Below are 72089 nucleotides of genomic sequence, written 5' to 3' on the forward strand. Positions count from 1 at the left end.
TATGAAACAATTATACTTACAGCACCAACTTCCAATTCTGGCTTAGTGACCAGAGATGGATCTTGGCCTCCGAAAGGAGATGACAATTTTTTTTATTGCTTAGGAGAGTTGACGAGCTCAGGGCCTAACAGATGTTAAGTGGTTACAAGGTAGATGTCGTCACCCACCTTGAGACATAAATTTCAGATTTATAGTCCAACGATTGCCCCATCCTTTCAACCGAAATGCATTACTGCAGCCGAACTAGGCAGGGTTGTGGTACCTTTGCCTTGGTTTTGCCTTTGTAGGCAGACTAATATACAGGCTACCTAATGGTAAGTGGTTAACGTCGCTCGTGGACATCAGCAATGGTAGGGGCACAGCCAAGTCGCCTGCCCATAATATAATATATAATACAATATTGGTCCGTCTGAGCATCACCAAACGAATACTTGATTCATATTTATGACATAAATTATCTCGTTATTTAAAATTTCTTTATTTACATTTATTCACAATAACCTGAGTTTGCGGCATTAGCACCTGGCCATAACTAAAAAAATACATCTACACCGTTCACATACATTTTAATTCGAATATATGATAGCTGTCGGAACACGCAGGCTTAAAAACAACAAAACGCCGATGCAGTTTTTCTTTGTTTTGTTTTGTCTTAATCAACACTTAATGTTCTGAAAGTTCCCGGCAATCCCATTTCTTCATTCTTCAAATCATCCATTCTATACGCCTCGTTGACCTGTGCTTTGTTTATCTCGCGGAAGAATTCTGAGGTCTCCTTCGAGCTCAATAGGTCGATCCAGTCATCTGAAAAGTAGTAATTAAAAATTGTGAGCCATCACGGTAGAGCTAACAGATCTGATGTATTAATATTATTTTGTGCGGCTATAACTAGAGGGAGAGGGAGAGAGGGAGAGAGGGAGAGAGGGAGAGAGGGAGAGAGGGAGAGAGAGAGAGAGGGAGAGAGGGAGAGAGGGAGAGAGGGAGAGAGAGAGAGAGAGAGAGAGAGAGAGAGAGGGAGAGAGAGAGAGAGAGAGAGAGATAAATAACAATGTTAACTCTACCTCTCTAACTCTACTCTACTGGTTCCCTAAAAAGCCACAGTCCTAAGAAGAACCGGCGAAACAAACTCAGCGGGCTTTTTTTTGTTTTTTCTCAAATATTTTCTTTAATTATTAATTTAATTAATATTTTAAACATCATTTATTCAATTTATCAATGTAATACCTAGTAATATATAACGGTAATAATAATAATATATGTGTTATAATATACAGTTGAGGAGTTTTATTTCGTCTCATCGAGTTTGCAATCACAACGATTCTAAAGAAGTTTCATTTCAATATATACTTTTGTACTCACAAAAGTTTCATTTTTACCCCCCCCCCCAAATTTCATTTTACCCCATTTGGGGTAATTTACCCCAGTTCCCCGACCGCTGGTCTAAGGCTTACTTAAGTAGGTGATGTACACGATTTTTAAGTAATATGTTTCGTAATACTTATTCGAGTACTTTGTATCTCTTTAAGCGATCGTCCAGTCCCCCCCAGCTCTTTTGGTAACCTATCCTGAGATATTACTTCGTGTAATGACTCCAACGTTCCGTGAACTCTGAATCTGGCCACCAATTTTGGATTGAATAACGGTGTTATTATTCTCAGCAAATTCTCGACTGCCTTCGATGTAGTTATTATATGGATTCCTTTGAGCCTCGCACCGTAGCCGGACTGTGAAAAAATTGTAAAAAATATTCCAAATTGTCAATGTACATATACCTATATTATATGTATTTCATTATTCATCATATCGCTCTTATAGAAAATTAAAGTGGCTTAGACCAAAATTCTTGTTTTTTGGTAAACGCAAAAAAATGACATTTAAGAATTGTAATTTTTCAGTTACTATTTTAATATTATAATTTAAACCTTAAAGCGCTTACCTTAAAGTTTAAGGTATACGCTTGATTCAAAAGAGACGGAAAATGCATTTTACGAAGTTTCGCTCGAGAAGAAATATTTGACCGAAATTGTACCTGGCTCCCGGACAACATGTTTCTAAGTCGTCTGAAGTATAAATGTCATTTTCTTTAAATTTTTAGTTAGGCCACTTCAATTCTACTTATAAAGATGCGATATTATCTATATAATATAAAAAATGAATTGCTGTTCGTTAGTCTCGCTAAAACTCGAGAACGACTGAACCGATTTGGCTAATTTTGGTCTTGAATTATTTGTGGAAGTTCAGAGAAGGTATAAAAGCTAGATAAATATGAAAATGCTCGGAATGAAATAAAAATAACAATAAAAACAAATATCTATTTTCTTTTTCCTCTGATGTGTCCCCCGTCGGACGGATTCCTTTTTTTTGTTTGAAGTATTTATATAAAAGCTTAGGTATTTTATTTATCGATTGAGAACTACGAAGTCTGCCGAGACAGCTAGTATGCGATAAATATTTCAATTTCTAAAGGTTTTAAGTCATTATTGTTGTTTTCTCTGTTATGGAATCACAGAAACAAGACATCCCTCGTGGATAGACCAAGAGTGACCAATATTTAATATTATAAGTATGTTTATCTCAATCTAACTGTACGCGGCGCGGGAACTAGCTCTCCGTCCGTCTTTTGTTCAGTGGAACTCACCTTTTTTTTTTTTTTTTTTTTTTTTTTTTTTTTTTTTTTTTTTGCTTAGATGGGTGGACGAGCTCACAGCCCACCTGGTGTTAAGTGGTTACTGGAGCCCATAGACATCTACAACATAAATGCGCCACCCACCTTGAGATATAAGTTCTAAGGTCTCAGTATAGTTACACCTCACCTTAGAGTACGTCCTACTAATAGTATTTTTTTTATTTTACGAGATAGATTTTTTTATTACATTACGTTCTTCATAGTATGATGAATGCTGAAAGCCGTTCGCGAGCACATGTTGAGTACGTATTTGCAAAAGAATAATACATGTACACATATATATTTCCTTACGTGTTTGTGTTTTTTTTCCCTACCTAAGCTGATGGCCTTGAGTGGCCATTTCAGCGTAATCCTAACAAGTAGGTGAGGCTCATGAGGCTCAAGCCTCAAGAGGTTGCTAACACTAACCCTAGCAACTAAATCTACCACCGGATCAGAAACGCGACCAATTGAGAAGATGCGGCGAGAAATTCGTGGGCTGTGTCTGTAGGTTAATTTACTTGCCGATCCCTTCGTCTGAAGCGACGGGTTCGACGAGAACGATGACCGGATAGTTTGTGTGATACAGTCGCATTGTTTAACACGACATCACTCTTCACTACCTCACCCCCACTCCACCTCATTCTTTAGACGACGATGCGTTTGGAATGTGATTTTCGGAATAAATTTTAATGAAGCTTGTACGTGATAAATTTGACATATAACATTTTTGAACATAAAAATGAATGTACTTACTAAAATAAGTGTGGAAAACTCTTTTAACTCTACCAGGTTGACGCGAGCTATTATACTCATAATGTTGATATCCCTGTAGTCAATAACTGCTCTGTATCCGTCCGAGTAATCATACATCCTGAAGTATTCTACATACTAAAAAGGAAAATATTTTTATTAAAAAACTGACGTTGCATGAGTTATGACAGTTTTTTTTAAATTTGGATTTGCAAAGTTTTTTAATACGGCCTACGAATGTACGGAGTATACAGTTCACCCCTAATACTTGGAGCCGCTGCGGTCATTCAGTGCGTTTCCAGAGATCTTTTTTGCCACGTACCATCCGACTTTGGAATGAACTCCCCTGCACGGTGTTTTTACCGAGCGCTTCTTCGAACGAGGCTTGTGGAGAGTACCTAATTGTAGGCAGCGGTTTGGCTCAGCACATTACCTTGCTGAAGTCCATGGGCGACGGTAAACACTCACCATCAGGTGGGCGTATGCTCGCCTGACTACAAGGGCAATAAAAAAGAGTTTTCGGTAATTCTGCTATCTGCATGGCACAAATTAAATGGAATTTTGGAGATAGAGCTTAAGGTTAAGTATTTTTTTAAAACTTGGGTTACAATGATTTCAGCCTGTCCACTGCTGAACATAGGCCTCTCCAAGTGATCTCCAGTGCGGCCGGTCCGTTGCCACCTGCATCCAACGTGACCGCTTTTTTTTAATGCTTAGATGGGTGGACAGGCTCACAGCCCACCTGGTGTTAAGTGGTTACTGGAACCCATAGACATCTACAACGTAAATGTACCTACCCGTGCGGACTCACACGAGGTCCCACCACCAGTGATTACGCATAGTATAATTTTGCGGGTTTCATTTTTTTTAAACGATGTTATTCCTTCACCGTGGAAGTCAACCGCGAACATTTGTTAAGTAAGTATTTCATTAATAAAATTGGTACCAGCCTGCGGGATTCGAACACCGGTGCATCGCTACATACGAATGCACCGGAATTCTTATCCTTTAGGCCACGACGACTTCAAACCGGCTTGGGCCTTGCGAGAGCAATAAAAATAATAATAATAATAGGTACAAGCAAACTTACCGCAATAATAATTTTGTAATAATCTAAATATGGAACTTTATCAAAGAACTCGTTTCCAATCACTTTAACTACAAAAAGTCTATTGTTTTCTTTCGTCAATTTAGGCATAGCTAGCATGTTTGAACTGTAACAAAAAACCTGTTATAAAAATGGAAAAAAAAAGTGTTTGTCTTACTGAGGTCGGACTGTCAGACTAACGGTCTACCAGATGTTAAGTAGTCACTGTTAATAACATCAAAGTAACTATAGTTAATAGTAACTACATCGAGATGAGTTCAAAAAATCTCAATTGTGTGTGTGTTTTTTTTTATTACATGCCTTCCACCTTCATATATGAGTTCTAAGGCCTCAGTATAGTTACAACGGCTACCCCACCCTTCAAACCGAAACGCATTACTGCTTCACGGCAGACATAGACGGGGTGGTGGTATCTACCCGTGCGGACAAGACGTCCTACCACCAGTAATTTTTTTTTTATGTGCAATATATTTAACCGCGCTCACATCCTGCTAATGAGCAGGATGGGAGCGCGTTTATTTGGTCAACGATTATTTCGCGCAAGAAATAGATGATACTATCTACTGCTAATAGCTACTCAAACCTGAATGATTTTATTTGCATAATTTCTTAGTAAAAATAAATAATAGTTTAAAAAAACTAACAAAATACGCTTTTATAGAAAATCCAACTAAAAAATACAAAATAATTTTAATAAATTTGAATTGAAAATCGTGTAAGAAAAAAAAAATTACTGTAAAGCATTACTGTAAAAAAGCGTGGGGTGCTTTTTAGGACATTATCAAAATAACCCTTCTACTCATATCTGTTCATAAAATATTTATAACTACTGATACCATGCGCCCCACGTTTTTTTTAAAATGAAGTCATTTTTTCTTATACTATTTTTATATCAATTTTATTAAAATTTATTTTTTATTTATTAATAATATTATTATATAATATATTATATAAAATATAAAATATTAATATTAATAATATAATAAAATATAAAATATTATTATATAAAATATTAATATTTATAATTTATAATTTTATTCTATTTGTAGTAGGATTTTCTATAAAAGCGTATTTTGTTAGTTTTTTAAACTATTATTTATTTTTCATTTTTTAGTTGAATTTCAATTTTTTCTATTTTTTTTAATATTGAATTGTCATCGGTCCTTAATAAGTATACCAAATTTCGAGTTAATCCGACATTTTGAAGGGGGTCAAAATCATGTTCAAAGATTCCGTTACAAACTTACATACTAACATATGTACGTCTGATGATAATAAAAGCGTATTAAAAACATTAAATATATTAAAACTGAATGTTGTAAAACTGAAATTCTAACGGTTCTTTTGAGAATATGTCGTCGTCGTGGCCTAAAGGATAAGACGTCCGGTGCATTCGTGTTGAGCGATGCACCGGTGTTCGAATCTCAGGCGGGTACCAATTTTTCTAATGAAATACGTACTCAACAAATGTTCACGATTGACTTTCACGGTGAAGGAATAACATCGTGTAATAAAAATCAAACCCGCAAAATTATAATTTGCGTAATTACTGGTGGTAGGACCTCTTGTGAGTCCGCGCGGGTAGGTACCACCGCTCTGCCTATTTCTGCCGTGAAGCAGTAATGCGTTTCGGTTTGAAGGGTGGGGCAGCCGTTGTAACTATACTTGAGACCTTAGAACTTATATCTCAAGATAGGTGGCGCATTTACATTGTAGATGTCTATGGGATCCAGTAACCACTTAACACCAGGTGGGCTGTGAGCTCGTCCACCCATCTAAGCAATAAAAAAAAAAGAATATGTGTAAGACGCGGTTGTAGGTAAATCAGAACGTTTGCGGTATTGGTTTTGTTTTTGACGTGCAATCCGCTGGAAACGTAATAAAACCATCGTTAGCAAAGAGAACAAGCAAAATTACGGTTAATTTACGGTTTTATCTAAATATTTTTACATTAATTTTATTGTTTCCGACGCCTCTTTGATTGATTACTGTGAGGCATTCTTTTTTTTTTCTTTATTGATGCATACAACAAATAACAACCATAGAAGTTATGAGTTAAATTAATTATTAAATATTTAATATAACAATCTGGATTGCAATTCAAAACAGGTGCATGCAGAAAAAATATAACAAATGAACAACTCGACTATGCGACTCCCAATACCCGACGAAAATCAATGAAAATACTTAGAGTAATCATAACTCGATGGAAGGTCATATTCTCCGAGCTGTTTGGTACGACCAACTTGCCTATTTCTGTCGCGAGACAGTCGTGGTCCTAGTTCCGAGGGCGTAACAAAATCGAGTCATATCTCAAGGTTGCATTCACGTTGTTATGTTTACGGAATTCGATAAACACGTAACATCATCAAGTTGGCCGCGTGCTCGACTCGCTCATAATGTGATAACAACATATACGATACATAAATAAATCTTTAATAGTGACGAACATAAAGATACACTTCTGTAGTTATAACAGCTGTGCAAATTTTAATGTAGTTAATAAAGTTTATACAAAATATATACATACCACGAGAACAGGTTTTTAAACTCATTTCTGATATCATTGAATTCATAAAACTTCCGTAGAACAGTCCGGAGAGCGAACAACTTGTCCAGTTTTGATTTAGTTCTCTCGATAGAACCTTTGCTTCCTATTATATTCGTCTCCAAGTATATTCTTGCTGCAAAATTGTATAAGTTTTTCTTAGGACGGTAGAATGGGTCAAATTGTCGCGGGTATCTACGTTAAAAACACTATTGCTTATCGAGTATATATTGAGAAATTTTTATTACAATAAGTTCACGATATTTTGGAGCTGTTTCAAATGTCACACGCACGTGTAGACCAGGGACTGCGGGTAATCCTATCCAGGATTACTTAGGAGCCCAATAATCTGCTCTTCGTTTTTGGATGATACATCACAATGCGAAAGATGCCATTAACCTTGAGGGATAAAGTCGAAGTTTCCATGTTTAAGGGCGTCGGCCACTAGATGGCTTCGCTTCTATTAGTTTCTCATTACTCTTGTAGATGGCAGTAACATATTACCTATCCTACATTTTATTTTTAATGAAAGATTTTGTAAATTTTCAGAAACTACAAATTGATAAAATTTAATCAATTGATAAAATTTAATCAATTTATCTATAACAAATAAAGACTTGTAAGTTCTTTTTTTATTTTTCTATATTTAGTTATACAATACAACATTTAAGCTTAGGGGCTTCCGCTATAAGATGTCGCTAGTTTCCATACCGAAAATTAATTGTCCCATACGAGCTCACAAGACGCCTTACTCTCAACGAAAGGAAGGCTAACCAATATGTATTATCAGTAATCATATACCTGCTTACACGTCCTTACGGATCCATCAGATCCAATAACCTTTGCATTAGACGCCTTCAGCTCTAATACTAGGAGCAGGCTTAGGGACCCCGGTAACCGTACTGTCGAACTCGACAAAGAGGTCGACGTGCAACCTAACCCATGCATCAGCCCGCTGAGTTTCTCACCGGATCTTCTCAGCGGGTCGCGATTCCGATCCGGTAGTAAATTCATTCGCGAAGCAATTGCTCTTGAGTTGTTAGGTCTCCTTCGGAGGCGCTCGGGCACTTGTTAGCAAATCCCACCCCTCCTGAATGAGCCTTTGCTCGCCCACCTGTCCTGGTGAAACTGGAAAGGCCTTCGGGCCACCAGTAATCTTTCAATCATAAAAAAAACATACCTGCTTCTTGTTTGAAACCAACGAATGAATGCAAAATTTAAATGGTAAATTCGGCACGTTTAAAAGCAAAATTACTATGAAACTGATTTTCAAAGCTTCTAATCTAATACAAAAGGACATGGGCCATTTTCGCCCCAGTTACTCGTGCTCTCAAGGACACGAATGAAATATCTATAGAAAAAACATTTCATTTTTACATACTTATTATAAAATTGAAGGGTATTTTAATGGTGGGATAATTAAAATCATAAATAAAAAGAAATTAGCATGACTAAGCTACATTGATAATATTGAAGGAGCTGCCATAGGTAAAACATATTTATATTTTAAACAATTCACATTAATTCTTCTTAAAAAAGACATTATATTGCAAAAAACTAGCAAAATATATTAACATATTTAATTAATGGATTTTAAAACTAATATAAAACATTATATCTAAGCAAAAATCTATTTTTATACTTTTAAATCCGTAGAATAAATCATTACGTTGACCAATAATTATTGATCTTAAGCAAAAAAAAAACTACGCTTGTCTAATGTTTATTAACGTGAACCATTTGATCAGTCGTTTTCGCACTCGTGCGCATTGTGGATATTATTAAGTGTTTCGTTGCGATATACGTGCTTATTATATTTTGTTATGCCTAAAATTAAGTCTTGGCGTTCATTGAATTAGGTCTGTGTTATAAAGTATAGTAATATAAATAATATTTAAGCTGATGATGATGTTAAAGTATAAATGTATTGACAGCAAATCATATGATATAGGTAACCTAAAAATCTTATCTTATTTTTGAAATATTTCTGTATCCCCATGAACAATATTGATTTTAATTTCTTTATAATAAAAGGGATATCTATATATACTGTTATTTAAACTTAATTTCATTACTGTCCTTGAACTTCGTTTAGTGGGCCGTGCAATGAATGGAGAGTGGCCCATGTCCTTTAGAAAAATATGTTTATAAATAATACATCATCAAAATGCGCGCGTCCGCGGGCTCCGTTACGTCTGACGGACGTCCTGCATCTGCCCGTTGGTCGTCTGCTCCCGCCTTCTAGTCCTCCGACTCTGACTCGGACATGGAGGTCGACCTCATCCCCGCCTTATCGACGGATGGATTCACCCTCGTCCAAAAGGGTAAGAAGCGCGCCGCGGAGTCCCGAGCTCCCGCGGCTGCTAAAATTTTTAAAGCCGCGAACGCGTCGTGCCCCCGTTCTCCGACCCCCATTGCTCCCTCTGCCCGTGCCACACCGTCGCCGCGTTCAGTGGTACAAAATAAGACTCAGACCCCTCCCCCGGTAATCCTTCAAGAGAAGGCAGCTTGGGACCGAGTTTCTCTAGCCCTTAAGGCCAAAAAAATTAATTTTATCAGCGACCGTAATCTCGCGAACGGGATTCAAGTAAGGTAACGACACCCGACGACCATAGGGCCCTCTCAAGCTACCTCCGAAACGAGCGTATAAGTTTCCACACTTATACGTTTCAGGAGGAGCGTGAGCTCCGCGCGGTCATACGTGGCATCCCGAAGGAATTAGATGCCGATCTCGTCAAGACCGACCTTCTAGAACAAGGTCTGCTAGTCAATTCCGTGCACCGCATGCATACAGGACGCGGGAGGAAGCTATAATATATGGTTCTCGTCGCCCTCCAGCCTACCCTCGAGGGTAAGCAAATATTCAACGTTCGAACAGTCTGTAGGCTTTCCGGAATAACCGTCGAAACTCCCCATAAAAAAGGCACTCCGAGCCAGTGCTACAACTGTCAGTTGTACGGGCACTCTTTCCGTATTTGTCACGCGCGCCCTAGATGTGTCAAGTGTTTGGGCGATCACGCCACGAGCCTTTGTAGTCGCGATCAAAAAACCGCAATGGAACCGCCTAGCTGCGTCCTGTGCCGTACACAGGGTCACCCTGCGAATTACCGTGGATGCCCCCGAGCCCCAAAAATAAATCGTTGCGTTGCCCGCCAAAACCGTCTCCGAGCTTCCGGCCCTGACGAGGCCTCGGCACCCTCTGTGCCGAAGGCTAAGTCTGCCTTCGTCCCAGCGACGGTGCCCAGTATCTCGGCCTGGGCTAAGCCGTTGCCGTACACGAACACGGCTGCAACTCTCTCCGTAACTCGCCCCTCCCCCGCGATTCGTCCCTCCCCCGCGACCTGCCCTCCGACCGCGTCCGACAATCTCGCTCTAGCGATCGACTTTTTTCAGTCGATCGACTTTGAGCGCGTTAATGCTTTGGGTGACGCCATACGCGCCGCCTCCACTGCACAACAATTCATCGCCGTTGTGCAAGAATACGTTGACGTATACGCGTCGTTAAATACGTACATCCTCCCCTCACTTCACTAGATTAAAGCCCCTATCCGTAACGATAGGATTTTTTAACGTAAATCAACGTGATCAGGTTTGTGATTTTTTGCGTGACCATCAAATTGACATAATTTTGGTGCAGGAGACCTTGCTTAAGCCCGCGCGCCGCGACCCTAAAATCGCGAACTTTAACATGGTTCGAAACGACAGGCTCACTGCTCGTGGTGGTGGTACCGTCATTTACTATAGAAGAGCCCTGCACTGCGTCCGACTCGACCCCCCGCGCTTTCTAACATCGAAATATCAGTATGCCGAATCTCACTGACTGGACACGCGCCGATCGTTATCGCGTCCGTTTATCTTCCACCGGATAAGATCGTTATAAGCAGTGATGTCGAGGCGCTGGTCGGCATGGAAAGCTCTGTCATTCTGGCGGGCGACCTAAATTGTAAACACGTCAGGTGGAATTCACACACCACAACAGAGAATGGCAGGCGCCTCGACGCGTTAGTCGATGATCTCGCCTTCGATATCGTCGCTCCGCTGACCCCGACTCACTACCCGCTAAATATCGCGCATCGCCCGGATATACTCGACATATAACGTTTTAACTACTATATTAACTAAAGTCTCGAAAAATAAATCTACTGACCCTGCTTAGTATCTATTAAGGCTAAAAGCTACTACTACTACTAAGGCAGCGGCTTGGCTCTGCCCCTTGCATTGCTGAAGTCCATGGGCGACGGTAACCACTCACCATCAGGTGGGCCGTATGCCCGTCTGCCTACAAAGGCAATAAAAAAAAAAAAAAAAACTTAGTTCATGTTTTCTTTAGGCGATGATGAAATCAGAAAATTAAGATGTTCAGAAGCTTTTAGGACGCATTTATTTATTTATTGCTTAGATGGTTGGAAGAGCTCACAGCCCACCTGGTGTTAAGTGGTTACTAGAGCCCATTAACATCTACAACGTTAATGCGCCATCCACCTTGAGATATAAGTTCTAAGGTCTCAAGTATAGTTACAACGGCTTCCCCACCCTTTAAACCGAAACGCATTACTGCTTCACGGCAGAAATAGACAGGGTAGTGGTACCTACCCACGCGGACTCTCAAGAGGGCCTACCACCAGTAATTACGCAAATTATAATTTTGCGGGTTTGATTTTTATTACACGATGTTATTCCTTCACCGTGGAAGTCAATCGTGAACATTTGTTGAATACGTATTTCATTAGGAAAATTGTTACTCGCCTGGGGTTCGAACACCGGTGCATCGCTCAACACCAATGCACCGGACGTCTTATCCTTTAGGCCACGACGACTTCGAAACAAGTCGAATCTTATTTTATTTCCTTTAATTAATCCTCTCTATTCCTCGAATTAATTCGGTCCTGGCTGTAAAATTAACTTTCCACTTACAAAGATTCGTGGCGGTAATTGAAGCTCTAAGTCGAAGACTCCAAAGAAAAAATTACCAAAAAAAAATATGAATAAGTTGTGTAATATTTAGGCAAATTAGAAAATATAGTTAACGAGCTACTCACGAAAATCTTTCTTCAGGAAATGATTCTGTTTCTTCAGCCATTCCTCCAAAATATCGACGGCCTCATTCATTTTTCTTTCATCGTAGCCGTACAACATTTGTATCTGCTGCGCCGTGTCTTCGGGAACTTCTAACAGCTTTTGTTTCAACGTTAAATGCATTTCGATACGGCTTTGAGTACAAACGTAAATTAAATAACACTAACGCTAATCAGGTATGCTGAGAACAGGCGTATAGACACTAGCGCTTTATCGCAACGAATGATGTGATTTGTGACCTTAAAAACTGGTCGGCTACACACTTCATATCGCGTAGATACCTTAAAGTTAGACCGTAACGTTGTGAATGTTTTTATATGTCTGTGTTTCATCGGCGAACCAATAATCCGACCGCTTACTTTTTTTTTTGCTTAGATGGTTGGACGAGCTCACAGCCCACCTGATGTTGAGTGGTTACTGGAGCCCATACACATCTACAACGTAAATGCGCCACCCACCTTGAGATACAAGTTCTAAGGTCTCAGTATAGTTACAACGGCTGCCCCACCCTATAAGCCAATGCCCTGTCCTGAAAGAATTATAGTCCCCTGTGTATCACGGCGTACGAGACCGCCCAGAGCACAGCATCGACCCTCCACTCACTCCTTTAGGGCCCCTGTGTTCAGCAGTATCGACCCATCACCACCCTATCCTTTCCTATTACGATAACATAATAATATGCTAGTGCTGTTGTCATGTGGAATGAACAGTCATCTGATTATTTCGATAATTAGCATTTAAAACACTAATACAAAAGCCAGTTTGCAAAAACTAATGCAAAGATTATACGCAATGGTTAAGTGAACTGTGGAAGTTCTTGACTTCAGTTATTACAGGACATACCAGAAGCGATGCAGAGCACGCATCGTGCATCAGTATGGCCGTGTTGCCTCAACGATTTTTAGAAACTTGATTTTAAGTTTATTTGTTATAAAAGCATTGCTTAAATTATTTAATGACGATTTGTTGATTTGTGAACAATGTCGCAATGTGATAATTAGGCGGTTTTACTACGAGGCCGAATTCCTTTAACTACTTCCATTTTGGTTGAAATGGTGGTAGTCACATTTATTGTGATTGGTTAATTCTAGACATGAATTACTTTCGCTGATAGATTATTTTAGTGCTAATATTTTAAAATCAATTGTAATAAAATCAAATCAATTTAACATAGTAAAACTGCATCGATTACCTTAATAATTGTTTTTGTAAAAATATAAAATGTTATGGTGTCGAACAAATTGTATAAAAAGGAAGTGACCTGCGTCACACCGGCCAATCTTGTAGATATTCTGCTAGTGCAGGAGACCTGCCTGAAGCCCTCGCGTCGTGACCCGAAAGTCGCGAATTACGTCATGGTTAGGAATGACAGACTCACCGCCTCCAAAGGCGGGACTGCCATTTACTATAGGCGGGCCCTGCACGTTGTCCCTCTCGATATCCCCTCGCTCTCACATATCGAGGCGTCAGTGTGCCGTATCTCGCTGACGGGACACCAGCCGATCGTCATCGCATCCGTCTATCTCCCCCCGGACAAGCCCCTTCTGAGCAGTGACATCGAGTCACTGTTCGGCATGGGAGACTCCGTCATCCTGGCAGGCGATTTAAATTGCCACCACACTAGGTGGAACTGCCACAGTTCAAACATAAACGGTAGGCGTCTCGACGCGTTTATAGACGACCTTACCTTCGAAGTAGTCGGTCCCCCAACTCCAACATGTTATCCGTATAACATCGCGCTCCGTCCGAGCACTATAGACCTGGCACTGCTGAGGAACGTAACTCTGCGCTTACGCTCCATCGAAGCAATGTCAGAGCTCGACTCAGACCACCGACCTGTCGTTATGCAGCTCAGTCGCCCCCACAACCCAGTCACAGCTACGAGGACCATGGTGGACTGGAAGAAGCTGGGCAAATGCTTAGCCGATGCCGCTCCACCAATCCTCCCCTGCGGCCCGGATTCAACTCCATCCCCCGAGGACACAGTCGAATCCATAAACATCATCACGGATCACATCTCTTCCGCGATCATAAGATCCTCAAAAGAAGTCGATGTGGAGGATAGCTTTCACCGCATCAGACTGTCCCCCGAACTTAGGAACTTCCTAAGAGTTAGAAACGCGGCAATCCGGGCCTACGATCAACTTCCCACGCACTCAAACCGGATTCGGATGCGTCGTCTACAGCGGGATGTAAAATCTCGCCTAAGCGACGCCCGAAATGAGAATTGGGATAGCTACTTAGAAGGACTCGCGCCCTCTCATCAAGCATACTGGCGACTAGCAAGAACTCTCAAGTCCGAAACTACCGCTACTATGCCTCCTCTCGTACGCCCTTCAGGCCAACCACCGGCTTTCGATGACGATGACAAGGCAGAGTTGCTGGCCGATGCACTGCAAGAGCAGTGCACCACCAGCACTCAATACGCGGACCCCGAACACACCGAGGCAGTCGACAGGGAGGTCGAGCGCAGAGCTTCCCTGCCACCCTCGGACGCGTTACCCCCCATTACCTCTGACGAAGTTAGAGAAGTAATAGATAACCTTCAACCTAAGTAGTAAATAATAGACACGTACGTTGCGTTCACCGTTTATTGACACACTGAAGTGAATACTTACTTACAAACATAACACCTCCACCCTTATTTACTACACATTATAAGCGCAATTAATATATATATATATATCTTAACTAAGCGTACATAACAAACTAAAGTAAAAAAAAAACAAAGAGAGGTTATAACTATATACTTAATCTATTTCCTCGAATCCATATCTAACTGGTGGCTTGCGTATTCTTACAGGACGTTCACGTTTGAGTGTCACATTTTCATTCATACTCTTACCACCAGTACTACATGCTCTCTTGTCTATCGGCACAGCGGGTCTCATAGGGCTGCCACGAATAGGCGATACAGCATCTTGTGCCGGTGTGCTATTTTTTGGTGGTGAACTGCTCTTCTCCGAATCGTTGACCACCGCCACTGGTTCCTCGCCACTTGCCATGGGAAATGATAGCGACTTACGTGATTGTGTTCTTACGTCTAAATTTTGAGAGATCAGTTCGGGACTTATATTTTTACGAATCGACGCAAAAGTATCAACTTTATCTATATTTTTTGTAACCCTTAATTTTAGCTGATCGACGTGCCTATGATTCTCGGTTCCAAAACTAGATCGTACACAGTAATCACGACTACCTAATTGCTTGAGGATCGTCCCAGGTACCCATTTATCCAGACCTCTATAATCCCGATACCACACCTTAGTACCCGGCTCGAGTTGTCGATGCACACCCCCTGCGTTTTGCTCGCTCCGCTCTTGCTGCGCGACAACTCGAGATTGCCTTTCTGGTTTTAAATTATCTAATCTCATACGGAGACTTCGACCCTGTAATATATTGGCTGGACTATCGCCGGTAGTTGCATGTTCTGTATTTCTGTAGGCTAATAAAAATCTACACAGAGCTGTATCTACGTTTAAATTCTGTTTTAATGCCTTTTTAATCGCACGTTTACAAATTTTAACTGCATTTTCAGCGGCCCCATTAGAGGCGGGATGATAGGGAGCTGAATAAATATGTTCTATGCCATTATGAATCAGAAACTTTTGAAAATCAGAGCTCGAGAAAGGCGGTCCATTGTCGCTGACCGTTTGCTTTGGCAGGCCGAATTTTGACCACAAGTCCCGCAGTACCGATATAACCGCTTGTGCCGTTGTCCTCTGCATTTTAATTGCCTCTATCCATTTGGAGCATGAATCCACTACAACTAGATAAGTTACTCCACCTATGGGGCCTAAGAAGTCTAAGTGTAACCTAGACCAGGGGCGTGAGGGCCAGGGCCACGAGCGGGGCGCGTGTGTAAAAGGTGCGTCTGCGACGGCAGCACACACGGTGCAAGCGCGACATTCCGTCTCGAGCGCTTCGTCGATTCCCGGCCACCAAACGTAACTACGTGCTAGCGATTTTGTTTTCACTATGCCCATATGCGGATCATGAAGCTCCGTTATTATTTTGTTTCTGCATGAAGAGGGTATAACCACACGATGACCCCACATTATACATCCTAATTCAATGTAAAGTTCGTTTTTCCTATTATAATATGGTTTTAATTCAATAATTTCTATGTCTAAGGGCCATCCGTCCCTTATATAACTTAAGACGCGACTTAAGATTGGATCACTACTAGTTTGTTTTTTAAGAACATTATAATCTATTAACAGAGCTTCTGTTGAGAAGTGTAAGTAAGTTTGCTCGGGTAAGTCTGTTTCCTCGGAAGCTACGTCATTTTTTTGAGACTCGATTAACCGTGAAAGTGCATCGGCTACATTTTTATCTGTCCTAACGTACTCCATTTCAAAGTCATATGCTGATAGTTTGATAGCCCAGCGCTGCAAGCGGCTAGCTGCCGCGCTCGGGATACCTATGTTAGGCCCGAAAATGCTCACCAGAGGCTTGTGATCGGTCCGTAGTATGAACTTTCTCCCATATAAGTATTGATGGAATTTTTCCACCGCGAAAACAATCGCCAATGCTTCCTTATGAATCTGACTGTAGTGTAATTCATGAGTGGTGAGTGCGCGTGAAGCGTATGCAACGACGCGCTCCTCACCTCCTGGCCCGCGCTGCGCCAACACGGCACCCAGACCACGCGCGCTCGCATCCACAGTCAACACCGACTCCAAAGACATATCAAAATGTGCGAGGGCTTTTGTACTACACAAAAACTTTTTAACATTCAGGAAAGCAGCATTCTGTTCATTTCCCCACATCCAGTGTTTACCTTTTTTTAAAAGGGCATATAAAGGTGATAAATGTACACTCAAATCTTGTATGAACTTCGAATAGAAGTTTACCATACCGATGAAAGATTTTAATTCTGTCACGTTATTTGGGTGTGGCATTGTTGCTATTGATTTGACTTTCTCTGGGTCTACACGAACCCCATTTTGATCTATTATGAACCCTAAATACCTCACTTCTGTTACCATGAACTCGCACTTACTCCTTTTAATTTTTAAGCCATACCTTTCTAATATATCTAATACTTCTTTTATAGACTTTAAATGACTGTCTAGGTCCTGATTTCTAATCAATATGTCATCATAGAAAACTACTACATTTGGGACATTTTTAAACATATTTACCATTAGTTTTTGAAAAATGCCTGGGCTCGAAGCTAACCCGTAGACGAGGCGGGAATATTTAAATAATCCTCTATGTGTATTGATAACCGTGTACTCGCTAGAACGTTCTGATAAGACTATTTGATTATAAGCTTGAGATAAATCAAGCTTAGTAAAAAATTTATTTCCGCTGAGATTACTGAATAAGTCCTCCATTTTTGGAACCGGAAATCTGTCGATTGCTAATACTTTGTTAAGGGTTACCTTATAGTCCGCACATATTCTCAGACCGCCGTCCGCTTTGCGTACTACGACAAGTGGCGTGGCCCAGTCGGAGTGGTCCACCGGTTTGATGACGCCCGCGGCCAGCATCGCGTCAAGCTCGGCATCGACGCGCTCGCGCAGCGCATACGGCAGCGGTCGCGCGCGGCAGTAGATAGGCACCGCATCCGGCCGCACGATTAACTCTGCTGTGCCCCCCGTATATTTACCCAATGTGCCGTCGAACAAGGATTTATGTCTAGAAACAATTTCATTAATTAATTTATTATAGTCTCGTGCGTGTTCGGTTACAAAGTTACTGTGTTGTATTTTAAAACTCGTAGGTTTTGATATTTTTATAGGAATATTCAATTCAGCTAACCATTGTCGGCCCAATAGATTAGTCGTTCCTTTGTCTATGACATACAAGTCTAACATTTTTGAAACACCTTGGTACTTCACTATAGTGTTTATAAACCCTAAAGGCCGAATGATTGAGCCATCGTAAAATTTTAAATTTAATAAGCATGCCTGTAACTTCTCCTTAGAAAAATATTTATCATAAACATTCTTGCTAATACAAGATAACGCCGATCCAGTATCGACCTCCATCTTGAGCAAGCAATTTTGGACTTTAACTTTAATACACACCGGTTTATAATTACTCAATGTCATTTGGTACATAGGCTCATTTTCTTCTCCACACCCGTCCTGTTCATTATTGAAGTTGTTGTATGTGTCATCGTTGTTTTGATCGTATAATAAGTGCAAAGGAGCCCGCTCTCGGCCTCCTCGTCCCGCACCGCGCTGCCCGCTCCACGATCGCCTGTTCCCTGCACCCCGGTTCCCCCGGCGCCCGGTGCGTGGTGAACCCCCGGCTGCCTCCGCCTGGTTCTTAAGCCCTTTTTTGGGGCACATTCTTCGTAGATGGCCGGTTTCATGACATGAACTGCACACGTAGTCTTTGTATATGCAATCCTTTGCTTGGTGTCTCCTGTCTCCACATCTTGGACATTCATTGAAGTTAATTTTGTTAACCTCCTCAATTGGCGTACGTTCCACTGCAATTGCATCCCTTTCCGCAGCTTCTAATGACAAAGCTAACGTAACTGCACGCTTATATTCTAATTTCTCCTCGGCAAATAACCTTTGCCGTATGATTTCGCTCTTTAATCCACAAACCATTTGATCACGCAGATTTTCATCCAGCGAGGAGCCGAACTCACAATTTTTTGATAACTTTTTTAATTCTGTGACGTAGTCAGCTATTGACTCATTCAGCTGCCGACGTTGTCGAAACTTGTATCTTTCCGCCAAGATTGAGGGCTTCGGTTGCAGGTGAGCTGCCAACATCGCCACGGCATTAGCATATGTTAACTGTGACGGCTTCGAAGGGCTGGCTAATGTCGATAATAAATCGTACGCTTCCTCACCCATAACGGAAATTAATGTGGGTAATTTTAAATCGTTAGTCACTTTATTCACCAAAAAGTACATTTCCAATCTCTCAACATATGAGGACCAGTTTCCACTGTTTACCGCGAATTCTTCCAACTGTCCCACCGACATTATGTTCATATAATTTTAATTAGTCCAAACAAGAAACAAACAAGCCACAAATTGATTTTTTTTTCCGCGTTCGCCACTAGTAAATAATAGACACGTACGTTGCGTTCACCGTTTATTGACACACTGAAGTGAATACTTACTTACAAACATAACACTAAGAAGGCACCCGGCTCCGACGGCATCCGCAACCGCGCGTTAAAACTCTTACCAGTCCAACTGATAACAATGTTGGCTACCATCTTAAATGCCGCTATGACGCACTGCATCTTTCCGGCGGTATGGAAAGAAGCGGACGTTATCGGTATACACAAGCCGGGCAAACCGAATAATGAAACCGCTAGTTACCGACCGATTAGTCTCCTCCCAGCGATAGGCAAAATTTACGAACGGCTCCTTCGGAAACGCCTCTGGGACTTCGTTACCGCGAATAAAATTCTAATAGACGAACAGTTTGGATTCCGCGCCAAACACTCGTGCGTACAACAAGTGCACCGCCTCACGGAGCACATCTTAATAGGGCTAAATAGGCGTAAACAAATCCCGACCGGCGCCCTCTTCTTCGATGTAGCGAAGGCGTTCGACAAAGTCTGGCACAACGGTTTGATCTACAAACTGTACAACATGGGAGTGCCAGACAGACTCGTGCTCATCATACGAGACTTCTTGTCGAACCGTTCGTTTCGATATCGAGTAGAGGGAACTCGTTCCCGTCCCCGTCATCTGACTGCCGGAGTCCCGCAAGGCTCCGCACTCTCCCCGTTACTATTTAGTTTGTATATCAACGATATACCCCGGTCTCCGGAGACCCATCTAGCGCTCTTCGCCGATGACACGGCTATCTACTACTCGTGTAGGAAGATGTCGTTGCTTCATCGGCGACTCCAGACCGCAGTAACCACCATGGGACAGTGGTTCCGGAAGTGGCGAATAGACATAAACCCCACGAAAAGCACAGCGGTGCTATTCAAAAGGGGTCGCCCTCCGAATACCACTTCGAGCACCCCACTCCCCAATAGGCGCGTAAACACCTCCGCCGTTAGCCCCATCACTCTCTTTGACCAGCCCATACCGTGGGCCCCGAAGGTCAAATACCTAGGCGTCACCCTCGACAGAGGGATGACATTCCGTCCCCACGTAAAAACGGTACGCGATCGCGCCGCGTTTATACTAGGACGACTCTACCCAATGCTTTGTAGACGAAGCAAACTGTCCCTCCGTAACAAGGTAACCCTCTACAAAACTTGCATACGCCCCGTCATGACGTATGCAAGCGTAGTGTTCGCTCACGCGGCCCGCACCAACTTGAAACCCCTTCAGGTTATACAATCCCGATTCTGCAGGATAGCCGTCGGAGCATCATGGTTCCAGAGGAACGTGGACCTCCACGATGACCTGGAGCTCGACCCCGTCAGTAAGTATCTACAGTCGGCATCGCTGCGCCACTTTGAGAAGGCGGCACGACATGAGAACCCTCTTGTCGTGGCCGCCGGAAACTACATACCCGATCCTGTAGACCGTTTGGTAAACCGTCGACGTCGCCCAAAGCACGTCATCACGGATCCTCCTGATCCATTAACGGTGCTTTTAGGCAATACAAGCACCGGTCACCGTCCTCGCCGAACCCGTCGCTTGCGACGAAGGGCTCGACGAGCGAATTAACCCACAGACACAGCCCACTGAGTTTCTCGCCGGATCTTCTCAGTGGGTCGCGCTTCCGATCCGGTGGTAGATTCTGCGAAGCACTGCTCTTGCTAGGGCGGTGTTAGCAATTCTCCGGTTTGAGCCCCGCGAGCTCACCTACACAAGCTAGGGTACGCTGAAATAGCCTCTCAAGGCTATCAGCATAGGTAGGAAAAAAAAAAAAAAAACACACCGGCACTTTTGCTCCAGCTCTCGGAAAGGAAACATTGTGAGTACAATCTATGTCGGTTTGCATTTAAAAATGTTCAACTAGGTAATTCTTGTGAGTTCATAATTAAAAGTTGTGAAATAATTATGACTTATTTCTCATTAGTAAAATTCATTTGCATACCTTCCTTCCAAGCCACGATTTACTCGTTTGTATTTCATGTAAATTACATACATTGAAATCACGTCTTCCCTTTTATTTACACCCATAACCTCATTTATTCGACATACATAATATTAATGTATTCTGTGTCACTGAGCACTGGTTTCGAAACTATGAATTATTGTTTAATTTTAATGATCACCAGTTGTCAAGTTCCATCTGCAGAGAGAACGCTATTCGCGGTGGCTCACTGATTCTCGTTAGTAAATGTTTGAAATGTAAGGAACGAAAGGATGTAGTGGCCCTCTCTGTTGAGAGAATTATTGAAATTTCATCAACGAAGCACCTCATTGTTGTCTGCGTCTACAGACCTCCTGATGCGTTATATGATTCTTTTGAAAATATTTTGGAAAATGTATTGCTAAAGCTTTCTGTCTCTAATAAACAAATTTTTGTATGTGGTGATTTTAATATTAATCTTTTAGAAAATACAAATACCACTATTAGATTCAGAACATTATTAAAGTCATATAACCTCCCAAACTTATTTTTAGAGCCTACTAGAACAACGACCATATCGGCAACATGTTTAGATAACATATTTACAAAATTAAATGTAACAGCGATTAACAAAAAAATTATTAATCAGTTAACATCAAATCATAGTGGACAATTTGTGTCTTTTGAATCTAATATGAATTCTAAAGATAAAAATACTCTTATGATTGTTTCTATTAATAAAAAACGAATTGAGAAGTTTAGAAATAATATTAAGCAAGAACATTCAGAAATTATTTATAACAAAAACCCAAATTTGTCATACCAGAATATGTTTGAGAGAATTAATTTGGTATTTAATGTATTTATTCCTAAAACTGTAATATTAAAAAACAAAACAGTGTTCAGTGAGTGGGCCACCACCGGAGTGTACAAAAGTAGAAAAAAGTTGTATGATCTGTACTCTGAAAAAGTTTATAATAATGATGAAACATTTCATCAATATGTCAGGAACTATTCAAAACTATTTAGAAAAATTTGTTTAGCGGCAAAATCTTTTACATTTAAGTGTTTTAATAAAAAAATCCCCTGAGATAAAGATGACTGGGAACATTATTGGTAGAGAAAGTGGAAAAGTCAGAAATAGCCACCAAGAATTCTCATTAAAAATAGATGATAAATTGGTAACTAGTCATGAGGATGTGGCTAATGCTTTTGAAAAGTTTTTCTCTGACATTCCTGTTTCAACTACCACTTCTCTAAATTCATCCCCCACAGCAGCTGAAATATTATTGCATAACCATGTCAACAAATGTAATGAAATTTTTAAATTTAAGAAAATTAATTCAAACGATATATAGTAAAAAAGTTTTAATAGCCTTAATGTAAAAAATACAGCTGACTTGTGGGGAATATCAGTAAAGGTTTTGAAGTCTGTAATAGACATTATTGCTCCTCATCTTGTATTTCCTGACTTAATGAAACATAGTAAAGTGATTCCTCTTTTTAAATCTGGTAGTACTGATGACCTCTCTAACTATAGACCTATTTCAGCACTCCCTACGTTGAGTAAAATCTTTGAAAAAATTATTTTGACACAACTTTTAGAACATTTTAATTCAAATAACCTGCTTCATAATAAACAATTCGGGTTTACCAGGGGTCGCTCTACAACTGATGCAGGTGCTTATCTAATCAAAAATATCTTTGTTTTGGGAGGAATCGCATGATTGTCTTGGAATTTTTGTGACTTATCCAAAGCATTTGACTGTGTTGAACATGAAACATTGGTGAGGAAACTACATCACTATGGTATTAGGGATGGTGCATTGGAACTCATTACTTCCTATTTATCAGGAAGGATACAAACAGTAGATGTGAAAGGTAATAGATCTTCAGGCACCTTGTTGAAAATGGGTGTACCTCAGGGTTCCATTTTGGGGTCCTTTTTTATTTCTAATATATATAAACGATTTACCTAGTTTTATTGAGTCCCGACACGAGGTTGTACTATTCGCAGATGATACATCTTTATTATTTAAAATTAACCGACAATTGCAAGTCTATGACGAAGTGAATGATGCGATTTCGTGTGTGGTTCATTGGTTCCGTATCAATAACCTATTATTAAATAGTAAAAAAACTAAATGTATTAAATTTACTTTAAAATGTATTAAATCATCTTTAAATGTGAGACAAGTAGATAGTAGTGTAATTGTTTCTGAGGAATCATTGGAGCTTGTTGAGTCAACCGTATTTCTTGGTATAACAGTGGACTTCAAACTGCAGTGGGGACCTCATATTTATAAATTGGCGAGTAAGCTCAGCTCTGCAGCATAAGCAAAAAAAAAATTTTTTAACAAACGCGGACACTGCTCGTTTTTCGTGGTTTACTTTAGTTACTTCCACAGTGTCATGTCTTATGGCATTTTGCTATGGGGCTATGCGGCCGATGTAGAAAAACGATTATTATTATTTTTTCCCTACCTATGCTGATAGCCTTGATAGGCTATTTCAGTTTCACCCTAACGTGTAGGTGAGCTCACGGGGCTCAAGCCGGAGTGTTGCTAACACTGGCCCTAGCACGAGCAGTGCTTCGCAGAATCTACCACCGGATCGGAAACGCGACCCACTGAGAAGATCCGACGAGAAACTCAGTGGGCTGTGTCTATGGGTTAATTCGCACGTCGAGCCCTTCGTCGCAAGCGACGGGTTCGACGAGGACGGTGACCGGTGCTTAAGGTACCTAAAAGTACCGTTAATGGATCGGGAGGATCCGTAATGACGTGTTTTGGGCGACGTCGACTGTTTACCATTCGGTCTACAGGATCGGGTATGAAACGATTATACTTACAGCACCAACTTCCAATTCTGGCTTAGTGACCAGAGATGGATCTTGGCCTCCGAAATGAAATGACATAATCTTTAATTGCTTAGTAGGGTGGACCAGCTCAGGGCCCAGCAGGTGTTAAGTGGTTACCGGAGCCTAAAGACACCTACAAGGTAGATGTCGTCACCCACCTTGAGACATAAATTTTAAATTTCAGATTTATAGACCAACGACTGCCCCATCCTTTAAACCGAAATGCATTACTGCAGCTGAACTAGGCAGGGTTGTGGTACCTTTGCCTTGCCTTTGCCTTTGTAGGCAGAGGCCTACCTAATGGCAAGTGGTTACCGTCGCTCATGGGGCACAACCAAGTTCTTGCCTATAATATATATTCGTCCGTTTGAGCATCATGAAACGAATACTGGATTCATATTTATAACTCGTATTCATCTCGTTAGTTTAAAACTTATATAATTACATTTATTTACAACTAGCTGACCCGGCAGACTTCGTTTTGCCTCAATCGATAAATAAAAGACCTAAACTTTTGTGTAAAATAAACTTAAAACCAACAAAAGGAATCCGTCCGACGGGGGACATATCGAAAGAAAAACAAAATTATTATTTTTATATAATTCCGAGCATTTTCATATTATTTATTCACCTTTTAAACCTTCTCTGGACTTCCATGAATAATTGAAGACCAAAATTAGCCAAATCGGTCCAGTCGTTCTCGAGTTTTAGCGAGATTAACGGACAGCAATTTATTTATATAAATATAGATAAGTTGACCTTGAGAATGCGGCATTTGCACCTGGCCATAACTAAAAAAATACATCTACACCGTTCACATTTTAATTCGAATATATTATTATGATAGCTGTCGGAACACGCAGGCTTAAAAAAAACAAAACGCCGATGCAGTTTTTCTTTGTTTTGTTTTGTCTTAATCAACACTTAATGTTCTGAAAGTTCCCGGCAATCCCATTTCTTCATTCTTCAAATCATCCATTCTATACGCCTCGTTGACCTGTGCTTTGTTTATCTCGCGGAAGAATTCTGAGGTCTCCTTCGAGCTCAATAGGTCGATCCAGTCATCTGAAAAGTAGTAATTAAAAATTGTGAGCCATCTCGGTAGAGCTGACAGATGTGATATATTAATATTATTTTTACAGTAATAATTAGATGTATAAAAGGATAGTTTACAACATTATATAATTCTACTGTGCGTATGTCCCTGAAGTCCTAAACAGCTGGACCGATTTAATGACTTTTTTCCTATGCGTTTGGGTGGCACCCTGGATGGCTTAGATTCACAAATCAGCCCGGCAGATGGCACTGCAGTCGGTATCTAAGTTATTTATCTATAATGCAACTAAACGGCTGGATCGACTTGAATGAATTTTTGTGTAATGCATTCGACGACGACGTCTGTCGGATCCGCTAGTATATCGTCGCTGTCAAACCAAAATCTGCTATGTGCAAAAACTCTATTTTGAATTAGCCAGTAAAAACATTTTCGCATAAAATTTTATATGAAGGTGAATTTTTAAGAGCTCAAATAAAAGCTATAGATAAATATTAAAGCTATAGACACATAACAGTTTTTTTTATACGGTAGATGGGGCTGTGAGCTATACGAAAAGGTCAAAAAGTAAAAATCTCAAAAAGTGCACATAGCAGATTTTGGTTTGACAACGACTATATATAAAATTATTATTCAGTATTTAATAAATTAAATTCTCACGCCGAGCGAGTGGGAAGAGAATCGTACGGTCACTTGCAAATAGCGATGCGTCGCCACAACGCACATCCTGCTACATATGGAATGTATATATCTATCTGCTACCATTCTCACTATCTTCTCGATTAGATTCGTATTAGTCTAAGGCAGCGGTCGGGGAACTTTTTTAATTATTACCCCAAAATATTTTTGTTAAAGTTGATATTAACCCCATGGCGAAGAACAAAAAAAAAACGAATTCGCTTCTTTTTAGCATCTTTCATATTACAGCCCTCATGATAATTTTGAAAAGAAAACAATAACTAAAAATTTAATTTAAGCATCATTTACTCAATTTATCTATGTAATACCTAGTAATATATAACGGTAATAATAGTAATATATGTATTTTAATATACAGTTGAGAAATTTCATTTCGTTTCATTGAGATCACAAAGATTCTAAAGAAGTTTCACTTCAATATATACTTTTTAATCCCAAAAGTTTCATTTTTACCGCCCAAAATTTCATTTTACCCTATTTGGGGTAATTTACCCCGGTTCCCCGACCACTGGTCTAAGGCTTACTTAAGTAGGTAACGTATACGATTTTTACGTAATATATATATCGTGATACTTATTCGAGTACCTTGTATCTCTTTAAGCGATCGTCCAGTCCCCCCCAGCTCTTTTGGTAACCTATCCTGAGATATTACTTCGTGTAATGACTCCAACGTTCCGTGAACTCTGAATCTGGCCACCAATTTTGGATTGAATAACGGTGTTATTATTCTCAGCAAATTCTCGACTGCCTTCGATGTACTTATTATATGGATTCCTTTGAGCCTCGCACCGTAGCCGGACTGTGAAAAAGTTGTAGAATAATATTCCAAATTTTCAATATATGTATAGGAATGTAGAATAGGGATCGCAGCGCATAAAATAAAACTTCCACTGTTCCAAAATCTTCTGTTATAATAATAATTTAAAAATTAATTAACGTTTTTATTACGCCTTGCTCATTTTTTAACCGTATTCGCCATCTTCTTTTTTCTCTGTCATTCTCTTCTCCTTTTCTTTCCGTTTTCTCTCACTCACATCTTAACGCTCCGTTTTACACTTTTTTCATACGTTCCGTTCTTACCAATCCTACATATATATGTATTTCATTATTTATCAAATCGCTCTTTTAGAACTAAAGTGGCTTAGACCAAAATTCTTGTTTTTTGATAAACGACAAAAACGTATTTGAATAATTGTAATTCTTAAGTTACGATTTTATTAATTTAAGCCTTAAAGCCTTTACCTTAAAGTTTAAGGTATACGCTTGATTTAAAAGAGACGGAAAGTTCACTTTGTCTTTTTCTAGGCTTAAATTTCATTTTAAATTAAAAAATTATAATTATGCTATAAGCTGATAGGATACATGTTTATATGTCATTCAAAGTATAAATCTCATTTTCATCTCATAAAGGTTTTTCAAAAAGTCATTATTGTTGTTTTCTCTGTTATGGAATCACAGAAACCAGACATCCCTCGTGGATAGACCAAGAGTGACCAATATTTAATATTATAAGTATGATTATCTCAATCTAACTGTACGCGGCGCGGGAACTAGCTCTCCGTTCGTCTTTTGTTCAGTGGAACTTACCTTAGAGTACGTCCTACTAATAGTATTTTTTATTTTATTTTACGAGATAGATTTTTTTATTACATTACGTTCTTCATAGTATGATGAATGTTGAAAGCCGTCCGCGAGCACATGTTTAGTACGTATTTGCAAAAGAATAATACATGTACACATATATACTTCCTTATGTGAATTGGTATAGTTTGTTTTTTTTTCCCTACCTAAGCCTTGAGTGACCATTTCAGCGTAATCCTAACAAGTAGGTGAGCTCACGAGGCTCAAGCCTCACGAGGTTGCTATCACTAACCTTAGCAAGAGCAGCGCTTCGCAGAATCTACTACCGGATCGGAAACGCAACCAACTGAGAAGATCCGGTGAGAAACTCAGTGGGCTGTGTCTGTGGGTTAATTTACTCGCCGAGTCCTTCGTCTGAAGCGACGGGTTCAACGAGAACGATGACCGGATAGTTTGTGTGATACACTCGCATTGTTTAACACGACATCACTCCTCACTACCTCACCCCCACTCCACCTCATTCTTTAGACGACAATGCGTTTGGAATGTGATATTCGGAGTAAATTTTAATGAAGCTTGTATGTGATAAAGTTGAAATTTAATATTTCTGAATAATAAAAATGAATGTACTTACTAAAATTAGTGTGAAAAACTCTTTTAACTCTACCAGGTTGAGGCGGGCTATTATACTCATAATGTTGATATACCTGTAGTCAATAACTACTCTGTATCCGTCCGAGTAATCATACATCCTGAAGTATTCTATGTACTAAAAAGGAAAATATTAGTCCGGACAATTTAGACATTCGAAAATCAGTAAAATTGTTCAAAACAATTATAAATGATATTTAAAAGTTCCCCATCATTCCCGTGTATGGATTTTTTTATTCAAGGTCAGAGGTTAAGAAAATGAGTTTTTCGCAATTTTCAGCAAAACGGTAGGTTTTATCATAACAGTATCTTAGACAAAAATGTAGATCATAAAATCATCTATAGAAAATCTATCAATACTTTTTTTCCTACGAGCCACCGTTTCTGAGATATAACGATTCAAAAAGTTATAAAAGTTGTTATCGTCATAATATGCATGAGTACGCCACGTCTATACATCTCTAGAGTTGTTATATATATATATATATATATATTCCTCCTAAAGCTCCTAAAAAACTACCTGTTTAGATAAGCATCACCCTTCAAACCGTAACGCATTACTGCTTCACGACAGAAATAGGGTGGTGGTACCTACCCCCGCGGACTTACAAGAGGTCCTACCACCAGTGATTACGCAAATTATAATTTTGCGGGTTTGATTTTTTTTACACGATGTTATTCCTTCATCGTGGAAGTCAATAGTGAACATTTGTTAAGTACGTATTTCATTAGAAAAATTGTTACCCGCCTGCGGGATTCGAACACCGGTACATCGCTACATACGAATGCACCGGACGTCTTATCCTTTAGGCCACGACGACTTCAAACTGGCTTGGGCCTTGCAAAAACCATAAAAATAATAATAATAAATCGTCAAATGGTCAAAGCAAACTTACCGCAATCATAATTTTGTAATAATCTAAATATGGAACTTTATCAAAGATCTCGTTTCCAATCACTTTTAATACAAAAATTCTATTGTTTTCTTTCGTCAATTTAGGCATAGCTAGCATGTTTGAACTGTAACAAAAAAACGTGTTATAAAAAATGAAAAAAAAAATGTGTATGTCTTACTCATGTCGGACTGTCAGACTAACGGTCTACCAGATGTTAACTAGTCACTGTTAATAACATCAAAGAGTAGATAGTAATTCAAAATCTTAATTGTGTGTGTGTGTGTGTGTTTTTTTTTCTTACATGCCGCCACCCACCTTGAGATATAAGTTCTAAGGTCTCAGTATAGTTACAACGGCTGCCCCGCCCTTCAAACCGAAACGCATTACTGCTCCACGGCAGAAATAGGCGGGGTGGTGGTACCTACCCGTGCGAACTCACAAGACGTCCTACCACCTTCGTTAATTTACGGTTTTATCTGAATATTTTTAGTTTAATTTAATTTTTTCCGACGTCTCTTTGATTGATTACTGTAAGGCATTCTTTTTTTATTTATTTATTGATGCACACAACAAATTACAACCATAGAAATTATAAGTTTAAATATTTAATATAACAATCTGGATTGCAATTCAAAACAGGCGCATAAAGAAAAATTATAACAATATTCGAAATCCGAAGAAAATCAATGAAAATACTTCGAGTAATCATAATAGTAGTAATAATAGGACTTGTTGTTGTTGTCTGAAATAAAATAAATCATTCATTCATTCATTCATTCATAACCGGATCCCGAGTACAATTATTTACCACCACAGCAACAAGGCGCTTAAAAACAAAAATACGTTCTATATAAAGACTTATTCGGTGGAAGGTCATTTTCTCCGAATTGTTTCGTACGACCAACTTGCCTATTTCTGTCGCGAGACAGTCGTGGTCCTAGTTCCGAGGGCGTAACAAAATCGAGTCATATCTCAAGGTTGTATTCACGTTGTTAAGTTTACGAGATTCGATAAACATTTTTATTTTATTTTTTTATTGCTTAGACGGGTGGACGAGCTCACAGCCCACCTAGTGTTAAGTGGTTACTGGAGCCCATAGACATCTACAACGTAAATGCGCCACCCACCTTGAGATATAAGTTCTAAGGTCTCGAGTATAGTTACAACGGCTGCCCCACCCTTCAAACCGAAACGCATTACTGCTTCACGGCATAAATAGTGCCTAGGTGGTGGTACCTACCCGCACGAACTCACAAGAGGTCCTACCACCAGTAAAATAACAAATGACATCATCAAATCGGCCGCTTGCTCGACTCGCTCATAATGTGATAACAAATACATAAATAATACTTTAAGAATGACGTACATAATGATATACTTCTGTAGTGTGTATACTTCTGTAGATCACAGCTGTGCAAATTTAAATGTAGTTAATAAAGTTTATACAAAATAAATGCATACCACGAGAACAGGTTTTTAAACTCATTTCTGATATCATTGAATTCATAAAATTTCCGTAGAACAGTCCGGAGAGCGAACAACTTGTCCAGTTTTGATTTAGTTCTCTCGATAGATCCTTTGCTTCCTATTATATTCGTCTCCAAGTATATTCTTGCTGCAAAATTGTATTAGTTTTTCTTAAGACGGTAGTATGTTTCGAATTGTTTTTATATTAGCGGCAGGTAGCGGCTTGGCTCGGTAGGCAGCGGCTTGGCTCTGCCCCTGGCATTGCTGAAGTCCACGGGCGACGGTAACCACTCACCATCAGGTGGGCCGTATGCTTGTCTGCCTACAATCGCAATAAAAAAAAAATTGTCGCAGGTATCTCCGTTAAAAACATTGTTTAACGAGTACATACTGAGAATTTTTTTTTCAATAAGTTTACGATATTTCGGAGCTGTTTCAAACGTCACACGCACGTGTAGACCAGGGACTGCGGGTAATCCTACCCAGGATTACTTAGGAGCCCCAAAACCGGCTCTTCGTTTTTGGATGATACGACATTACAACGCGAAAGATGCCATCAACCTTGAGGGATAAAGTCGAAGTTTCCATGGTTACTGTATTAAGGCTGTTTGACTATTAAAACCGGAGAATGGGCCTTTTTTAAGCAGAAATAGGCAGGGAGATGGTACCCATCGATAACACATATAAATTAGTTATAGGTAAGCAACTCAAGCACCCAACAAAAATGTTTAAGGGAGTCGGCCACTAGATGGCGTCGCTTATATTAGTTTCTCATTATTCTTGTAGATGGCAGTAACATATTACCTATCCTATATTTTATTGTTAATGAAGGATTTTGTAAATTTTCAGAAACTACAAATTGATAAAATTTAATCAATTTGTCTATAACAAATAAAGACTTGTATGTTCTTTTTTATTTTTCTGTGTTTAGTTATACAATACAACATTTAAGCTTAAGGGCATCCGCTACAAGATGTCGCTAGTTTCCATACTAAAAATTAATTGTCTTAAAGTATCGCAGTTTCAAAACCCTGATAGTACCTACCCATGCGGACTCACAAGACGCCTTACTCTCAACAAAAACGCACTGCTACCAGTATATAGTATCGGTAATCACATACCTGCTTCTTGTTAGAAACAAACGAATGAGTGTAAAATTTTTAACGGGAAATTCGGCAAGTTTGAAAGCTAAATTACCATGAAATTGAAATTCAAAGCTTCCAATACAAAATTTAGGAAAATATGTTTATAAATAATACATATAAAATCATTGTAATGTATTATAATTTAAGCAGAATATCCTGATTCGCCTCTGCGAGGTCGAGATGGGTCACTAGCCGGGTCATAATAAATAAAAATAAATTAATAGCTGGGAACAAATCACGGACCGGGTCACACCGACCCAAATTTAGGAGTCCCTGTGCTATAGGTACCAGAGATTGACATACATACTTATATGCGTTTTAAATGTAAACATCTATGGATAATAAACACCCAAACAAAGAGCAAACTAAGCTGTTCATTGCACAATGTTTGCCCGATGTGGGGATCGAACCCGCGTCCCTTGGCGCAGCAGCACTAGCTACTGCATCACCGAGCCAATCTAATATAAGTTAAAGTTATGGTGTGTCTTTCCAAAATATTTAAGAACGTAATACCTACCCGAGACGGCTCACAATGCTCACAACAGGTGGTAGGACCTTTTGTGAGTCCGCGCAGGTAGGTGCCTATTTCTGGCGTGAAGCAGTAATGCGTTTTGGGTTTGAAGGGTAGGGCAGCCGTTGTAACTATACTCAGATCTTAGAACTTATATCTCAAGGTGGGTGGCACATTTACGTTGTAGATGTCTATGGGTACCAGTAACCACTGAACACCAGGACTGTGAGCTCGTCCAACCATCAAAGCAATAAATAAAAAATGCGTCCTAAAAGCTTCTGAACATCTTCATTTTCTAATTTAATCATCGCCTAAAGAACACATGAACTAAGTTTTAGCCTTAATAGACACTAAGTATGGTCAGTAGATTTATTTTTTGGGACATTAGTTAAAATAGTAGTTAAAACGTTAGATTTAAATTACTTAAAAGCCTTACTGAGCTATATACATTCCCGATCTTGCAGACCGAATGGTAAACAGTCGACGTCGCCCTAAGCACGTCATTTCGGATCCTCCCGATCCACTAACGGTGGTTTTAGGTACCTCAAGCACCGGTCACCGTCCTCGCCGAACCCGTCGCTTGCGACGAAGGGCTCGACGAGTAAACTAAACCACAGACACAGCCCACTGAGTTTCTCGCTGGATCTTCTTAGTGGGTTGCGTTTCCGATCTGGTGGTAGATTCTGCGAAGCACTGCTCTTGCTAGGACCAGTGTTAGCAACTTCGTCAGGTTTGAGCCCCGTGAGCTCACCTACTTGTTTGGTAACGTTGATATAGCCTCTCAAGGCCATCAGCATAGGTAGGGAAAAAATAGCTATACCTATTGTAATAGTAATATGCTGTAATAGTAATATACCTAGGCTTTGGTACATTAAATAAATTAAAAAAAGAAGATAAAAATCATCATCATCAAGCATCAATTTCATGTTTAACATCTAACTCGCGATTCTGTTGTTAGATGGTGGTAACAAATCGACTGTTAAATTTGCCAAAAAAGAAAACGAATTTGAATTTTTTTTTATTGCTTAGATGGGACCTGGTGTTAGTTACAACGGCTGCCTCGCCCTTCAAACCGTAACGCATTACTGCTTCACGGCAGAAATAGGCAGGGTGGTGGTACTCACAAGAGGTCCTACCACCAGTAATTACGCAAATTATAATTTTGCGGGTTTGATTTTTATTACACGATGTTATTCCTTCACCGTGGAAGTTAATCGTGAACATTTGTTGAGTACGTATTTCATTAGAAAAATTGGTACCCGCCTGTGGTTCGAACACCGGTGCGTCGCTCAGCATGAATGCACAGGACGTCTTATCCTTTAGGCCACGACGACTTCGAACCACGACGACTTTGAAACAAGTCCAATCTTATTTTCTTTCCTTTAATAAAAATCCTCTCAATTCCTCGATTTAATTCGGTCCTAGCTGTAAAATTAACTTTCCACTTACAAAGATTCGTGGCGGTAATCGAAGCTCTAAGTCGAAGACTCAAAAAAAAATACCAAAAAAATAATTGAATATGTTGTGTAAATTAGTATTTAGGTTAATTAGAAAACATAATTAACGAGCTACTCACGAAAATCTTTCTTCAGGAAATGATTCTGTTTCTTCAGCCATTCCTCCAGAATATCGACGGCCTCATTCATTTTTTTTTCATCGTAGCCATATAACATTTGTATCTGCTGCGCCGTGCCTTCGGGAACTTCTAACAGCTTTTGTTTCAACGTTAAATACATTTCGATATGGTTTTAAGTACAAACGCAAATTAATTAACACGGTTTTGTTTATGAAAAACGCTAACCGTTAATCAGGTAATGCTGAGAACAGGCGTATAGACGCTAGCGCTTTATCGTAACGAATGATGTGATTTCTGACCTTAAAAACTGGCCAACTACACACTTCATATCGCCTACCATAAAGTTAGACCGTAACGTTGTGAATGTTTTGTTATGTCGGTGATTCATCGGCGAACCAATAATCCGACCGCCTACTTCTCAGTTTCACCTGCTCACATTGTTTATATTCGATGCACTAGCAGTTGGAGTTACTTATTTAAACTTGGGTATATATCAAGGGCAGCGAAAGAAATAAATTTTGATGAACAAATGACCTCCCTTTTTGTTTATTGGTACCTATTCACTGGTAGCTTAAGGCGCTATTCCAGTTACGCGTGGACAGGTAGGTGAGCTTCACAGGCCTAGCCTGAGAGGATTTGCTAACATTGGCACTAACAAGAGCTTCGTAGAATCTAACATCAGATCGGAATCGCGACCTACTAGGAAGATCCGGTGAGAAACTCAGTGGGTTGTATCTATGGGCTAGTTCACTTGTCGAGCTCTTGGTCATAATCGAAGGGTTCGACGAGCACGGTGCTTGAAGGGCACAAGGGATCGAACAAGACATGTTTTGGGCGACGGCGACTTTGCGTTGCCCCGTCGCTTGGGTCAGATATGTAATCAGAGGCGACCACGATAAGAGGGTTATCGTTTCATGATGCTTTTTCAAAGTAGCGTTCTGACCCTTTCATAACTTACGTATCAGTTTTAAATTTAGATCGTTGTGAAGATCGACATTCTACACGTACCATGATGCTCTGACGGCTATCCTGCAGAAATGGGATGGGATGATCTGGAGAGTGTTAAAAAGGTGTGTGTGAACTCTACACTTGCATAGGTCATGACGGAACGTATGCAAGTTTTGTTGAGTGCACCTTGTTACGATGAGAAAATTAACTAATTGACGAGTTCAATAAGGATGGTTATAACTTTAATATACTTTCCTAAACAGCTATGTATTTATCTATTCTGCAGTCTTGTATCAGTTCAATTTTTTTGTGTATTATCTTCATGATGACGTTCATTTCAATTGATTATAAGAGAAATTTATGTGGAAAGTTGATAGAAAACGAGGAAAGAATTTAAGCGTAATATTTACGACCTACGCGCGTCCTCTATTCCGTTGATTGTAAGCCATGACCTTGATCGTAACTTGTTTGCCGCCATTCGACGACCTTTTTCATCCTGTGAGCCTTTTAAAACGAAACAATCAAATACCTACTGATATTGAAAAAACAGATTTTTATGTAATTGACTCGCTATGTATCGCAAGCTCACAGTACCATAGCAGAAACCGTTTTAATTAGTACATAAACGACTTGACGTGTGAATATGAATAATATTAATACGTGCAGCAAAAACTTTGTATCCCTTTTTACGAAAATTGCGCGGACGGAGAAGTATGAAATTTTCCACACTTATAGAGAATATAGAGAAGAAGTGGACAATGCTAATATTTTTTTTAAATAATGCGTAAAAGATATATTAAATCCATAAAGAAAACATTACACACACTACGTACCATGTATTTGACGCACACACGCATGCATACTATTTATTGTCAAACTTTTGTTCTTGACGTCTGTTGTCAAATTGAGATTAAATATTGTTTGTCGTTGTTAATATTTTTTATAGTGTAGTCTTGGCGAAATTTGTGATTATAGAAGTATAAAATACAATCATAATAGTGTACAAACTTACAATTCTAATTAATTATAGTCGATTTTCGACTACTGCGGGACCTCTAGTATGAATAAAAAAACAAACCGAAACTAAGCCACAAGAATTATATTTGGGTATTTGGTATTTGTGTTTTGTAAGATATCGTGGCTTAAAGGACAAGACGTCCGATGCATTCGTATCGAACGATGCACCGGTGTTCGAATCCCGCAGGCGGGTACCAATTTTTCTAATGACATACGTACTTAACAAATGTTCACGATTGACTTCCACGGTGAAGGAATAACATCGTGTAATAAAAATCAAACTCGCAAAATTATAATTTGCGTAATTACTGGTGGTAGACCTCTTGTGATTCGCACGAGTAGGTACCACCGCCCTGCCTATTTCTGCCGTGAAGCAGTAATGCGTTTCGGTTTGAAGGGTGGGGCAGCCGTTGTAACTATACTACTTACTGACGTCCAATAGCGACGTTCACCACTCATCATCAGGTGGACCGTATCTGCCAAAACTGATTTAACATACTCACGAAGAACAGCGACGATCATCGAATAGCATCGTGTAATAAAAATTTAAACCTGCAAAGCTTATAACATTACCGCTACTCTGTTTTTCTATTCATTTCAAATCGGCTGTTTAGACTTAGATAGATTTAAGTCTAGTAATTGAACACAATTTTTTGTTATAGCAGAAGCGTATTTGTTATAGCGTCCGTTTCAAGGCCCCATTACACAGTTTTAAACCAAACAAACCGGATCATTAAGCTATAAAACAACCAATAAATATATAACTAGGTTAATTTTAATCTGTTCTACAATATTAAAATGATGTATGCGATTTCTCCAATTAGTACACGTTTCTAAATGATTATCACTGGATGTAAATTTTTGGAGTGGAATTTCCAGACAGAGCCAAATGATGAAGGTCGGTGTATTGAAAGAATGTTCTAGTATTGTATTCGGTTACAACAGCAGTATTGAGTTCAGTATGTTGTTCTGTCTCGCTCTTTCCCGTAAGAACGATGCTTCCTAGTATGTAATTATAATCCAATTGAAACTTCGACATTATTTCTCAGAGAGAAATCAAATATCTAATGTATATTTGTAACCGCCGACGGTCTTACAACATAAATTGCGATGGTGGATGGTGCGTTATCAGGTAATAATATAATTATAATATTTTATAATGATATTGGGTACTCCAGAATAAATAAACAATAAAAGACTTAATTGCGTTTTCTGTTATGTGTATAATGAGAAAACAACATTTAAAGCCCTTAATTTAATAAAATTATTATATTAACAAACTGAACTTTCTTTTTACTTAATGTCAAACTTCACTGAATGACATTTAAGAAAAATCCTTTTTATAAAACTAAAGAGTTTTAGACTATGAAGGTTTTTCTTTACATATATAGTTTCCAGATAGTAGTATCTAGTATCAGTATATAGTTACTGTTATAGTTATCCATACTTATATATATACCAACTTTAAACTGCTCTATAAGAATGCTGAAGGAAAATTACTTATCTGATTAGTGTTCTTTGTTTGTACATAATAATAATACATATATGCTTTATCATTTCCATACTATTAATTAATTATGTGTATGTAAGTATGTATGTATGTATTGGTATATAAATCAAATAGTTATTTCATATTATATGTAAACGGTATATATCTATTTATTTTATGTATATATTTTCTTTAATAATGTATTGTCAATAGTACACCGCAACATAACTGTTATATCTTTATCTTTTCCAGAATTTCTGTAAATTAAGTGGTTATCTGGAAGAGATCGCCTATTGTACAAATGTATCTGCTTGTTGACTGTTTTTGAATGTAAATTGTGTTTTGGTGTGCAATAAAGTGTATTCTCTCTCTCTCTCTCTCTCTCTCTGTCCTCTCTCTGTCTCTCTATCTCTCTCTGTCTCTCTCTCTCTAAACACTATTCAGTAAACACTATTATTATGAAACACCCAAAAACAGACTACAAAGAGTCCTAACATACTGCCGACAGTCTTCTGTCTGCCCATGTTAATGACACTTTTAAAAGCATCGAAATACCTATTTGGAATTCAAACTGAACATTTTGGTATGAACCAAAGACATCTGTTTAAAGCAGTTATTTAAACAGTTTTTAATATATTCATATTATTAAAAAAAAAAATGTCGGATCCGCCAGAATGATATTCGGTATTCACATAATATTATATTATATACGATTTAGTTAACCAATCATTTTTATAAATAACGGTAGGCAGCGGCTTGGCTCTGCCCATGGCATTGCTGAATCCATGGGCGTCGGTAACCACTCACCATCAGGAATCCATAAGTATGCTCGTCTGTCTAAAATCTATATATATAAAAATGAATTGCTGTTCGTTAGTCTCGCTAAAACTCGAGAACGGCTGGACCGATTTGGCTAATTTTGGTCTTGAATGATTTGTGGAAGTTCAGAGAAGGTTTCAAAGGTAAATAAATTTAAAAATGCTGGGAATTAAATAAAAATAACAATTTTGTTTTTCCTTTGATGCGTCCCCCGTCAGACGGAATCCTTTTGTTTGTTTTATATTTATTTTATACAAAAGTTTAGGTCTTTTGTCGATTATTTATCGATTGAGACACTACGAAGTCTGCCAGGTCAGCTAGTGGGCAATAAGAAAAATCATGCTCCTTGAAATCAGGCTTTGTTATAAATAGCATATACAAAAACAATGTACGCATGATATTAGCATTGTATTAAAATCATTGTTATGATTACGAGAAAATGTATAATTATTATCGTATAATTCTTGATTAAATAAATAATTAGGTAAATGAATCCGTGACGGTAGTTTTAATTCTATAAAATTTATGCTTAGAAAGAAAAATAATTTGTTTTTAAGCAGATAGATGTTTTTGGTTCGGACCAAAATGTTTATACTTTTAGTGAGTTCCCAATTTTTCGATGTTTTTGTATGTGCCACCATCGAGGACAGACAGAAGTGTTGTTGTTTTTTTTTTTTGTTCTTTTTTATTTATTTTTTATTGCTTAGATGGTTGGACGAGCTCACAGCCCACCTGGTGTAAAGTGGTTACTGGAGCCCATAAACATCTACAACGTAAATGCGCCACCCATCTTGAGATATAAGTTCTAAGATCTCAGTATAGTTACAACGGCTGCCCCGCCCTTCAAACCGAAACGCATTACTGCTTCACAGCAGAAATAGGCAGGGTGGTGGTACCTACCCGCGCGGACACACAAGAGGTCCTACCACCAGTAGTAAAGTGTTGACATTAAAATGATTAGTTCATTGATTCCAAATATATTTTTATTAGCTATAAAACTTGAAGTAGCTTTATAAATGTACAAGGTAAATACGCTGCATTTACTGACAGATCTTTGGTTTCATTTTGATTACCCGCAGGCCAATCTAAAGATGACCTTAACAGATTTAAGATTTTATACGAATTAAAATTTTGTATTAATTGGCTATATTTTAGTAGGCAAAGACAAAACATTTAATATGCATCTTTTTGTCTGTTTCTCAAACGATTTTCTTGTTTTTTTCTTCATAACCTATTCACGAGTGAAAGTGTTATCAATATTATATTTTTAGAATTATTTTTATATATAAAAGGTTAAGTACCATTATTTGTTTGTCAAACTAATTATTTGTCCTTTACTGCCGATTATTCAATTATTACTGTCAAATCTATTTTTTTTCTCTTTGCTTACAAAATATTCCTGTCAGTATCTTTGTAGCCATCGAACGTAGACGCGTTTATGACCTATTTGATATTAACTGGGTTATTGACGATACGGCGTATTCTAAGCGTTCATGGGTAGGTTCGCAATCAAACTGCCTATTTTGACCGTAAATATAATTGAGAAATCCACCTCAAGAATGGGTGCCTCATTTAATCTGCGTTGTGTTTTTTTTATTGCTTAGATGGGTGGACGAGCTCACAGCCCACCTAGTGTTAAGTGGTTACTGGAGCCCATAGACATCTATAACGTAAATGCGCCACCCACATTGAGATATATGTAAGTTATAAGATCTCAGTATAGTTACAACGGCTGCCCTACCCTTCAGACCGAAACGCATTACTACTTCACGGCGGAAAGGGGCAGGTCGGTGGTACCTACCCGCGCGGCCTCACAAGAGGTCCCACCATCAGTAATTACGCAAATTATAATTTTGCGGGTTTGATTTTTATTACACGATGTTATTCCTTTACCGTAGGAGTCAATCGTGAACATATTTGTTTAGTAAGTATTTCATTAGAAAAATTGGTGCCCGCCTGGGATTCGAACATCGGTACATCGCTCAACACGAATGCACCGGACGTCTTATCCTTTAGGCCACGACGACTCATTACGGATCCTTTTTAAATTGCTTTTATAGATTGAGAAAACTGTCTCTTATTACATCGGCGTACTACTTAAAATATCAAACAATAGCTTATTTACTTACTGGGGTTGTCATACCCCCTTACGGAGGCACGGATCGGGCCTCGGGGCGAACCCCACTACCCGGGCAGAAGCTCCCTCCCACACAGGGCAGGGTTGGGTATGCTGCTGGGGGGACTTGAGAGGGGGGGCTGTTCGCAGCGTGTATCGCTGCAATTTGCATCTATATATACATAATACGATGGGCTTGACTGTTGTGCGAAGTGATGCCCGTGGACTGAACGCCCCGGTACCTTTTTTTTATTTTATTGCCCTTGTAGGCAGACGAGCATACGGCCCACCCGATGGTGAGTGGTCACCGTCGCCCATGAACTTCAGCAACGCCAGGGGCAGAGCCAAGCCGCTGCCTACCGCATAATACTCTCCACCAGTCTCGTTGCTGCCGTCATCTGCTTCAAAGTTTCTTTTTTATTTTCCATGCGCGTGATATTGCTCGGTGGACCGGATGGTCTACAAACAATAACATTTAAATAATAACTTTTGCGAAAACACCAATTCACTTAAAACCGGTTTGTGTTTAGTTTACGAACTAAAATAACTCAAGCTCAGAATTCGTCGAGTGTAGCATTCACAATTGGCTATATATCAAAACTTGAGCATCGATGTCGTGCACACAAACAATTGAAATATTTCTCACACGTTTTTATAATTTACAAGTAGATATCAAACACATAATACAAAATTGTAATACAAAAAAGAAAATCGACCTGAGCATTATAAAACTTAAATATTTTTTTATTGCTTATATTTGTCGCCCATCCATTTCCAGCTCACGGCCCACCTGGTGTTAAGTGGTTACCGGAGCCCACGGACATTTACAACGTAAATTCCATCACCCAACTTGAGACATGAGTTCTAATGAGATCTCAGTTGTAACAATAGGACGGCTGCACGGAATAGATAAATAATCTATTCCGTAGACGGCTGCCCCCCTTTCAAATCGAAACGCATTACTGCTTCACGGCAGAAGTAAGCAGGGTGGTGGTACCTACCCGTGCGGACTTAATGTACGTCCTACCACCAATAAAATATATTATCATTGTAGGCGAAGGTCATCAGTGTGATCGCAGTTAATAAAATGCATCATTAAGGAAGACTCAAAAACAACTGGTCGTATCTTGATAACATTTTAATGGGACCACATTATATATATATATCTCTATATATAAAAATGAATAGCTGTTCGTTTGTCTCACTAAAACTCGAGAACGGCTGAACCGATTTAGCTAATTTTGGTCTTAAATTATTTGTGGAAGTCCAGAGAAGGTTTAAAAGGTAGATAAATATGAAAATGCTCGGAATTAAGTAAAAATAACAATTTTGTTTGTTTAAGTTTATTTTATACAAAAGTTTAGTTATTTATCGATTGAGGCACTACGAATTCTGCCGGGTCAGCTAGTCTGAAATAAAGAATCAAAATTGGCTCACCTTGAAATTTTTTTGAAGTGGCACGCATAAAAATTACAGACGAACTGAAAATCCCCTCCGCCTTCTTTTTAATGTCGGTTAAAAATTTCATCAAGTTAATCAATTTCGTTCCTTACTGGTAGGTTACAATATTGAGCATCTTACTAACGAAGAAATTTGGCAAAATATGTAAATATTGTGAGATAAGTGTCAGATATCTCAGTATAATTATATAACGTTAACAGCGCCAGTTGAGGGTTAGTTAACGTCTCAGAAGGTCGGAGGTCACAGCGCGCCCTTCGACCTCATTATAAAATACAATTCCTGGCGCACCTAAACCTTTCCCTTTACTTAATGCGCGCCAATTACTGTCAAATACTGGCCAGTAGAGTAGCTAGGAAGTTTAAAATAAAATTTCAATCCGAAAATTATTGTAATTCACTTTAACTGGTGGTAGGACCTCTTGTGAGTCCGCGCGGGTAGGTACCACCGTCCTGCCTATTTCTGCCGTGAAGCAGTAATGCGTTTCGGTTTGAAGGGCGGGGCAGCCGTTGTAACTATACTGAGATCTTAGAACTTATATCTCAAGGTGGGTGGCGCATTTACGTCGTAGATGTCCATGGGCTCCGGTAACCACTTAACACCAGGTGGGCTGTGAGCTCGTCCACCCATCTAAGCAATAAAAAATCAATAAATAAAAAACTACTTTACCATTTAGTTTTGCCTTCATAATTTTTACACTGATATTTATAAAATAAAAACCTTGGTCATTACTGGTGGTAGGATCTCTTGTGAGTCGGCGCGGGTAGGTACCACCACGCCGCCTATTTCTGCCGTGAAGCAGTAATGCTTTCGGTCTGAAGCGTGGGGCAGCCGTTGTAACTGCACTGAGACCTTAGAACTTATATCTCAAGGTGGATTTACGTTGTAGATGTCTATGGGCTCCAGTAACCACTGAACACCAGGTGAGCTCGTTCGTCCATATCTAAGCAATTAGAGTTTTAGAAATGTTATAAATAAAGCCCAAACGAAAATATTAAGTCGTAAGAATTGTTTTAATTATGAATTATTACGAGCCGCGAAATATCCGAAAAATAATGTAATTAAACGATATTTTTTATTTTATGTTACGGAGTACATCCTCATTGTCTACCTTGCGACTAAAAGTTGACGTGTCAATAGAATTGTCAATGGCACAGGACACCCGATTGCTTCTATAACGGCAAGAATAAACTTATTATACTCAGTTAATCACTTAAGCTTTCTGGCTTAACAAGAAAAATCGATTTAGTAATTTTTTGCTAATAGCTTGAAATATTACCATGTGTTTCTAAAATCTAATACATATATATTGAACATATCTATACTAATATATAAATCTACCGTGGTTTTTACGGATGTTCCGTTATACCTAACTACTGAACCGTGCATCCGATTGACTAGAAACTTGCTATCCATGTAGAAAATACATGTACTTAATGGATAGGCTAATATTTATATGAGTGTTGGACTCCCTACACCAGTTGCGGGGGCGTTAATGATGAGAATCGTTGTGGGGGTGAGAAATAATAGTGTTAATTTTAAATGCCCAGCGAAGCGGACGGGTACAGCTAGTTATATTATAAAAATGATATATTTTCCGCTTAAGACAAAGAACGAGCAATAGTAAAAAGAAACTTAAAAACCGATTCTCTTTCAAAAATTATTTTCTATTACTGTAAAATATAAATTTGATCGTTTTGCCAACAACCACAACCAGCTACAGCGGGAGTCGTCTCTTGTCCGATAGCGGCACTAACAACTAGAGTAAACAACACAATAATAAACTAGTCCCATTTAGTATGGAGAAGACCTTTTTGGTTGGCCTTAGAAAGATTTGTCGAACTTTCGGGAGGGATTGACTACGTTCCAGAACGTAGGGTGGCGAATTTAGAAATGGAAAAGTGCAGCCATGAGGAATCCGAACAGAATAGCACGAAGCGATAAAAACGTAACAGTTCGAAACGAACCGCGGAACACAGCTAAAATTAGATGAAACCTGTTATGTTAAACTTACAGAAATTCATTGCGCATTACATACTAGTGAGTAGACTCAAAAAAACTTGCATACGTACGGTCATGACTTATACAAGCTTAGTGTTCGCTCACGCAGCCCGGATCCAAATAAGTGCCCTCCAAGTTATTCAATTCGAATTTTCCAGGATAACAATCGGAGCGCCATGTACAATACGAATAAGATACTGGTCTGCTGCGTCCCGATTACATATTGAATGCCGCATTTACTTTGTTCACCGTGATCATGGCTCACTCATAATACTAATTTAAAAATAACATGATCAAATCGACTTTGTGTCTATTGTGACATCTACCTGCTACAATAGGAAAGATCTGAAACTCACGCACTAAATATTTAATCTTTCGTCTTATAGTCCCACAAACATACAGCTCCAGTGCAACGACCATATGGAAGAACTCTCTTCGTAGAGTTTATGTTGACAATCATGGATAAATAAGGCTTAGATGTATCACCGTAAAATGTTACACATTTAATGACCAAATTCTTCTGCTTATTTGTTGTTGGAAATACATACTAGTTACCAATAATAGCCAATTACCATTCGCAAGTAACTGAAGGCAGCGTCGGAATGCTCCTTTAAAAAAGCGGCATGGTACGATAATCCTCTTATCGTTAGGTGCTACCAGATAAATCCTCGACCCAAACGACGGAGCAACGAACAACCGCTGTCGCCCTGGACATGTAATTTCGGATCGTCCTGACCCACCCAATGCTTTAAGGCATTCCAAGCGCCGGTCACCGTTCAAGAGTTCATCGTGCTACTTAAACCAAACCCTCCCACTGAATTTTTCGATGGATCTTCGCGTGGCGCGTTTCGATCCACTGGTAGATTCAGCGAAGCATTGCTTTTGTTAAAACAGATGTTAGCAATTTCACACAGTCACTCACCAGTCATAGTGAAGCCAAGCTCAAGTCTACTGGCAGTTGGGTAGGCAAATAAAATTAGTGAGTATGGAACAATATTTATTAAATTTTTGCTTAGTCGGATGAACTTGCTTAAGGAACCACACGGTGTAATAAACGCCGAAACCACTGAATCTGTATATGCAATAAATAAAATAAACCTTAATATAAGTCATTTGCACACACATTATACAATTATTTACATAATTGCATATATAATATAATATATGATGGTGTCAAACAAGATTTATTTTTATTTATTTTCATTGTTTGCGATGTTTTAGTTAAGTTTTTTTAAATTTAAATACCTTTTGATCGTGCGATAATATATTGTTTTTCTGTTTTTATTCGCAACATTCAACTAATGTATTGTTGGTAAAATAAACTAAAAACAACAAAAGCCTTTCTTGAAAGACTCCACTCACGATTTTCAAGTAGTTTTCTTTCGTTAAAATTCACTAGTGATTCACTGCAATCAAAGCCAAAAGGCAAGGTTATTTATCGCTAGTTATAAATCTAGGCTCATAATGTATCGAGGCACTATTCAAGTAGCAACGTATCTCTAGACCTCTAGCTGTTCAAATTGTCGCCGACCCCTGGATTTACGTTGCCATATTTTTACTTTTTATCGTACAACCAATTCGCGGATATAAGGATTGGGACCTCTGTTGAATAATATAATATGTTTCCTGCTTTTCTGAAATCATTTTCGCATAGTTTGCTAATTTTTTTATTAAGATTCAATTGAAATGAGATAACTGCGAATCACTGCAGTTCATTATAGTGCAGTGCCGTAGCACCTAGTTGGTGCTCACAGTGTGCCATAACCGATAAGAATGATGAGGTCAATAATACTGCGTTCGTTGTGCTTCAAGGAACATTAGTTACGATAAAAGCTGTTCCGGCATATCTCCTTAACACCGATTTTACTAATTTAACATAGACACAACATTACTAATGTAATACACTACTACATAATACTAAAAACCATTTAAATAAAGGAATTACTAAGTTTTACTGCTATGCGCCATAAATCCGGATACGGCTGAGCATAATGATGGCAACCTAAAAGTAACCGGCGCTGGTTTTGGGCCGGATCCGGCAAAAACTTAAGCAAACTACAGAATCTAATCAGTGTACGTACGATAGATTCGGCACTTAATTTGAACTAGTGACAATTTTTTTTCGAAAACGTGATTCAAATTCAAAAGAATTAATTTGCAAGCTACAGAGAGCATTGGAGACCATAGATATGATTCTTTCGCAGTCTGAAGACCATGTCACGTCGATCATTCGAGTCATTGTAAAAGTTTCATGTCCCGACCGAAGACCTACGGTTGTGGCGGTGACGATTTTGTCCATAATTAGTTCCAGATTAGTTTTCATATAGAGCTAAGCCATCCATTTGAGACTGTCAATGTGTGCAACGGTGTTTTACATCGTATTTTTCTGTATGCAAAAATTCAAACACACTTCTGTTACGGTTATATAATAGGTATACACGTTGGCGACATATAAATTTTACAAAGTACAAAAATTTGCACGACATTAATCATTAATAAAAATAAAGTATAAATAATATAATTTAAGCTCGCCCAAGCTTTTGTTCGATCGTTGCGTAATCTGCAGTACCAACAAAAAATAAATCAAGATTCGAAGTGAAACTCACGGACTTATTCTGAATAATTAGAGAAGGTGTCGCTATTTTCAAAGTCGGAAATTTTTGCGGTCGTGTTGACGATGGCGACTGCCCGAAGCGTTCAAGAATGTCTGGAAACTGAGATCGCTGACATGGGGCATACGTGACTGCATTATATAGAGGATGAAACGTGAGCTCGCGATTTCATTACAAAGTTATCTGGATTTTGCTTAAAATTGTAGATAAAAAAAAAGTATTTCTTTAAATGGTGACGAGAAAAAAAAAAAAATGGTACGCGTGCAACTTGGTGCACGTGAAAGAAGTGAAACTTCTTTTTGGGTGTGTAGTATTGTGGTTTTTTCATTTTTCATCCTTAAATCAAATTTCTCTTGTAATAGGGAATGCTGTGCTTAAGAGAAAAGACCTAGCTCGCTTTGTCCTTTCCCTCTCTCCACGGTCGAGTGGTTTGCGAGACGCTCTGTCTGTTTTCTCACTCTCGCTCTTTCTAAATTGTATCTTTTCTCTCAAGCCGTAACGAATCTGTCGCGAGTTAAATTTTGCTCTCAACGCGCCTAAAGAAATTTCGCTTCAAAAATATGTCTTCTGAATAGACTTTGCCTCTTGCAATTTATAAGAATAAGCGCCTCAGTTCAAGTAAATTAACTAATAATATATAAATAGTCCACCTATCTAAATGAATGCAAATGTGAATTTAAATATTTATTACGCTCTCAAGTTTTTACTACTCGATCGATCTTAGTTAAATTCTGCACTTGTCGTCAGTGATACAGGACTGGGGCTATCCACACGTAGGGGAGACAGTTGGAAGCGGCTTGGCTGTGCCCCCGGTATTGCTGATGTCCACGAGCAACAGTGACTAATTACCAACAGCTGGGCCGTACGGTCGTCTGCCTAGAATGCCATTTTATAAACATAGGGTATCTTGCATGCAGATAAAAACGTACTGTACACGAGACTAAGGTTTTTCAAACAATAACAGCCGTAAACACCAGTTTATTATTATGTAAAAATAGACATATGTACGTCATTCGTTATTCATTGTGATTCAAATTACCAAAGTACATAGCTCGGTTTATCATTTCAATAACAATTTATTTAATTATACTTGTAGATAAAGTTTTTTTTATTTTATGTAAAAGCTAATAGATACTTTTATTAAAGGAGACTGAAACGATTACATAAATTTTTGGGCCCGAATGTAACGTGATTTATTTATTTATTTATTAAGTTGCACCAACAAAGTGATCATCAATACAAAACATTGACAAATTGACAAAAGTTCATGGCTGATGTCACCTCAATTATAGGTGCAATCGACAGTGCATTAACATCAAAAATAAAAAAAAAATACAGCTAATCGATCACACCTTTATACCGACAAAAACTCCCAGAAAGAGGATTGAGGTGATTTTTTATATTCCTATATAAAAAAATATGACAAATTTTTTAGACTACATTCCAAGTTATTACATTTTTGGCCCACGATTTTCCGTCTCCTTTCGACGCTATTGACTACTTCGAAATTTAACAAGATGCATTTAAATATTTTAATATAATTATTATAATGAGAGGTAAAATAATATATGATAAGGGGGTTTTGAGTAGAACAGTATATAAATATAATATGGATTAAACAAGTAAGAAGAACATTTGCTGAATTTTGTATCTAAGTTATTACGTTTTTACCCACATACTTGTTGCTTTTTTGTGATTGAGTGGTTACTGGTGGCCCGGAGGCCTGGAGGCCTTTTGCAGTTTTACCAGGACAGATGGGCGAGCAAAGGCTCAGCCAAGAGAGGTAGGATTTGCTAACAGCTACCCAAACGCCTCCAAAGGTGGTAACAACTTAAGAGCAGCTGCTTCGCGAATGAATCTATTACCGAATCGGAATCGCGACGCGCTGAGAAGATCCGGCGAGAAACTCAGCGTGCTAATGTTTAAATTATGCACGTCGAACTCTTTGCCGATTTCGTGTTAGAACGAAAGGTGTCAATTCAAGCGTTATTGGATCTGATGGATCCGTAAGGACGTGATACTCTTATTGCATATATGAGTAAACGAGCTACACAACGCAGTCGACATGGTGTTAAGTGGTTAACGTATCCACAATACGAATATCACCACCCACTCTGACACATGAGATCTATATGTCAATTGGCTAATAAAACATCTGATCCACCTTTGAAATTGGAGCTCAGTGCTACTTTGCGGCAAAAAAGGCTGCATGTTGATTCCCCTTTGCGGCATGTTGTATTACCAGTTAAAAAAATGATAATTACATAATTAAAAATCTGTCTGATTCTAAAATACAATATACGGTACGTTGAATAAATGGCTTACTGTCTTGTTTCGACCAAGGTTATATTTTCTGCTAAGCTGGATTTAATACAATTAGCCGTCGTATTATGTCGGCTTATAATTATTATCAAGCGGTCGTTCGCTTCATAATGTTTAACATGCTTATTGTTAGCTAATTAAATAGGTTAACGTAGTTTTTTTAATCGTAGTAGAGTGTAGTTTTCCTTAGTTATCTTTTTTCTTACTTATTCTAGTAACCTCAAGGGGTTATTCTAGATTCACCGAACTGGTAGGTGAGCTCACGGGGCTCAAACCTGATGACGTTGCTAACACTAACCGCAGCAAGAGCAGTGCTTCGCAGAATTTACCACTGGATGGGCAACGCGATCCAATGAGAAGATCCGGCGAGAAACTCAGTGGGCTGTGTCTGTGGGAGTTTTTCTCGTGTTTATTACTGTAGTCGTCATAATCTAAAAGATAAGGCGCCTTGTGTTAGTATAGAGCCATGCGACCAATCCGGTTTTCAAATCTCGCAATAAAAAGCACCCAATTTTCTAATGAAATACGTACTTAGCACATTTACTGCCATTTAGGTCACCGGTGCACTACGTGGCGCACTGGAGTAATTTTGTCGATTTCTCTCTTCGATCTTCTTACTAAGGCACCGGAATATCTAGTAGACTCTGGGAAAGATGGATCCGTCGATACTGAGAATGAATCTATTTCTAAGAGCCCTAAAAGACTATATACACATCAACAAATAAAATGCAAAGTTAGGCAATCCAAGTTCTTAGTAACAAAGCCTAAACTATACATTAACAAACAAAAGAATGCAAAGTTAGGCAATCCATGTGCTTAGTAACAGAAATCAGCCAAATTAGGGCACCGGCGACCTACATGGCAATTATAATCTTTATATTTAATAGGTGAAGCAAAAACTTTGTATCCCTTTTTACGACTATTGCGCGGACGGAGGAATATGAAATTTTCCACACTTATAGAGAATATAGAGAAGAAGTGCACAATGCTAATATTTTTTTTTAATAATGCATAAAAGATACATTAAATCAATAAAGAAAACATTTATAAATAGTTATAATAGAAAACAGTTATAAATATTTTATGAGCAGATATAAGTAGAAGGGTTATTTTGACAATATCCTGAAAAGCACCCCACGCTTTTTTTACAATAAAATCATTTTTTCTGACACTATTTTTAATTCAAATTTATTAAATTTTGTTTTCTATTTTTAGTTGTTTTTGATTTTCTATAAAAGCGTATTTTGTTAGTTTTTTTAACCTATTATTTATTTTTCATTTTTTAGTTGAATTTCAATTTATTCAAATTTTTTTTCAATTTTTTTTTATTTCGGTTAGTCATCTTTATTAAGATAAGTATACCAAATTTCGTTAACTTAATCCGACGTTTTGAAGGGGTTCAAAATCATGTTCAAAGATTCCGTTACAAATATACATATGTCTGAAGCTGATAAAAGCGTATTAAAAGATAATTATTATGAAGAGAAATGAAATTATTATGAAACTTTGCACACATCATCTAATTGCACCTAATCTCTGGTAGCCTAAGAGGCTATTCCTGTTACTTCCGGACGGGTAGGTGAGCTCACGGGTTCAACCTGAGAAAATTTGCTAACACTAGCTCTAGCAAGATAAAAGGCGATATGATCACTTCGACGAACATAGTAACGTTAGTGTGGGATAGGTGGGGGATAAGGGGGTTGAGGCTGCGCCGCACACTACCGTCACTCTAACGCGCTGGCACCAGGAGGACGGGACGGCGCGTCGGCGGCTGCGGACTGCGATGCGGTCCGCATTTTCGTCGTCGCTGTCGTCCCCGAACCTACTGTGGAAGAGCAACCCGGTCAGCGATGTATCGCGTTCCGACCCGGCAGGCTGGTTCTGGCCCAGCGGGGTATCCCGGAACACCAACGGCATCGCCCGGGCGGCCGTACCGCGGAGACCGACGTCGTTAGTCGTCGACTATCGCCTCGACGACCCGTCGGTCGGGCGTCCTCGGGGTGGCGCCGCGTGTCTGGTTGTAGTGTTGTCCGCGGGAACCCCCCTACTCTGACCGGGTTCGACCCCGGACGGAGATTGGACGTCGGGTGTAAGAGTGTAGGCGAGTCGTTTAGTGGGTGGGCCCTCAAATCCTTGGGCCCGCGATCTGCTCTCAACACCTGCAGATCGTTGAGTCTCACATACCCCGCGCGCCCCTTAGGCACGGGAACCTGGTAGGAGGTTCGGCCCCCGGCTCGAAAAAAAAAAGTGGCAGTGATTTTTATCTCTTGAACGAATTACGTCGTATTGTTAATGATATGAAATCTATTCATATAAAATGTGTGTATATACGCTCTCCTAAAATTATCTTACATAGTTAGCTTTCTGAATCGTCGTAAGGCTTTTATGTTTTAATCAAAAATTTATTTATTTTGCGGGCAAAGCCTTCTAGTGTATTATAAACGATCGAGTTGCGAAACTAAAACGAGCAATAAATTCTCGAGTATCGAAGGATCTAGTAGCACCTCGAACGCTCGAGAAGTATAACGCCATCTATTGTCAGATAGCGGAAACACAATACTAGAGATGTGTGGAATATTCGCGATAATTCTAAGGATGAGGTATCGGCTATAAAAGCGTTGTAGAGATGGCACGCAGCCAGTCAGTAATCGGAACTACTCGAAGCGAAATAGCGAGCGGATCACCTGAAGCGAAGCGGTTTTAAAGTGTTTGTTGTGTGTTTTAAGTGTTGAATACAGTTTTTTAGTTGTACTTTCGTGGAATTTTATTTATCTCGAACCCCAGCGCGTAACAATATCTTTCCTTCAATATTTTATCTACTCTAGTCAAATCCCGTTTTAGTTTCATTGTTAGTTTTCACTTTTGTTTGATTGTTCCCTTTACTCCGCAGATTTAGCTTTGAAACTGTTCATTTGGCTTATTTTAGATGAATGTCGCATATCCATTATATTGGTAATTAAATCTGTACTAGGTAGGATCGTGAGTGCTGTATCAATATTACAAACTCCACTTAACCCGAATGGGAACAATTAATACATTAAGACGTAGTTATAATTGATCGCGGTTGCTGCGGTATGCCTTTGAGAATCGAAGACGTTTTATATGTGACGTCACGATGTTTTGTGCTTTTTCTGAGCTTGACTAATATCGTGTGCGTCTCAGTAGCGCAGTGATCGCTGGTTCGATGCGCGATGACTGCTTCCATTCATATACCCTGTCTGTTTCTGCAGTAAGCAGTAATGCGTTTCGGTTTGGTGGGTGGGGCAGCCGTGGTACTGTAAAAACTGAGACTTAGAACTCATGTTTCCAGGTAGGTGGTGAAATTTACATCGTAGATGTCCATGGGCTCCGGTAATCACTTAACACCAGGTGTGCCGTGAACTCGTCCACCCATCCGAGCAATTAAAAATATGAAAAAATACTAGAGACTGTTTGCTGGCTGACATGAACTCACACGTCTCTCGTATGCACCAGCCTACGAAATCGGAAAGACATATTTTTGTTTTTGTAGTTCTCACTTGTTCTCTCCATTCTCCATTCTCCACTATTTATTTGGGATATATCTTGAATACAATTGGACAGTGTGGACAATAGAAATATCTTTCGAAATTCTCTCTCACAACACAACTTCTATATTTTGCGATACGTTTTTTGAGTTTGTAATAGATTGTAGAGGCAGTACCCGACCTATCTAATGGTGAGCGACCTTCGTTGCTCTTACAGAGCAACCGATCGTGTTGATTGCCGAACTACGTGATTATGAAGGATTATTTGGTATGTACATATGTATCAACCCGCCAAAATCGATGACTGTAATGCAGCAATACAAATACTGTAATCGGAATGTTGTGAAACGTCTTGAAATCAGCCTTCAGCCGTAACAAACCATTAGTTCTAGGTAGCCACTCGATTACGTATGCTGAAACGTTTCATAGTCAGTCTTGAATGTTATTTTAAGTTACGCGCTTACACTCAGTCAAGTTGGACGAGCGAGTAAGTCACTAAGATAGTGGTGAAGCTACTTCGGATATTATGCTTAGCATAAAAATCTACGACCCGTATATAGGAAGTGACTACAGGAAAATGTTATATTGAACAATTTGGACGTTGCACATGGCGCATCTGTTGCAGTGGCTCAAGACAGTCGCACTATGCAAGTCTATGCAAGTCTCCTTCAGATCGTCTCTTCTTTTTGCCTTAATTCCACTATATGTAGCCTGGGTAACATGTCCTCTTTGTCCATTCAGGTCTATCACAGTAATCTTTTTTTTATTATTGCTTAGATGGGTGGACGAGCTCACAGCCCACCTGGTGTTAAGTGGTTACTGGAGCCCATGGACATCTACAACGTAAATGCGCCACCCACCTTGAGATATAAGTTCTAAGATCTCAGTATAGTTACAACGGCTGCCCCACCCTTCAAACCGAAGGCAAGTAGGCAGGGCGGTGGTACCAACCCGCGCGGACTCACAAAAGGTCCTCCCACCAGTAAGAATCTCTAGTAATCTCTGCTCGCCCTTTTTAGGACTCCCCCTATTGATATGATCTTCATTGATCGACATATCAACAAAATCATTTGCACTAGCCTCTGCTATATTACTAATATTATTACTTACATCTAAAATAGTTCGTGCAAACGCAGCACGACAAATACGAGTGCGAAACAGGTAAAGCACTTACGGTATTTCCCCTGGTGACACCGACGCCGTTGTCGTACCGCGTCTGATTGACAGGGGACATGATAAATCCTTTCTCACTAAATAAACGCTACGTGCTTCTGCGAGATAAAACTTAACCGACGCTGTCCGGTTTAACGGAAAAACTCTGATTGACCGGTTTCTGTTTTGAACCGTAATTTTGTTTATAAAAAAAAAACCGTATAGTTTGAATTCGGAAGGTCTTCTTTCTGGTTATCTGAAGTAATAACTAAAACGTATCCTAAGCAAGACTATTCTCTTGCAGAGCGTAGACTTCCACTAATTGCTACCAAATCTTTCGATCTTTTGTCTTGTGAATTCGATCTAGTGTAACCTCCAAAAGTGCTACCTGCTATTTCCAAAAAATTAATCCAATTTATCATTTTTCCGTGACGCGGTGACGTCGGAAATTCATGCATGCTTTTAATTATTTAGATAAACGAGACCACGGAATGCCCGACTTCAGGCAGTTACAGGAGTCCATAGTCATAACAAAATCTATGTTATTCCGTAACTATTTTAAATAAGGTGGGTCGTGAGCTCGTTCGCTTAAAAGTATGTATATCGGTATTGTTGGGACTTAGTATATGTTCCCATCAATAAATAAACAAGAGAATCTTAGCTTTGGCTTTGGCTTTTAAAAAGAGAGGGAAACTGGTAGAAGAAATGGTAAGAAAGTTGTTCCCTACGGAGACTTTTGTCTTTATGGTACTTGGTCCGGGTCTGTCAGTTTGTGTGATCACAAGAGGCAAGGATTGAATATTTCGTGCGTGCGTTTCAAAACGTTCCCATTGTAGCAGATAGATGTCACTACAGACACAAAGTCGATTTGATCGGATAATTTTTCGATTAGTATTATGAGCGAGCTATGATCATGGTGAACCAGTTTTAGCAAAGTAAATGCGACATTAAATATGTATTTACCTTTAATCAGGACGCAGCAGACCATGATCTAATAAGGCCACGTTCCTATTGCTTATGAAATTTAAGGGACAATTTTAATTTAAAATATTATTTTAATTTAAAATATTATTTTAAATTCTTATCCTACGAATAAGTACATTCAGTTATACGGGGAGTAGTGACCATTTCCGACGCTAAAACATAAAGAAACTGCTACAGAAATTTTAGTAAGACACGAAATATATTCTGCAAAACATTGATTATAAGATTATAGATTAATTTTTTGTGAATCCATAATTTGATGAGAAGGCTCATGCCTCCTGCGTTACCTATGAAGGCGGTATGTGCTGTTCCTATCATCTTGATATGTCCATTCTTTTAATACGCTCTTAATAGCTTCGTATGTCCATATGTTTTTTGTCTGTAACGGAATATTTGAACGTCCCATTAACTTGACTTAGCTTGAGAACAACGACCTATAACAGTGCAACAATACTTTATTACATACTTCGTTTCAATACCTTGAGTAGCATTAACAAGGTAATAAAGACGAAATTAAATGCTATTTGGGTTTGTAAATTTAGCGTGTTGCTTTTTTTTAGTGTTTAAATTACAAGTATTGTAACAGTAATACATTCAGTACCTACAAATGACAAGGCAATAGTTTGCATCCTAAGTTTGCGACATGTGACATCTATGAAATCCGGTAAATATTTCAGAACAAGTGATCTGTGATTTGCTTCTGAAATCTAGTGCAACGTGAAAAAAAGAAAGAGATTGAGTATATATTTTTCGGATCTAGAGGAAGTCGCTAGGCTTTTGTCTACGCCTGTTGGTGGTGGGTGGAGGATTTCGGAGTTGTACCGATTAAAATTTTTTTTTTTTTTTTTTATTGCTTAGATGCCCCTTGAGATATAAGTTCTAAGGTCTCAGTATAGTTACAACAGCTGCCCCACCCTTCAAACCGAAACGCATTATTGCTTCACAACAGAAATAGGCGGGGTGGTGGCACCTACCCGCGCGGACTCACAAGAGGTCCTACCACCAGTAAAAACTCAAGCATCTGCGCCTGAGCATTGGATGAAACAGATAGAGGAAACCGCGGCAGTCGCGGAGATCGCATCTCTCCTCGATATTTTGCCCTTCAAGATTCGCTGTATCGCGGTGGCCCTTGCCTCTACCAGTGTAACCCTCAATTACTACATTAGTTGATAGCGGATTAATTTCACGCACTATTAATAAAAGTAACGTCGAATTTTTATCGTGGTACATAAAATAAAACTATTCTACTGTTGCACTTTTACTCTTGATTAATTGATACCTTTTTTACGCCTTGCTCATTTTAATCGTCTCCGCCATCTTGCTTTTCTCTGTCATTCTCTTTTCCCTTTCTTACCGTTTTCCTCTTTGTTACAGTTGTAACAACGACAATAACGGTGACAAGGAGCATCACAGGCGAGAGCATTGAAATACACTTTAAAGCCATTAATTACTTTAAAAAAAATCAATTCTATTTTCGGATATTTTTTTACATTATTCACTTGTAAACGCATCCTAAGCTCACCACTAGTTTTCATTGCAAACATGCGGTTACTGGATGCAGGATTGCCACTGGATATACAAGTATTTTAATTCGTTTTTCAATTATAATTGTAGGTACACATAAATGTCGTAGTTTAAGAATGTGCTTGTTTTTATGAATTCATAATGTCTTTAATAGTTTGGTATTCATTTAATTTTAATAATTCCGTTGGTAAATAACAAAGGTTACTAAAAAGAAACCTATCTAGGTATATTGAATTGTCAGTCAGTGCCTTGGCACAGCGACCCAAGCTGCACCTTGGACTCCGATACCAAGAAATGCAATTCCTTGCAGTCCTGCGTCGTTTCCTGCCACTGGGTAGCTTAGAGTTTTGACAGGTCGTCCTCCACTAGGTCTTTCCAACAAATTTCCATCGCATTGTAAGGAACTATATTAATTTATCATTTTTCTATAATATAAAGTTATATCTTGATAACCTCGATAAATATTTCCCTTCCATAGTTATTTGAACGAGGGTGTAAGGAAATTTATTATTTAGTGGTAATAAGTATAAAGAGAAATAAAATTTATTTACCAAGAACAAACGCATGTATGTAACCTCAGCAAATGCTCTTGAAAATGTTGGTCAACGAGGTAAGAGATAGAATGAGTGGAGAGAAATGATCCTCTACAATGAGGGTATGACTGAAAAACAAAGAAGAATGTACGCATGGTGATTTGGAAGGATTGAAAAAGGTAAGATCTTCCAACGAGCGGATGAAATTTCTCGGCTGGCCCGAAAGATACTCCGTGCTCAGGACTTGTATAATATGTATATTCAAATTTTTCTTCAAAAAATCCGGCCAACGGTCTCGTCGGACCCGCCACTGCGACGAAGGGCTCGGCGAGTGAATTAACCCACAGACACAGTCCACTGAGTTTTTCGCCAGATCTTCTCAGTGGGTCGCGTTCCCGATCCGATAGATCCAACAAAAATGTTTACGGGCGTCGGCCACTTGATGGCTTCGCTTTAATTAGTTTCTCATTGCTCCTGAAGATGGCAGTAACATATTACCTATCCTATATTTTATTTCTAATGAAGGATTTTGTAAATTTTCAGAAACCATAAATTGATAAAATTTAATCAATTTGTCTATAACAAATAAAGACTTGTATGATTTTTTATATTTTTATTTTCTGTGCTTAGTTTTACAATAATTAATTGCTTTTACATTAACAGCATACAAGTTTAGGGGCACCCGCTACAAGATGTCGCTAGTTTTCATACAGAAAAAATATTTGTCTTAAAGTATCGCAGTTTCAGGGTCCTGTGCACCAGACCGTCTGGAAACGGTTCTGTTATACCCTGAATTGAATGTGCGGTTATTATGTTTATAATATTTTAATTGCTTATATATTTTGTTTTAATATATAATGATATTAGTTAAAAATAAAGCCGGTTCCGCCAGAATGATATTCGGTATTCACATAATGTTATATTATATACGTTTTAGTTAACCTAAGCCTAAAAGTTATAGTTAATTTTAATAATGCTATGTTAAACATAGTAAATTCGAATTTACAGTCTTCTTCCAGATTAAGCCAGCCAGTGTTGGTCTCTTCTAAGTATGACCACAGCATGCGGTCTTGGGCTATAGATATCTGTTTTCTTATCCACAGCTCTGACAATCGCATCTCTCTCAACTCTATTCATATTTAAATTATCACGTATTATCGCATTATAAAACTGTTTGAATTTATAAAATTCGACAACCCTATAGTCGGCAAGTGCTTGTACAGCGCGAATATAACCCGGATAAACGTAATCGAGAGTCGAATGTCAGTGATGCGTAAACCGGTTATAGTGATAACGAAGTCGTTTCAATGATAATTCAGTACGAACCACATGTTTATAATCGATTTATTATATTTCATTGGTACAAGCACGGTTAGTAATGAGGATAGTAAGTGAATACTTTAGAAAAATACTTTAGATTTGAGTAGAGATGCAACCAATGCGATGAATCTTCGAAACAACAGATACAGATGTTTAATTTAGTAAAGACTAGGCCGTAAGAGCTATATTATAGAAGGAATGCTACGCCGGTACGAGCAACGCCATCTATCATCGAGTAACAGAAACGAATATCAAAAGAACCAGCAAGACCATGGAGTTAATAAGTACCTACAACAAGTTAGAATAGTAACTCTATGAGCAAGACCGAGACTGCTCGAGAAGTGCAACGCCATCTATTATCAAATAGCGGAAATATACATCGAAACTACTCGACCCGTCAGGAATGCTCTCGATAATTCTAGGGATATCGTATCGACTATAAAAGCGTTGCAGAGACGACACGAAGGCAGTTAGTAAGCGGTTCTACTCGAAGCGAAGCAGCGTACAGATCACCTGAAGCGAAGCGGAATAAGTGAATTGAGAATTTTAAAGTGTCCCTTAAGTGTTCTAAGTGTTAATAGAGTGTTAATTTGTACTTCGGTAGAATTTTTAATTATCCCGAACCCCAGCGCGTAACAATACTTAGAAAACGTAAGATTATTAACAGTATGATCATCGACACATAGTTAGAGTACGGTACACTTGTGCAAATAAATAAATAAATAAAAGATGAATGTTATTTTGCTGTACAGTTTTTCGTAACAATTTTGTTGGACGTGTTTTTACAAAATGTGGATTTTTTATATTTCTTGGCTTGAACAGCATTTTTACCCTTTCTGTAGTAAAATATGTCAAAAATGCTGCTTATCGCTCTCCATATTTAAAAGGGCACCAACCAAAAACTACTGCGTAGGATTCATTGGAATTTTTGACACACAAGCCTTGCTATATGAGCTCTCAAACCATATAAAAATTATATTGCTTAAATGCGAAATTGGCTGCAAAAAATACAATTAAATCCTCTGTCGGAAAAAACGAAATTACTTTCCGAACAACCCAATCGTTTATTATACCAGCATACTGCAATGACCAGAGGTAGGGCGTGTAGTAAGCTTTTGCTGTACTTTTGCGGAGAACTGTCATACCGGTTTAAAAGGTGGGTCAACCGTTAAATAATACCATTGAGACTACCACCTCATGTATAAAGGTGGGTGACGGTGATGTCAATGGGCTCCGGTAACCGCTTTACACCGGAAGGCCCGTCAGTCAGTTCACAAAAAACTGTCTAACACGAATTCGATAATAAATTTAAAAAAAATATTACATTAAGTAGAGATAGAGGTTTTTATTGCAAAACTCCCAAACTTAGAATCGTTCGTAGATTCCTCGATAAAAGTTACTCTATTCAAGTTATCCGAATTATAAGTCTTATCGAAAGTTTCGCTTTTCGAGGCTGGTATTAATTACTTGAGGGTATATTTCAAATCCTTGGAAACAAATCGAGATAGGTCTTCGGTGAAGGGCACGCGAACAATGTCTCCGGTAACGTTATCCGCTGTCTGTACGTCATTCACGAAAATCAAACGAAGTCGCTTTTAGGTACCTCAAGCACCGGTCATCGTTCTCGTCAAACTCGTCGCTTGCGACGAAGGGCTCGGCAAGTAAATTAACCCACAGATGCGGTGGTAGATTCTGCGAAGCACTGCTCTTGCTAGGGTTCGTGTTAGCAACGTCGTCAGGTTTGAGCCCCGCGAGCTCACCTACTAGTTAAGGTTACGCTGAAATAGCTTAGGTAGGATAAAAAAAAAAACCCAACGTTCTCTCTCTCTCTCTCTTCTCAATCGCGAGGTTACATCGTCCTACTTATTAGGTCACTAATTCTCAATTCCACAAATCATAGTCTGAAAATAATATTTCTCGGAATAAGGAAGTAAATTCGAGTTATCCGAAACATGCCACAAAGCCTTGCCACACACGGGAGTTCACGGGACGCGACCGACACTAGCGTCCGACCGGGCGGATATTTGAATATTTCATAGGTTGCACAACACTGTCCCGTGGCCTGCACAACGTCGAGACACCCAGCCACAGCCGGTCATTTTAATCCCGGAGCGCAATGCCGGTCAATTTCTAACATCTATATTCTATAATGTATACGTTGGAGAAGCCACAATTATTAACACCATCGTCAGACATCGTAGGGGCGAATAGGGTGATCGAGCTAAGAGAAATATTGAGTACAACAATCACGTTTGTTCTCTTACAACAATTTAGAAATCTTCTCTTGACGTTAGCAAACGAAAACGAATGACAGTTCTTATGACGGAGGCACCACTCTTCAAGAAGGCTGGTTGGTAAGTCTGATGGCGTCTACGCGCCTCCATCAGCTAGGCTCTGTCGTACCACGAAGTTAGCAGAGTTCCGACGATACCGCAATCGTGCTGCCATCTCTCGGGAATAGTGCTGCGTTTCGTTTAGCTACCCAACTAGTGGCCGTCTCCGACATATCTATGTATATAATATAATAATATACTTTATTACGTTGGAGATTTCATTCGAAAACTGAAGATTATCTTCTTATTAAATTACTTAATAGTTTTAGTATAGTTCTGGGTTTACGATAATTTCACTTAATCGGCAGTTCTAGAGTTGTTTTATTTTTAATAATAAAGTTCGTAGTGCAGTAGGTACAAAACTGATTAGTGTATTATCTTGTATATAATCTCCGTGTTTACCATTTAATACATAAAAATACTTACTTTTGATTATGACATGAATACTAATTAATTTATGTGTATTATCTATATATCTACATAAATTATACATAACATACATAACAATAGTGTTGATCTCACGATCTGTGCCGACTGACAAATTATTAAATTTGAAGATATTTCATGAAAATTTTGTTAAAAGTGACTTGATAGAGAGAATATATATCTACATCTAGAGGGCGCTTTTTATCAGTTCCGATTGCATCACCTTACAGTCCGGACGTGTTTTTGCGAGAAACACCCCTCAGGCCAATCACCGGCTTACGATGACGATGACAAGGCAGAGTTGCTGGCCGATGCACTGCAAGAACAGTGCACCACCAGCACTCAACACGCGGACCACGAACACACCGAGTTCGTCGACAGGGAGGTCGAGCGCAGAGCTTCCCTGCCGCCCTCGGACGCGTTACCCCCCATTACCACTTCCGAGGTCAAGGAGGCGATCGATAGCCTACAACCACGGAAAGCTCCCGGCTCCGACGGCATCCGCAACCGCGCGCTAAAACTGTTACCAGCCCAACTGATAACGATGTTGGCCACGATATTAAATGCTGCTATGACGAACTGCATCTTTCCCCCGTCGCCGAAACCCGCGCCCGTCAATAAAATTACCGCGCCCCCGCCCGTAATCCTACGGGAAAAATCAGCGTGGAACCGGGTATCCCAGGCCCTTACGGCCAATAAAATAAATTACTCCCAAGCGCGTAATCTCGCGCACGGGATTCAAATTAAGGTCGCAACGCCGGGCGACCATAGGGCCCTCACATCTTACCTCCGAAAAGAGAGCATAGGTTACCACACCTATGCACTCCAGGAGGACCGCGAGCTCCGCGTAGTAATACGCGGAGTACCAAAGGAGCTCGACGTCGAGCTAATTAAGGAAAACCTAATCGGGCAGGCGTACCCGATAGTAAGTGTGCACCGTATGCACAGCGGTCGGGACAAGTTCCCGTATAACATGGTTCTCGTCGCGCTAGAACCTACTCCGGAAGGCAAACGGATCGCCTCAAGTCTCCGCACCGTTTGCGGTTTATCAGGGGTCACCGTCGAGGCCCCACACAAAAAAGGCACTCCCGGGCAGTGCCATAGGTGCCAACTTTATGGCCACTCCGCGCGCAATTGCCACGCGCGTCCGCGGTGCGTAAAGTGCCTCGGTGACCACGCGACAGCCGACTGCTCGCGGGTCAAGGAGACCGCGACCGAACCGCCGAGCTGTGTGCTCTGCCAAAAGCAGGGTCACACGGCCAACTACCGCGGATGCCCCAAGGCCCCGCGGAAGCGTCTGGCCAACGCGCCACTGAAAACCGTCGGCCCAAAGACTTCGGCGCCCCGCGCGCCGAAACCTGCCTTCGTGCCGGCACCGGTGCCCACCGTCTCCGCGTGGGCAAAACCGCTGCCGCTCACGTTGGCAGGGAAACCACCGGCACCCCAGCCCCTGCTCGCGCCGCGCCCCGCCCTCGCGCCCGGTCCCGCGCCTCGCCCCGGCCCCGCGCGGCCTGCCGTAAACGATTTTTCAATCGTGCGGGATTATATCGCCGCGATAAATATAGATCGCATGCGCTCGTTCGCCGACGCCATGCGCAGGGCGGTCACGGCCGATGACCGCCTATACGCGACGTTCGACCATATGGACGTCATCGAGTCCGTCCAGCGTACGCTGGCTTGATTACCGGTAATCAATGGCCAACAACGGTAGGGTAAAACCGCGTTCCTTAAAGTTAGCATTTTATAATGCTAACGGACTCGCGCGTCAGCGCGACCAAGTATATGAGTTTCTCCGTGACAATCTCATCGACATCCTTCTGGTGCAGGAGACCTTCCTAAAGCCCTCGCGTCGCGACCCCAAAGTCGCGAATTACGTCATGGTTAGGAATGACAGACTCTCCACCCGCAAGGGCGGGACTGTCATTTACTATAGGAGGGCCCTGCACTGCGTCCCTCTCGATACTCCCTCGCTCTTACATATCGAGGCGTCAGTGTGCCGCATCGCGCTGACGGGACACCAGCCGATCGTCATCGCATCCGTCTATCTCCCCCCTGACAAACCCCTCCTGAGCAGTGACCTCGAGACACTGCTCGGTATGGGGGACGCGGTCATCCTGGCAGGCGATTTAAATTGCCACCACACTAGGTGGAACTGCCATCGCACGAATGTGAACGGTAGGCGTCTCGACGCGTTCATAGACGACCTCACATTCGAAATATTCAACCCCCCGACCCCCACGTGCTATCCGTACAACGCCGCGCGTCGTCCGAGCACAATAGATCTGGCACTGCTGAGGAACGTAACTCTGCGCTTACGCTCCATCGAGGCAATGTCAGAACTCGACTCAGACCACCGACCTGTAGTCATGCAGCTCGGTCGCCCACTCAACCGCGAACCAGATACGAGGACCATGGTGGATTGGAAGAAGCTGGGCACGTGCTTAGCTGACACCGCTCCACCAATCCTCCCTTGCGGCCCGGATTCAACTCCATCCCCCGAGGATACCGTCGAATCCATAAACATCTTCACTGATCACGTCTCGACGGCGATCATAAGATCCTCGAAACAAGTCGATGTGGAGGACTGCTTCCACCGCATCAGACTTTCCCCCGATCTTAGGGACCTCGTTAGAATCAGAAACGCGGCAATCCGGGCCTACGATCGATATCCCACGGATTCAAACCGGACTCGGATGCGTCGCTTACAGCGGGAGGTCAAATCCCGCTTAAGCGACGCCCGAAACGAAAACTGGGATAGTTATTTAGAAGAACTCGCGCCCACTCACCAAGCATACTGGCGACTAGCTAGGACCCTCAAGTCCGAAACTATCGTCACTATGCCGCCTCTCGTACGCCCCTCAGGCCAACCACCGGCTTACGATGACGATGACAAGGCAGAGTTGCTGGCCGATGCACTGCAAGAACAGTGCACCACCAGCACTCAACACGCGGACCCCGAACACACCGAGTTCGTCGACAGGGAGGTCGAGCGCAGAGCTTCCCTGCCGCCCTCGGACGCGCTACCCCCCATTACCACTTCCGAGGTTAAGGAGGCGATCGATAGCCTACAACCACGGAAAGCTCCCGGCTCCGACGGCATCCGCAACCGCGCGCTAAAACTGTTACCAGCCCAACTGATAACGATGTTGGCCACGATATTAAATGCTGCTATGACGAACTGCATCTTTCCCGCGGCGTGGAAAGAAGCGGACGTTATCGGCATACACAAGCCGGGCAAACCGAATAACGAAACCGCGAGTTACCGCCCCATCAGTCTCCTCCCGGCGATAGGCAAATTATACGAACGGCTCCTTCGTAAACGCCTCTGGGATTTCGTATCCGCGAATAAAATTCTTATAGACGAGCAGTTTGGATTCCGCGCCAGACACTCGTGCGTCCATCAAGTGCACCGCCTCACGGAGCACATCTTACTAGGGCTGAACAGGCGGAAACCCATTCCGACAGGAGCCCTCTTCTTCGATATAGCGAAGGCGTTCGACAAAGTCTGGCACAACGGTTTGATATTCAAACTGTATAACATGGGAGTGCCAGACAGACTCGTGCTCATCATACGAGACTACTTGTCGAACCGTTCGTTCCGATATCGAGTTGAGGGAACGCGTTCCCGGCCCCGTCGCGTCACAGCCGGAGTCCCGCAAGGCTCCGCCCTCTCCCCGTTACTATTCAGTTTGTATATCAACGATATACCCCGGTCTCCGGAGACCCATCTGGCGCTCTTCGCCGATGACACCGCCATCTACTACTCGTGTAGGAAGAAGGCGTTGCTTCATCGACGACTTCAGACCGCAGCTACCACCATGGGACAGTGGTTCCGGAAGTGGCGCATCGACATTAACCCCACGAAAAGCACAGCGGTGCTCTTCAAAAGGGGTCGCCCTCCGAACACCACGCTGAGCATCCCCCTCCCGACTAGGCGCGTCAACACCCCCGCCCCCGCCGTTCGCCCAATCATGATGTTCGACCAGCCCATACCGTGGGCCCCGAAGGTCAAATATTTAGGCGTCACCCTCGACAGTAGGATGACATTCCGCCCCCACATTAAGACGGTACGCGACCGTGCCGCCTTCATTCTAGGACGTCTCTACCCGATGATATGTAGGCGAAGTAAAATGTCCCTTAGAAATAAGGTGACACTCTACAAAACTTGCATACGCCCCGTCATGACCTATGCAAGTGTAGTGTTCGCTCACGCGGCCCGCATACACCTAAAAACATTTCAAATTATTCAATCCCGTTTTTGCAGGATAGCCGTCGGAGCCCCGTGGTTCGTCAGGAACGTCGACCTCCATGACGACCTGGACTTAGAGTCCATCAGTAAGTATCTTCAGTCGGCGTCCATGCGCCACTTCGATAAAGCGGCACGACACGAGAACCCTCTCATCGTGGCCGCCGGTAACTACATTCCCGATCCTGCGGACAGAATGGAAAGCAGTCGACGTCGCCCAAAACACGTCATCTCGGATCCACCCGATCCACTAACGGTGCTTTTAGGTAACTCAAGCACCGGTCACCGTTCTCGTCGAACCCGTCGCTTGCGACGAAGGGCTCGACGAGTAAATTAACTCTCAGACACAGCCCACTGAGTTTCTCGCCGCATCTTCTCAGTGGGTCGCGTTTCCGATCCGGTGGTAGATTCTGCGAAGCACGACTCTTGCTAGGGTTCGTGTTAGCAACATCGTCAGGTTTGAGCCCCGTGAGCTCACCTACTAAAGTTAGGGTTACGCTGATATAGCCTCTCAAGGCTCTCAGATTAGGTAGGAAAAAAAAAAAAAAAAAAAAATGCATCTTTCCCGCGGCGTGGAAAGAAGCGGACGTTATCGGCATACACAAGCCGGGCAAACCGAATAACGAAACCGCGAGTTACCGCCCCATCAGTCTCCTCCCGGCGATAGGCAAATTATACGAACGGCTCCTTCGTAAACGCCTCTGGGATTTCGTATCCGCGAATAAAATTCTTATAGACGAGCAGTTTGGATTCCGCGCCAGACACTCGTGCGTCCATCAAGTGCACCGCCTCACGGAGCACATCTTACTAGGGCTGAACAGGCGGAAACCCATTCCGACAGGAGCCCTCTTCTTCGATATAGCGAAGGCGTTCGACAAAGTCTGGCACAACGGTTTGATATACAAACTGTATAACATGGGAGTGCCAGACAGACTCGTGCTCATCATACGAGACTACTTGTCGAACCGTTCGTTCCGATATCGAGTCGAGGGAACGCGTTCCCGGCCCCGTCACGTCACAGCCGGAGTCCCGCAAGGCTCCGCCCTCTCCCCGTTACTATTCAGTTTGTATATCAACGATATACCCCGGTCTCCGGAGACCCATCTGGCGCTCTTCGCCGATGACACCGCCATCTACTACTCGTGTAGGAAGAAGGCGTTGCTTCATCGACGACTTCAGACCGCAGCTACCACCATGGGACAGTGGTTCCGGAAGTGGCGCATCGACATCAACCCCACGAAAAGCACAGCGGTGCTCTTCAAAAGGGGTCGCCCTCCGAACACCACGCTGAGCATCCCTCTCCCGACTAGGCGCGTCAACACCCCCGCCCCCGCCGTTCGCCCAATCACGATGTTCGACCAGCCCATACCGTGGGCCCCGAAGGTCAAGTACTTAGGCGTCACCCTCGACAGTAGGATGACATTCCGCCCCCACATTAAGACGGTACGCGACCGTGCCGCCTTCATTCTAGGACGTCTCTACCCGATGATATGTAGGCGAAGTAAAATGTCCCTTAGAAATAAGGTGACACTCTACAAAACTTGCATACGCCCCGTCATGACCTATGCAAGTGTAGTGTTCGCTCACGCGGCCCGCATACACTTAAAATCCTTTCAAATCATTCAATCCCGTTTTTGCAGGATAGCCGTCGGAGCCCCGTGGTTCGTCAGGAATGTCGACCTCCATGACGACCTGGACTTAGAGTCCATCAGTAAGTATCTGCAGTCGGCGTCCATGCGCCACTTCGATAAAGCGGCACGACACGAGAACCCTCTCATCGTGGCCGCCGGTAACTACATTCCCGATCCTGCGGACAGAATGGAAAGCAGTCGACGTCGCCCAAAACACGTCATCTCGGATCCACCCGATCCACTAACGGTGCTTTTAGGTAACTCAAGCACCGGTCACCGTTCTCGTCGAACCCGTCGCTTGCGACGAAGGGCTCGACGAGTAAATTAACTCTCAGACACAGCCCACTGAGTTTCTCGCCGGATCTTCTCAGTGGGTCGCGTTTCCGATCCGGTGGTAGATTCTGCGAAGCACGACTCTTGCTAGGGTTCGTGTTAGCAACATCGTCAGGTTTGAGCCCCGTGAGCTCACCTACTAAAGTTAGGGAAAAAAAAAAAAAAAAAAAAAAGCGAGAAACTGTCGCTGCCGTCGCAATCTTGTGTCTTGAGTTTCGCTGCATTGTCGTTGTCGCATCGATCGCGGCATTGTTGCGAATTCTTGACGCACTATCGCTGGCGTCGCGACCTTGTGTCGTAAAAGCAACTCGAACTTGTCGATTGTGCATTCGTAACGACTTCACATTATCATCCACTCATATCATTTATTAAATTTATTTATTTATTCGGCGAGTAAAACAGTCTCTTTCGAGACTAACCCCCCGCTGAGATCACCGCTTGTTGTGGCATTCTCACAACCCAGTGGGGCCCCACCTTCCCAAACTTCCACCCCAATCCTAGCCGACTGCCGTTTTCACGGCAAAGGCACTCCCCCCCCTTGGAGCTGGTAAAGCTCAGGGGGTGAACTCCTACTCAGGGGACTCGCCTTTCGGCGAGTGTGCCTTAAGTCCCGGGGACGCCCCCCCCCGGGCAAAAACGAAAAAAATGGAAGAAGAGCTCTTAGGGTTTCTCGGGTTACTTGCCGAGAAGTACCCGGTGCTATCCAACCTCACGGCCGAATTCGCGGCCTACAGGGCCGCCCGCGCGAGTCCCGCCCCGCCCGCGTCCCTCGCCGCGTCATTTCGAGCCGCGCAGTCATGCCCCGCCCCCAAACCCAATTTGAGCGCACGTACGCACGTAGCGACTCACGAAGCGCCTAGCGCCAACGAAGCGCCTAACGCACCCGCGACGTCATTCTCGCCAATCTCATCCGTCGCGTCGTCCGTAATAATTAACTCAGGTTCAGACTCCGATACCGGATCGGAGATGGACTTCGAGTCCGCGACGAGCCCGCAGCCCGGAACCTCGGATGGGTTCCAAACGGTAAAACGCGGGAAAAAACGTACTCGCGCCGTGGAGTCCCGGAGCTCCACGACAAAACAAACAAAATCAGCGACTGCCTCCCGTCCGCAGGTAGTCGTGACACCGGAGTCGGACTCCGGCCGCCGCGCAACCCCACCGCCGCGTCCCAAGCCCGCACCCGCGCAAAAAACCGTCGCCCCGCCCCCGCTGATTCTCCAGGAGAAGTCAGCATGGAACCGCGTCTCCCAGGCCCTTCAGGCAAACAAAATAAATTATACCCATGCGCGTAACGTCGCGCATGGGATTCAAATAAAGGTCGCAACGCCGGGCGACCATAGGGCTCTATCCGCGTACCTCCGAAAGGAGAACATAGGTTTCCATACCTATGCTCTTCAGGAGGACCGCGAGCTCCGCGTAGTAATACGCGGAGTTCCGAAGGAACTCGACATAGAGTACGTAAGGGAGGATCTGACCGCTCAGTCCCTCCCGATAGTAAGTGTGCACCGGATGCACAACGGACGCGACAAAAAACCATATAACATGGTTCTAGTCGCTCTAGAACCAACCCCGGAGGCCAAGAAAAAGATCGCATGTCTCGCGACAGTATGTGGCCTATCCGGGGTTACCATTGAAGCCCCCCATAGACGTGGCACTCCCGGACAGTGCCACAGATGCCAACTATATGGCCACTCGGCTCGGAATTGCCACGCGCGCCCCCGCTGCGTGAAGTGTCTCGGCGATCACGCCACGGTAGATTGCTCGCGAGTTAGGGAAACCGCGACCGAACCTCCAAGCTGTGTCCTATGCCTTAAGCAAGGGCACCCCGCGAATTACCGTGGATGTCCTAGGGCTCCGCGAAAACGTCCGACCCACCCAGCCCCCCGTACCGTCGGCCCAAAGACTTCGGTGCCTTCAGCACCGAAACCCGCCTTCGTACCGGCTGCGGTTCCCACCGTCTCGGCGTGGAACAAACCGCTGCCGTATACGAGGTCGGGAACACAAACCGCACCACAGCCCCCGCTCGCGACACGTCCCGCGCCGCAGCCCCTGCTCGCACCTCCCCCCGCGCCCGCGTACCGTCCCCCGCAACCCTCAGCCGTCAACGACTTCACGCTCGTGCGCGACTTCGTCACGGCGGTCAACTTCGACCGTCTGCGATCGTTCGCAGACGCGATGCGAAGGGCGGTTAACCCCGAACAACGGCTCGCGGCCGCGTTCGAATACATGGACGTTTACGAGTCCGTGGCCCGTACTTTCTAAAATCACCGGTAATCAATGGCGCAAAACGCTAGAGAGAAACCATATTCCCTTACGTTAGCATTCTACAATGCTAACGGACTCGCGCGACAACGCGATCAAATTTACGAATTCCTCCGCGACAATCTTGTAGATATTCTGCTAGTGCAGGAGACCTGCCTGAAGCCCTCGCGTCGTGACCCGAAAGTCGCGAATTACGTCATGGTTAGGAATGACAGACTCACCGCCTCCAAAGGCGGGACTGCCATTTACTATAGGCGGGCCCTGCACGTTGTCCCTCTCGATACCCCCTCGCTCTCACATATCGAGGCGTCAGTGTGCCGTATCTCGCTGACGGGACACCAGCCGATCGTCATCGCATCCGTCTATCTCCCCCCGGACAAGCCCCTTCTGAGCAGTGACATCGAGTCACTGTTCGGCATGGGAGACTCCGTCATCCTGGCAGGCGATTTAAATTGCCACCACACTAGGTGGAACTGCCACAGTTCAAACATAAACGGTAGGCGTCTCGACGCGTTTATAGACGACCTTACCTTTGAAGTAGTCGGTCCCCCAACTCCAACATGTTATCCGTATAACATCGCGCTCCGTCCGAGCACTATAGACCTGGCACTGCTGAGGAACGTAACTCTGCGCTTGCGTTCCATCGAAGCAATGTCAGAGCTCGACTCAGACCACCGACCTGTCGTTATGCAGCTCGGTCGCCCCCACAACCCAGTCACAGCTACGAGGACCATGGTGGACTGGAAGAAGCTGGGCAAATGCTTAGCCGATGCCGCTCCACCAATCCTCCCCTGCGGCCCGGATTCAACTCCATCCCCCGAGGACACAGTCGAATCCATAAACATCATCACGGATCACATCTCTTCCGCGATCATAAGATCCTCAAAAGAAGTCGATGTGGAGGATAGCTTCCACCGCATCAGACTGTCCCCCGATCTTAGGAACCTCCTAAGAGTTAGAAACGCGGCAATCCGGGCCTACGATCAACTTCCCACGCACTCAAACCGGATTCGGATGCGTCGTCTACAGCGGGATGTAAAATCTCGCCTAAGCGACGCCCGAAATGAGAATTGGGATAGTTACTTAGAAGGACTCGCGCCCTCTCATCAAGCATACTGGCGACTAGCAAGGACTCTCAAGTCCGAAACTACCGCTACTATGCCTCCTCTCGTACGCCCTTCAGGCCAACCACCGGCTTTCGATGACGATGACAAGGCAGAGTTGCTGGCCGATGCACTGCAAGAGCAGTGCACCACCAGCACTCAATACGCGGACCCCGAACACACCGAGGCAGTCGACAGGGAGGTCGAGCGCAGAGCTTCCCTGCCACCCTCGGACGCGTTACCCCCCATTACCTCTGACGAAGTTAGAGAAGTAATAGACAACCTTCAACCTAAGAAGGCACCCGGCTCCGACGGCATCCGCAACCGCGCGTTAAAACTCTTACCAGTCCAACTGATAACAATGTTGGCTACCATCTTAAATGCCGCTATGACGCACTGCATCTTTCCGGCGGTATGGAAAGAAGCAGACGTTATCGGTATACACAAGCCGGGCAAACCGAATAATGAAACCGCTAGTTACCGACCGATCAGTCTCCTCCCAGCGATAGGCAAAATTTACGAACGGCTCCTTCGGAAACGCCTCTGGGACTTCGTTACCGCGAATAAAATTCTAATAGACGAGCAGTTTGGATTCCGCGCCAAACACTCGTGCGTACAACAAGTGCACCGCCTCACGGAGCACATCTTAATAGGGCTAAATAGGCGTAAACAAATCCCGACCGGCGCCCTCTTCTTCGATGTAGCGAAGGCGTTCGACAAAGTCTGGCACAACGGTTTGATCTACAAACTGTACAACATGGGAGTGCCAGACAGACTCGTGCTCATCATACGAGACTTCTTGTCGAACCGTTCGTTTCGATATCGAGTAGAGGGAACTCGTTCTCGTCCCCGTCATCTGACTGCCGGAGTCCCGCAAGGCTCCGCACTCTCCCCGTTACTATTTAGTTTGTATATCAACGATATACCCCGGTCTCCGGAGACCCATCTAGCGCTCTTCGCCGATGACACGGCTATCTACTACTCGTGTAGGAAGATGTCGTTGCTTCATCGGCGACTCCAGACCGCAGTAACCACCATGGGACAGTGGTTCCGGAAGTGGCGAATAGACATTAACCCCACGAAAAGCACAGCGGTGCTATTCAAAAGGGGTCGCCCTCCGAATACCACTTCGAGCACCCCACTCCCCAATAGGCGCGTAAACACCTCCGCCGTTAGCCTCATCACTCTCTTTGACCAGCCCATACCGTGGGCCCCGAAGGTCAAATACCTAGGCGTCACCCTCGACAGAGGGATGACATTCCGTCCCCACGTAAAAACGGTACGCGATCGCGCCGCGTTTATACTAGGACGACTCTACCCAATGCTTTGTAGACGAAGCAAACTGTCCCTCCGTAATAAGGTAACCCTCTACAAAACTTGCATACGCCCCGTCATGACGTATGCAAGCGTAGTGTTCGCTCACGCGGCCCGCACCAACTTGAAACCCCTTCAGGTTATACAATCCCGATTCTGCAGGATAGCCGTCGGAGCACCATGGTTCCAGAGGAACGTGGACCTCCACGATGACCTGGAGCTCGACCCCGTCAGTAAGTATCTACAGTCGGCATCGCTGCGCCACTTTGAGAAGGCGGCACGACATGAGAACCCTCTTGTCGTGGCCGCCGGAAACTACATACCCGATCCTGTAGACCGTTTGGTAAACCGTCGACGTCGCCCAAAGCACGTCATCACGGATCCTCCTGATCCATTAACGGTGCTTTTAGGCAATACAAGCACCGGTCACCGTCCTCGCCGAACCCGTCGCTTGCGACGAAGGGCTCGACGAGCAAATTAACCCACAGACACTGAGTTTCTCGCCGGATCTTCTCAGTGGGTCGCGCTTCCGATCCGGTGGTAGATTCTGCGAAGCACTGCTCTTGCTAGGGCGGTGTTAGCAATCCTCCGGTTTGAGCCCCGCGAGCTCACCTACACAAGCTAGGGTACGCTGAAGTAGCCTCTCAAGGCTATCAGCATAGGTAGGAAAAAAAAAAAAAAAAAAAAAGCTTTTTATCTTAATTATACTAAGCTTAATGCGAATTATTGAAATTCACCAACTGAATGACATACTTTAATCATCAGTGAAATAATCAGCCATTGTGCTTTACTGGTGGTAGGACCTCTTGTGAGTCCGCACAGGTAGATACCACCGCCCCGCCTATTTCTGCCGTGAAGCAGTAATGCGTTTCGGTTTGAAGGGTGGGGCAGCCGTTGTGACACTACTGAGACCTTAGAACTATATCTCAAGGTGTGTGGCGCATTTACGTTGTAGATGTCTATGGGCTCCAGTAACCACTGAACACCAGGTGGGCTGTGAGTTCGTCCACACATCCAAGCAATAAAAAAAAAAAATCTTAAATTAACTAACTACTCATCTGAAATGAAGTGGTTATTGGGGTA

The 72089-nt window shown here is 41.6% G+C and overlaps 2 protein-coding genes across 2 annotated transcripts; both read right to left on the reverse strand.

Moving 5' to 3' along the window:
• Positions 1-547: 547 nt before the first annotated feature.
• On the reverse strand, positions 548-12422 carry LOC114249520 (uncharacterized). The gene is made up of 6 exons (XM_089728688.1): positions 12114-12422; positions 7057-7210; positions 4509-4632; positions 3422-3556; positions 1511-1724; positions 548-804 (listed from the first exon to the last, which is right to left on the reverse strand). Exons 1-6 carry the CDS (start codon positions 12271-12273, stop codon positions 653-655), a joined length of 939 nt encoding a protein of 312 aa, XP_089584814.1. The 5' UTR covers positions 12274-12422; the 3' UTR covers positions 548-652.
• Positions 12423-24568: 12146 nt separating this feature from the next.
• LOC114250578 (uncharacterized) lies at positions 24569-33919 on the reverse strand. Its single transcript, XM_089728687.1, has 6 exons — positions 33558-33919; positions 30320-30473; positions 28859-28982; positions 27946-28080; positions 26316-26529; positions 24569-25042 (listed from the first exon to the last, which is right to left on the reverse strand). Exons 1-6 carry the CDS (start codon positions 33715-33717, stop codon positions 24891-24893), a joined length of 939 nt encoding a protein of 312 aa, XP_089584813.1. The 5' UTR covers positions 33718-33919; the 3' UTR covers positions 24569-24890.
• Positions 33920-72089: the final 38170 nt, after the last annotated feature.

The sequence above is a fragment of the Bombyx mandarina genome, chromosome 07 (genome assembly GCF_030267445.1).
Source record: "Bombyx mandarina strain Sakado chromosome 07, ASM3026744v2".
NCBI classification, from domain to species: Eukaryota; Metazoa; Arthropoda; class Insecta; order Lepidoptera; family Bombycidae; genus Bombyx; species Bombyx mandarina.

What these genes read in the sequence shown, in the direction of transcription:
- LOC114250578 (XM_089728687.1), bottom strand. Translation starts at nt 33,717, where the DNA reads ATGTATTTAACGTTGAAACAAAAGCTGTTAGAAGTTCCCGAAGGCACG. An exon ending in TTTAAAAACCTGTTCTCGTG is followed by an intron (nt 28,983 to 30,319) that starts GTATGCATTTAT and finishes TTTTTGTTACAG; the next exon opens with TTCAAACATGCTAGCTATGC. An exon ending in ATTACAAAATTATGATTGCG is followed by an intron (nt 28,081 to 28,858) that starts GTAAGTTTGCTT and finishes TTTCCTTTTTAG; the next exon opens with TACATAGAATACTTCAGGAT.
- LOC114249520 (XM_089728688.1), bottom strand. Translation starts at nt 12,273, where the DNA reads ATGCATTTAACGTTGAAACAAAAGCTGTTAGAAGTTCCCGAAGACACG. An exon ending in ATTACAAAATTATTATTGCG is followed by an intron (nt 3,557 to 4,508) that starts GTAAGTTTGCTT and finishes TTTCCTTTTTAG; the next exon opens with TATGTAGAATACTTCAGGAT. An exon ending in AGTTTTCCACACTTATTTTA is followed by an intron (nt 1,725 to 3,421) that starts GTAAGTACATTC and finishes ATTTTTTCACAG; the next exon opens with TCCGGCTACGGTGCGAGGCT.